The 72,089-nt window shown below is 42.0% G+C and overlaps 1 protein-coding gene across 1 annotated transcript; it reads left to right on the plus strand.

The window, feature by feature from the left end:
* The first annotated feature begins 12,695 nt into the window (after positions 1-12,695).
* LOC103304294 (GTPase IMAP family member 4-like) lies at positions 12,696-36,137 on the plus strand. The gene is made up of 3 exons (XM_054726376.1): positions 12,696-12,747; positions 27,053-27,124; positions 34,514-36,137. The coding sequence occupies exons 2-3, from the start codon at positions 27,067-27,069 to the stop codon at positions 35,443-35,445; spliced, it is 990 nt and encodes a 329-aa protein (XP_054582351.1). The 5' UTR covers positions 12,696-12,747; positions 27,053-27,066; the 3' UTR covers positions 35,446-36,137.
* The last annotated feature ends 35,952 nt before the right edge of the window (positions 36,138-72,089 follow it).

Here is a 72,089-nt window from a genome sequence, read left to right on the forward strand (position 1 = left end):
AACTAAGGAAGTAAAAGACCTATACGGGGAAAACTACATGACACTGAAAAAAAGAGATCGAGGAAGACATAATCAGATGGAAGAACATACCATGTTCATGGATTGGTAGAATCAACATAATCAAAATGTCCATACTACCCAAAGCTATCTATAAATTCAATGCACTTCCCATTAAAATACCAACGGCATATTTCATGAACCTAGAACGAACTCTCCAAAAATTCATCTGGAATAAAAAAAGACCCCGAACAGCTGCAGCAGTCCTGAGAAAGAACAAAGTAGGTGAAATCTCAATACCAGATTTCAAGCTGTATTACAAAGCCACTGTTCTTAAAACAGCCTGGTACTGACACAAGAACAGACACATAGATCAATGAAATAGAATAGAGAACCCAGAAATCGACTCAAACCACGATGCCCAATTAATATTTTACAAAGGAGGCATGAACATACAATGGAGACAAGACAGTCTCTTCAACAAATGGTGTTGGGAAAATTGGACAGATACATGCAAAGAAATGAAACTAGATCACCAACGTTCACCATACACAAAAATAAACTTAAAATGGATAAAGGACTTAAACATAAGACTGGAAACCATAAAAATACTAGAGGAATCCACAGGCAGCAAAATCTCAGATATATGCTGAAAGAACTTCTTCACTGATACGTCTCCTAGGGCAATGGAAGTTAAAGAAAAAATAAACAAATGGGACTACATCAAAATAAAAAGCTTTTGTACAGCAAAGGAAACCATCAATAAAACAACAAGAAAACCCACTGCATGGGAAAACATATTTGCCAATGATATCAATATAAGGGTTTAATCTCCAACATTTACAGAGAACTCTTACAACTTAACAAAAAGAAAATGAAGAACCCAATCAAAACATGGGCAACTGATCTAAATAGACACTTTTTGAAAGAAGACAGAAGGAAGGCCAAGAGACATATTAAAACATGCTCAAAGTCACTAATTATCAGAGAGATGCAAATCAAAACAACAATGCAGTACCATCTCACACCTGTCAGAATGGCTATCATCAACAAATCAACAAACAAGTGTTGTCGCGGATGCGGAGAAAAAGGAACTCTTTTGTGCTGGGGCCTGATGCGGCGGGGATCTCCCTTTCCAGTGGCCAGCATGGAGAGAGATGAAATGGGTTCTTGGTAGAGGCGGCCAGGGATTGAGAAACAATGAAATAAAGAGAGTCAACACAGAAATAGATTCAAGCTGGGTCCCGGGTGGGTCGCTGACCTCTTCTGCTGGAGAGACAGACGACTGCCCTGAGCCACGCAGCACATTTATTTATTTTCCAATATACAAGGGGGTTTCACCGGAAAACTTAGGATCAAAGGAGCTTGGGAGGGCCCAGGTCCTATTCATTCCCTCTTTCCGGGTGCTAGACTGGATTTACATCTCAAAGCCCCTCTCCAGGTACCTGGACAAAGTAAGTTAGGAACTGATAACACCCCCGCATTCTTGGGGGGCGTGTAACCGAGACAAGACTCTGCCAATGCAGAAGAGGGAAGTTTGGGGCGACCAGGCCTGCAGATAAGGGCAGTTTGGGGCGGGTGACCCAGGCCTGCAGGGGAGGGCAGTTAGGGGCAAACAGGCTGGCAGGGGAGAAGTTAGGCATCAATCAGGCTGGCAGCGGAGTGGTTAGAGGATGATCAGGCTGGCAGGCAGAAGCAGTTAGGAGCAATCAGGAAGGCAGGCAGGTGAGCAGTTGGGAGCCAGCAGTCCTGGATTGTGAGAGGGATGTCCGACTGCCCGTTTAGGCCAAATTCTACTGGTATTGGGCCTAAACAGGCAGTCAGACATCCCTTGAGGGGTCCCAGATTGTAGAGGGTGCAAGTTGGGCTGAGGGCACCCCCCCCCCCCATGAACGAATTTCGTGCACCGGGCCTCCAATCCTTATAATAAAATGTTAATGTGCCAATTGATCAAACAGCAGAATGACCAGTCGCTATGACACACAATGACCATCAGGGGACAGGTGCTTAATGCTGGAGCATCCCTCTGGTAGTCATTGTGCTCCCACAGGGAGAGTGCCACACAGCCAGAAGCCCTGAGCTGGGTTCACAGCTGGTGAGCTCAGTGGCGGTGGTGAGAGCCTCTCCTGCCTCTGCGTCAACACTAAGGATGTCCAACTGCTGGACTGCGCGAGGGCACAGGCTGGGCTGAGGGACCACCCCCACCACCACCCGAGTGCACAAATTTCATGAACTGGGACTCTAGTATTGGATAAAAGTGTTAAGAGTATGCATACTTGTATTTTTCCTGACCTTAAAGGAAAAGCTCTCAGCTTTTTACTTTGGTTATGACCTTAGCTGTGAGCTTGTCAAATATGTCCTTTACTGTGTTGAGGTACATTTCTTTTGTACCCAATATATTTTATCATGAAATGGTTTTGGATCTTGTCAAATTCTTTTCCTTTATTTATTGAGATAATCAAATAATTTGTATCTTTTATATTGTTAATATGTTGTATCACTTGGATTGACTTATGGATATTGACCCATTCTTTATTTTAATGATATGGCTTGTTAAACTAATTGATTTCTGAATGTTAAACCAATAATGCATTCCTGGGATGAATTCCACTGAGTCATAGTGTATACTCCTTTGTACATGTTGCTGGATTGTTTTGCCAGTATTTTGTTGAGGATTTTTGCATCCATATTTGTAGGAGATATTGATCTGAGGTTTTCCTTTATTTTGTTATCTTTTTCTATTCTGATATCAGGACAATACTGGCATTATAGAATAAGTTAGAATGGGCTTTTCCTCGTCTATTTTTCGGAAGAGTTTGTGAAGAATTCTTATTAATACTTCTAAAATGTTTGATAGAATCTGGGCTTGAGGTTTTCTTTGTACGTAATGTTTTATATCAGTAATTTAATCCCTTTATATATTACTAGAGGCATGGTGCATGAAATTTGTGCACGGGGGGCAGCCCTCAGCCTGGCCTGCACCCTCTCCAATCCAGGACCCATTGGGGGATGTCCATCTGTCAGTTTAGGCCTGATCCCACAGGCAGTTGGACATATCTCTCTCATCCAGGAGCACTGGCTCTTAAACACTCACCTACCTGCCTGTCAGATTGACCTGAACCACCTCTGCCTGCCTGCCTGCCTGGTTGTCCCTAACTGCTCTCCCCTGCCATCAGATCACTTCTAACTGCTCTCCCCTGCCAGCCAGATCACCCCTAACTGCTCTCCCCTGCCAGCCAGATCGCCCCTAACTGCTCTCCCCTACAGATGTGATCGCGCCTAACCACCTCTGCCTTGGCCCCTGCCACCGTAGCTTTGTTCAGAAGGATGTCTCCCCTGCCAGCCTGATTGATGCCTAACTGATTCCCTGCAAGCCATATTGCCCCTAACTCCCTCTTCTGCTGGCCTGGATACCCCTAACTGCCCTCCCCTTCAGGTCTGGTCCCCCTATCTTCCCTCCCCTGCAGGCCTTGTCTCTCACAATTACCCTCCCCTGTAGGCCCAGGCCCCCACAACTGTCCTCCCATGCAGGCCTTATCACCCACAACTGCCCTCCTCTGCCAGCCCAGTCACTCCTAACTGCCCTCCCCCACAGGCCTGATTGCCCCCAACTGCCCACCTTTGCAGGCCTGGTCCCTCCCAACTGCCCCTCCGCCCGGGTCTGATCGCCCACAACTTTTCTCCCCTGCTGGCCATCTTGTGTCCACATGGGGGCAGCCATCTTTGACCACCTGGTGGTGGCCATCTTATGTGTTGGAGTGATGGTCAATTTGCATATTACTCTTTTATTAGATAGGTAATTTTTTTATTTCCATAAGCTTAGTAATAATGCCCCTTTTTCATTCCTGATTTTACTAATTCTCTATATGCTTTTGGTCAAACTAGCTAAATATTTTCAATTTGTTGATATTTTCAAAGAAACAAGCTTTGGTTTGGTTGGTTTTCTGTATTTCTTTTCTATTTTCTAGCTCATTAATTTCCACTTGTACTCTTTATTGTATTCCTCTTGGAATTGCTTTAAGTTTCCTTTGCTGCCTTAATCATAACTTAATGTGGAATATTAGGATATTGGTTTGAGACCTCTCTTCTTGGTTTAATACTGATAGCTAATTGTATATTTCCAAATATAAAATTTCCTCTAAGTATTGCTTTCGCTACACCCCATGAGTTTTGCTACATTGTTTTTTCATCTCTATTCATCTCAAAGTATTTATAATTTCCCTTTTTATATCATCTTTCATTCATTGGTAATTTAGAATTCTGTTTTCAATATTGATTTTTCCCTGGATGGGGTGTTCAGCGATTAGAGCATAGCCTGAGCACTGGAGGATCATGGGTTTGATTCGCAGTCATTGACATGTCACTGGGTTGCAGGTCCAATCCATGAACCACGGTCAGAAATGCTTGTAGGATGCAACCAATCAATGTGTCTCTTTTACCTCCTCTCTCTCTCTCTCTCTCTCTCTCTCTCTCTCTCTCTCTCTTCTCTCTCTCTCTCCCTCCTTCCTTCCTTCCCCTCCACTCTCTAAAAATCAATGGGAAAAATATCCTCAGCTTAGGATTAAAAAAACACACATAGTTCTTTTCCTCACATTTTTTTCTGTTACTGACTGCTAATTTTCCTTCATTATGGCTGGAAATCATACTCTGTATGGTTTCAATCCTCTTAAATTCATTAAGGCTTATTTTATTGCCTCACACATGGTCTGTTTAGGAGAATGTTCCTTGTGCATTGAGGAGAATTTGTATTCTGGTTTTTTTTGGGTGGAGTGTTCTAGTATTAGACCTATTTGGTCATCACATTTCATCTTTGTTGACCTTCTGATTAGTCCTTCTTTTTAAAGTAGGATGTTGAAATATGCAACTATTATTGAATTGTCTATTTCCCTTGATTTCTGTTATTTTTACACCAATCATTGTTTCTTTCTTTTGCTGGTTCAAATCTACCATTGAGCCTCTCTAGTAAAATTTTCATTTCAGCTATAATTTCAACTCCAAAATTTCTATTTTGTTCTTAAAAAATAATCTCTATCTTTATTGATAGTGTCTATTTGATTATGTATTTTCATCATTGCCTCCTTTCTTTTTTAAGCATATTTCCTTCAGTTCTTTGAACATATTTCGAACTACTAGTTGAAAGCACTGTTTTCAAATCCAATATGTTGGCCTTCTGACAGAGAGTTACTGCTGCCTTAATTTTTTTTTCACTATATAGGTTACAATTTCCTGTTTTTTAGTATGTCTTGCAGTTTTGTTAAAAACTGGGTGTTTTAAATAATTTAGTGCAGTGCTCTGGATAGTGATTTACCTTCTGCATTTCAAGGGCTCAAGTTGCTGGTTTTTGCATGTTTGTTTAGTGACATGCTGAACTCTTCTAGGGAAGTCTTTTTCCCCTGGAGTTGGAAAGCTCTGATGTAGCTCCTCAGAAGGTGCAGCCTTGGGATGTCATCTGGGATGACAATAGTCTTCGCAATGCTCTCCTTGTTTGTCTTTTTCCTGAATCTTTCTGTTAAGCTCTGTGTCTCCATTTGTATTATAATCGCAGCTGTTAGGTCTACCAATTGCCAGCTGATTTCTCTACTGTTATTGACATTGTCTCTGGGCATAAATTGCTCCACAGTCTGAATAAATAAAATTAGTTTCCTTTGCAGGGTGGTTTTTTGAGCCAGTCTTTCAGGTTTTCTCTGATCCTGGAACGACCCTTTGTACAAGTCTCTTTTCCTGGTTCTCTCTAATAAATTGCTGACCTATGGTTCCTCTTGAAACTCTTATGGGATTACCAGACTCCTGTTCACTACTTACAAATAAATGTTCACTGTTTTCAAGAGTCCCTTTGAAGTTCCGACACTCTGCTTCAAATAAAGTAATTTCTTTTGAGGAGAGCTTTGGAGTTCTCTGTAATTATGGACTTCTTTTCCTCCTGCTCAAAAGCACTGAAATGCCACTCTGGGCTCTTAACAGGGGTTGTAGCCTCTGGTTTTCTCAACCTGCCTCTCCCAGCATGGACCCTCCATCATATGAGGGAGCTGGAGTGTGGGCCATTGGGCTCCCAGTATTCTTAGCCTGTCAAGTCTGCCATAGAGCTTCTGTGCTATGTCTAGAGGAGCAGGAGGGTGCTGCTGGCTATGCTCGCCAGTTTAGTCCTGCAACTCAACATTAAAGGGCATCATGAGAAATGTTAGGAGCCTGCCCCTATTGGTAACATAGCATATACTTGACGGTTAACTGAGGGGAACAGGAGCCCCATCTTCTTTACCACACCTGCCCAGAATGGAGTTTTCCTTAAGCTAAGCTGAAGGTGAGTGGGGGAGGGAATAAGGAAGTCATGGATTAAGTAACACCCAAATTCTCACTCTTATTACTAAAATTTGGTATATTGCAAAAAATTTTAACATTTCTTCATTTGCTATGTGACCTCAGGATAGCTTTTAGAGACATTAATTATTAAAAGATTTCACCAGATGTGGTTGTTCTACCAGCAATAGCTCTGCAGGGCCCCCTCACAATGTCTGCAAGTGGAAACCCGGTCAGTAGTTTTAGATTAAATGTTGGCTACCATGCTAGCTCCCCTCATCATCCTTCCCGCTGTGTGCATGGATTTTGCATAGTTTAGTTTTCCCTTTTTGTGTTTGTTCAGTGGAGTTCAATGAACTATTGCTAAATGGGGTCTAGATGACAGTTCCCTAACCTGCCAGGTTGCTATGTTTATCTGGAGTCCTTGGCTTTCCAATCAATGCAGATGTTTTATACTTGCAGAGGATAGGAGAAATGCTGGTGTCTCCTTATATTTCCAGATAGTCATTTATAGTCTTTCAACAGCTCAGAAATGAGTCCCCTAATTCTAATTTTAAGTGATATTTCCAAGTGATATTTCTTCAAGAAATAGTCCAAAACAATGAAACTGTATTAGCTGTTTATTCACAAGTTAAGCTTTGAGAATGTCATTGTTAGAATTTGAAAGATGGAAACATCCATGAGCACTAGTTCAATTCAGAGTAGAATTTATTTTGTTTGGCTCAGGTCAGAGTCAAAGTGCTAAGTGATGCGCCTGCTCTGGAGGAGGAACAGGTGAGGGTTTGGAGACTCACAGGAAAACTCCTCCATTTCATCCTCAGGCCAGCATCAGCCTAGGAGGAGTCTGAATTGATCCTGAACACAGTTCAGGGTGATCTCTATGGTGAGGTTTCTTCTTGGCCCAGCCTTCTCCTCTCACCCCTCTGAACACTTAGCAGGTACAATTCCGGGGACATGGGCCCTGCAACCTAGCCTTTGTAGCTTGTGCTGTGTCCAGAACTTTAAGTGATACTTAAATAGAACAAGGAGGAAGTGAGGCTGGAAAGTACTGTGATTGAGGTAGGATGCATGTTTTCCTGTACACAAATACAGGATGTTATTTTGTCATTTACAATAACATCTTGTAGCTCATTTCTTGGAAATAGAGTGGACTATGAGAAATAATAAAAATTTTGTACTTGGATACACATTAAAATTGCACCATTGTCCCTTGGTAAAGATGTACTTACAGCATTTATCAGTAGTAATAAAGCATCTAAGAACATATGTTTATGGGAGAATTGGAGTGAAGCAAAAAAAAAAAAAAGATGTCAAACTAAATACAAAAGCAAGGAATGTAGATAACAGAAAAAATATGTGCAAATCAAAATGAAAATCTCAGAAAAAAAGGCAAGTGACTGAATGCTCTCAGATGGATCCAGTAGCATCTGAATTCTTTCCTGGTTCCTGTTCTAAGGAGGGTCTTCTTCTGTCCCAAGGTCAAAGGCTAAGAATTCAGGATTGTCCAAGCAAATGAATGGGTTTTGGAGGAAGGGGACTAAAAAGTCCTGGCAGATGAGTAAGAAAGTGAGTGGAGGGTGTGCTGAGAGTGGCAGAAACTGTGGGAGAAGCACACTTGCTTCCATGCTTTCTGCTTTCTTGGCTGTTGGTGCCACATGGTAATGGGGCTGGGATCTGTCACTGTCTGTAACTACACATGACTCTGATGACCCCAGGCACTCAAAGCATGGGAGCTGAGGCCCTCAGTGATATCGCTCCTTCACAGAGACCCCTCAAACCAAGAGGCCCAGGACTGGTCCCTTCAATGGTCTTCTATGAGGAACCCTGCTCATTGCCACAGGTTTATCACTATAATTCATGAACATCTGATAAGAAGTGTGGGTAAGCAGCCAAGGCTCAGGATTCAAACCAGTGGGAGAGTGTGAGGACTTCTTCTCTAAGGACAAGGCCCAGGTATTGGTGTAAAATGTAAATCCTGAGGGTTTGGGGGGCATCAGACTTAGATGATCTGACCCTTCCCTATCTTCTCATCTGTAGAGATACCAGGGCTCAGAGAGGTTATGTTTTGTCCAAAGCCATAGACTCAATAGTGCAGAATCAGAAACACATATCTTTCCTGACTGTAGTTTCATGTGTTAATGGCAGACACCAGTGCTGATGTGCTAATATGACAGTCTCCTCTGAACCTCATGGAACAAAGAAAGTGTCACTGGGATAACAGAAGGGACACATTGTCAGACATGTTAGCCATGCTGCAGCAGAGGCTGCTGGCTTAGATATATTTAAATGCATGAAAACTCATTTTGTCTTATTTTGTAAGGGATAATGCCCTTCTTAAGTTTTTAGGTAAAACTATTTATTCTTTTTTTAATTAAATTTATTGGGATGACAATGGTTAATAACATTATATCGGTTTCAGGTGTACAGTTCCATGATACCTCATCTGTATATTGCATTGTGTGCCCTGCCAAAGTCTAGTCTCCTTCTGTCACCAAATGTTTGACCCCTTTACACTTTCCTGGCCTCTCTCACTCCACCTTTTTGGTAAACACCATAGTATTGTCTGTGTCAGTGAGTTTTTGTAAAACTATCCTTTTGTAGAAATTTGGTGTTCTGTGGGAGTGTGAGGTTGGCTCTTGCAGGTGGGCCTGGAGCATGCTCTCAGGCAGAAGTGGTCTCAGAACCGGTTGTGCTCACACCAGCCAGCAATCTGCCCCTTCCCCTTAAGAATCCAGGAGCCCTTCATTTTCTTTGTCTCTCTCAAAAAGAAAGACATTTTTTGGTTTTGTTTGGGGGTTGTAAAATTTTTGATGGCTGTTAAATTCTTCTGTAAAGGGTCTGACTCCAGAAAGGGTAAAAGTAAAAAGGATGGAGAGGGAGCAGATCTAGAGTCTGGAATCCTGGGCAGGGAGACATCACTGAGAAACAGGGTCATGCAGAGTTTAAAGGTTTCTGAGAAAGCCACCAGTACACTCATCAGCTTTCTCTGTGGTCCTTCTGGGATAGATGAGTGGATGTGGGTGGGAAGGATTACTCTAATAAACACAAGCTCATACAGAAGATGAAATCTCTGGGATGCAGAGAAGATGGAACAAGAGGAGGGCAGGAGAAAAGGTGGAGGAAGAAGCAAGGTGTTGTATGAGATTCCTAGGGCTGATGTAACATAGTACCACAAACAGTGTAACTTAAAGCCACAGAAACTATGGCCCCATAGTTCAGGGGGTCAAGCATCAAAAGGTCAGTGGAGCCATGGTCTCTCTGAAGGAGCTAGGAGGATCCTCCCTTGCTGGTAGCCAGGTCATCTTACTGCTGGCAATCCTTGGATGTCCTTGGCTGGTGGGTTCATCACTCCGATCTCTTGCCTTTTACATTTTACAAGGAATAACCAGACTGCACCCCCCACAATGTGCTTGGAAACCTCCTCAGCTAAAGACTCAAGTTCATCACTTAAAAGCTCTTCTTTCCACCCAGCAGGAGAAAAAAACTCAGAGACCTCCCCCACAAGTATCACCTTTCTTCCAGTGCCCAATGCCAAGGCCCTCACTTTGATCTGAGATCTCACCTTTAATATTCAAATTCCCAGAAATAGTTTCTTCAAGGAAAATCTAAATCTTCTGTATCAGGTCCCTAAGCATGCTCCCAGCTCCTGTGGATTATTCTCAATTCCACAACCACTTCCACCTTTGAAGTATTTTTTAACTGCTGCACCCCATGCTCTTGTATCAACACCAAATCTATGGAGCAAATACTCCATTTTAAAGACTATGAAAGTGAGTTGCAAAGAGGATAACATATCCACATGTGGTATCCTGAAAATTACCCACTTCAAGATAGCCGTCCTAATCCAAAGAACCTGTGAATATTACCTTATTGCAAATGTGATGAAGTTAGTTATTTTGAGATGAGGAGATTGTCTATCTGAGTGGGTTCTACTTGTAATCACAAAAGTCCCTAGAAGATTGAGGCAATAAGATCAAAGGAGGAAGAAGGCAATGTGATGATGGAAGCAGAGATTAGAGTGATGTGAGAACAAGTTATGGATTCTGGAAGCTTCTAAAAGCTGGAAGAGGCAAGAGATGGATTGTCTTCTAGAGCAGTGGTTCTCAAATTCCTAATGCCGCGACCCTTTAATACAGTTCCTCATGTTGTGGTGACCCAAAACCATAAAATTATTATCTTTGCTACTTCATAACTATAATTTTGCTATTATTAATGAATCGTAATGTAAATATCTGTGTTTTCTGATGGTCTTAGGCTCTACCTCAGCGTTTCTCAACCTGTGGGTCGCATAAATGGGAATTGTAACAAAGGAAGCTGTGGCTTTCTCCCCATTCATCTCTTTGCTTCTGACTATGTTGAAGGAGCAGCATTGTGGGAGGGTGGAGGAGAGCAGGTGGGGACCCACAGCAGAGAGACAGGAGGCTCACAGCAGAGCTGGATGTGGGAAGGAGCTCCCAATGTCAAAGAGCATGGCCAAGAGAACAGTGCAGGAGAAATATGAGGCAATGCTTCTATCACAAGTCTTCTAGAGGAAGATCACTCTTAAGTTAGGGTTCAAGGATGGGACTGTTGTGTTTCATATGCTCCTCTGTGGCCAATGACCTCAAGCATGTTACCATTCAAGACTAGTATCCTGCACCCTGTGGATTCTTTTTGTAAAAATTGATTTTAGAGTGGGAATAAGGGAGAAGGGAAAGAGAGAGAGAGAGACATTGATGTGAGAGAGACACATTGATAAGTTGTCTCCCATACACCTTGACCAGGAATTAAAACCAAGACCTTCTTGTTATTGTGACAGTGCTCCAACCAATTGAGCCACAGTGGATTCTATTTCAACCACTTCCCTTTTCCCTTTAAGGAATTTAACAGTGTACCTAAGGAAATACCTGAGAAGCAATTGGTTGACCAGGAAAGCACCCAAAGCAGCTTCTGGCAGGACATGTTTTATTCAAGGAATGTGGAGAGTGAAGTGAAACTGGGCAATGGTGGAGATATTTGGATAGTACCTATCCTCAAGCTCAAACATAGAGTGATCAAATTTCTCAACCTAGTGAACAAAATCTATATATATAAAATGCTAAGCAGTCATGCAGCCATGCAACCATCCAACCAGCTGGTATGTATGACGTGCACTGACCACAAGGGAGCAGACGCTCAACACAGGAGCTGCTGAGTTGCCGTGACTTGGCAGTGGCAGTTCTCGGGTGACACACCACAGAATCAGAGAGGAAGCAGCTCTTACACTCCAGGACCCCTCGAGGGATGTCGGAGAGCTGGTTTCAACCCCATCCCTGCAGGTCAGGCTCAGGAACCTCACTTACAAGATGGATCCCACTCGCTCTGCAGATGCCCTTTGAGCTCTGGTGCAGCCCCAGGTGCAGCCAGCAGGGGAGGGGCCACGGGAGGTTGGCTCCAGGTCATGTCCAGCTCATCTTGCCCAGTCCTGTCCTGCTAGCCACCTTATAAATAATTTCCTTTCAATGTGCACAAATTTGTGCACTGGGTCATAAGAATATAATGAAAACTCAGTATTTTTATGGTGATGTAACCATGAGAGCTTTGGCAACCTGCATCTCACCTAAAATCAATTTTCAGAGCCTAATGGATCTGTCCACCGGTAAATTTCGAGTAATCTGACTGTCTGGACCTGGGGCAGGAGAAAGTAGGAAGATTAGGAGGGAAAGTTGTATCTATTCCTCAGGTGCATGTTTAGTTGTCAGGTCATACAAACTTTCAATCTTTCAAGAACCATATATTAAAAAAAGAGAGAGAGAGAGAGAGAGAGAGAGAGAGAGAGAGAGAGAGAGCCTGCACGTTTACTGAAGACTTTTTTCCAGGCCTCCTCTTTTCTCCTTGGCTCCCAGTAGTTTAGACTGCTTTGGCTTTGTACCTGAGTCCTGTACTTTCTGAATGAGTACCTTCAGACCCTCCTGAAATAATAGACTCAAAACCCATATTGCACCATCGCTAGTGAACACCTGAGGATTCACGAAGTCACATACCCAACTTCCTTCTTCCAGAATGACCCCACAGTCTCCCACTACACCAGGGAAGATGACAGACACTGTGCCTGTATTTCTGGGCAAGATTTAGGTCATTTATAGGGCCTTTTGGATCTACCACTATAACTCAAAACACCCAAAATAGCTTTGGAAACTTGTGTGTGAGATTGGGCACAAGGAGGAAGAGGTTTCAATTTGGGAAATCTGAAGCACCCACCAAATAAGGAGCACTATGACTGTGTCTTTAAAGGCAAACAGTTCCTCCACTGACTCCACCCCATCTGCGCTTCCTGGCTCAGTGGGTTAAGAGGGCTCAAACACTTCATCCTCACAGTCAAAGCAAAAGCCCACACTCAAAGAGATTCTTTGGAGAAAACCTGAGAACTCATCAACTGGTGGTAAAGAAGGTGAACCTGGCTGAGAAGCGGTCCTGAGTGGCAGAGCTGGGAAGGCAGTAGGTCCAGGGAGTGTGAAGAGCATGGGTTCTGGTCTCAGGAGGGATCTGGTTCTGTGCCAGCAGCACACTGTGTGTGTGTTGGGGTGGTGGTGGTGGTGCTTGCAGAGGGTAGAGAGGGGAGTCAGAAGCTTTATTAGCACAAAGTTAAATGTCTCATATTAAACAGAACACATTTGTGCTGACTGGTGCACCTTCATGCATTTGCCGCTGTGATAGACAATGAGGGCTGCCTGACAAGCCCTCCTTTTCCCTGGATAGGAAATGAGTGTTCCCATGGCAGGTCTTTGGAGCTCAAAGGCAATTTAGAGACTGCTCTCTTTTGACTGAAAAATAAGCAGGATCTCAGAGTGGTATGACTCTAGGGTTTGCCCACATCACTAAAGGCAGAGGAAATCTGGACTGCAGTTTGCTGAGTCCTTTCCATCACATAGCAGAGTGAAACTGTGACCCCAATTGTGTGACATGTGAGGTGAGGAGGGGGTGTCATGGAGAGAGGGTTGGCTATTCTGGAGGAATAATGTATGTGACACCCTCCTATTAACTTCCCTAGTTACAGGCTTCCTGCCAGTTCTCCAGTCTGGAAAGAGTGTGGACTCCCTTCTCTGGCCTCTCTTGATCTAATTCTTATTTGATGGGATTTTAGAATCCTGGGTCTGAGAAGAAACTAAGAGGCTGTTGTATGCAGTGGTTAGGAGGGAAGTGGTAGTCAGACAGACTTTGAATTGGATCCCTTCTCTGCCTGATATCTGTTAGCACTGTGATCATGGGAAAATGTCTCAGTATTTTTGAGCCACATTTGTCCTTATTTTAAAAGTTAGAAAAATAAAATTAGAATTTGGGGGCAATAAATGAGATAATGTACAAAACATTTATCATGGTACATAGTGTAGAGCAGGCCATAGTTTGAGGACGCCTGGTGTAGAGTATTCAATAGTGTTTTGTTTTTTAACAAGAAAAGTAGCTTTATTTGCATTACGCTTGTGTTTTGTTTTGTGTGGGGTTTTTTGCATTTTAATTTCTTTATTGATTAAGGTATTACATATTTGTCCTCATTCCCCCCATTACCTTCCCACCCCCCCCACTCATGTCTTCACCCCCCTGTTGTCTGTGTCCATGGGTTATGCTTATACGCATGCATATAGTCCTTTGGTTGATCTCTCCCACTTACCCCCACCCTCCCCTACCTTTCCTGAGGTTTGACAGTCTGATCGGTGCTTCCTTGTCTCTGGATATGTTTTTGTTTAACAGTTTATATTGTTCACTACTTACCATAGATGAGTGAGATCAAGTGATATTTATCTTTCTCTGACTGACTTATTTAACTTAGCATAATGCTCTCCAGTTCCATCCATGTTATTGCAAATGGTAGGAATTCCTTCTTTTTTAGTGCAGCATATTATTCCATTGTGTAGATGTACCACAGTTTTTTAATCCACTCATCTGCTGATGGGCACTTAGGCTGTTTCCAAATCTTAGTTATGGTAAATTGTGCTGCTATGAACATAAGAGTGCATATATCCTTTCTGGTTGATGTTTCTAGCTTCTTGGGATATATTCCTAGAAGTGGGATCACTGGATCAAATGGGAGTTCCATTTAATAGTGGCCTCATTACACAGGTTAAATTTTTTATTGTGGAAAATATTTTTGATTTATTCAATGATAAAGACAATAGTACAAGGAACTTCCATGTACCTACACCAGGCTTCAACAATTACCAATAGACGCCAATTTTGTTTCACCTATATACTCACTACTCCCTACGCACCCCACATTATTTTGAAGCAACCATCAGACACTGTCTCAGTAAATATTTGAAACCATTTAAAAATATTACCAAAATTAGACTTCAAAAAGCAAGTAGAAATTTTGGAAAATTACTAGTTGCATTCAGATTTCCCTGATTGTCTCATAATTTAAAAAATTGTTTGAAGTCAGATCCAAATAAGATCCATAAATCACAATTACTTGAGTTATCTTAAATTTATCTTAATATGTAGGTTTCCAACCTTCCCTGTTACTTTCTGGGAAATTTCTCTGGTGAGAAAGGGGAAGTCTTTTATCCAACAGAACCAGGCAATATACATTTTGTTGACTATATCCTCATGGTGTCATTTCACTTGCTCTTCTAGTTCTGGTGTTTTGTGTGAATTTATTGTAAAGGAGACACTTGATCAGATTTAGGTTTGACTGTTTTTTGGTGGGAATACTTCATAGGTGCAGCTGTCAACTTCCACCAGAAGGCACATAATATTTGATTAATTCTCTTTTTGCGACATTAATGATTGCTTAGTTTCATTAAGGGTCAGAAATGATGATATTCAAATTCTATCATTTTTTCTTCATTAATGAGGTGGGATAATCATATAAAAAGAAAATTTCCCTCAACCATTCTATCATTTCCATGACGTGTAGTTATATAAGAAAGACAAGATAAATGCTTGATTCTTTCCACTTTTTGGTCAATGTTAGAACAATGAAATGTTTTCCTCGAAGACTCCCAATGAGGTTATGGACTACTTTTAAGAAGAAGGCATTGCTATGAATTCATGGATTTCAACATACTTGATACATTTTGATTCATTGTAATTATTATTGATTCTCAAATTGTCCCATCTTTGTCCAGTTTGATTCTCTTGAAGTTGACTCATAAGTCCTTTTGATAAATTCCTAGAGATTTTTTAGAGCATCCTGGCTTTCTAGTTGACAAGAAAGTGTAGACTCAACGCAAATATCTCATGCCTACTCCTAAAACCAGTACTTTCTCCATAAAGCCCTAATTGTTTGGTGGAAAATGAATGGCATTTGAAGACTACACTCTGGGCACAAAGGGTGCTCTGGGCTCATTATTAACTTTATGCCTTTTCAATGGACTTCAAAAGTACACACACACATACACACACACCAAAAAAAATTAAAGTAGTATTTTGGGGGGAAAATTTAATTCAAATTTTGATTTTTTTTTTTTTGGCCTTAGTACAATCCCTCTAGATATGGACAATGAAATGATTGCATTTTCGTTATTTGGACCAATTACTTATGTGATTCATCTGCCACATGAAATATAATTAGATTTGTTTGTTTCACTTGCTTTTGATTTCAATATCTTAAAACATAAAATTTATTGTATAATTATGTAAACTACCTACATGGCTTCAAGATCAAACTATGATATCTTAGTGTTACAAAGACATCCAGTTTCCAGCTTCTTTCCCCTGTTCCCTCCACCCTGCTTCTCCCATTCTCATGTAAATAAATGTTTGTTGGTTTAATTTTCAGAGTATCCTGCTATTACTTTTTCATATACATGAAAAAAATATATATTATGTTTTATATATGTAGTTCTTATTCCTCCTTATTAGAGAAATGGTAGGTAAACTCTACATTATTTTCTTCACTTTGTTTTTTGTTTTGCTTTGGTTCACTTAATGATACATCCTGGGGATCTCTCCATGCTGGTATAGAGAGACACATCTCAGTCCTTTGCACAGTTCAATAGTACTTCACTGTGTGAATATATCTTAGTTTATTCCTAGTAATGACCATTTCATAGGATTTGGGTTTTATGCTTTTGCAAATCATGATGCAATAAATAGCTTTATGCATCAGTTTTTTTTTCCTGTACTTTTGTCAGTGTAGTTTAGGAAGAATCCTAAAATTGAGAATGGACAATCTAAGGGAAAATGTATGTCTACTTTTGCAGCACAGTACTGACTTCTCTTCTGTAGAGTTCAGACTGTGTTTCCATTCTCACCAGTCATGCAGAAGAGGTCCTGCTTTTGCTATACCTTTACCTACAGATTAGGCCAGAAAATGTTTGAATTGTTGCCAAACCTATAGGTGAGAAATAGTATCTGACCTCAGAAATAGAGGTGTAATTTTAATTTATTTTACTTTTTGTGTTTTTATTTATTTTCCCTATTATGAGTATACTAGTAGCCCATTGCAGGAAAATTCCTGCAATAGGGCTTCCTGCTGCGCTCTCCATCGGCCCCGCCTGCTTGCCTCCCTTCTCTGCCCGCCCCGCCTGCTTGTCTCCCTTCTCCCCCAGCCCCGCCTGCTTGCCTCCTTTCTCTGCCCGCCCCGCCTGCTTGCTCCCTTCTCTGCCCACCCCACCTGCTTGCCTCCCTTCTCCCCGCCCAGACTGCTTGCCACCCTGCCTGCTTGCCGTTCTTCTCCCTGCCCCGCGTGCTTGCTTCTCAGCAGCTTCGCTCCTGTTCCCTTCTGCAATGCTTAGCTTCTTTCTATGCTGTCTTGATATGCAAATTAACTGTCATCTTGGGTGGTTAATTTGCATACTATCCCTGATTGGCTGGTGGGTGTGGCTGGGGTGTAGCGAAGCTGCGGTCAATTTGCATATTACTGTTTTTTAGGTAGGAGTTAATGTATTTTGATATATTCAAGACATATTTTAATTTCTATTTCTCTGGGTGTTTATCCCTATCCCTTGGTCCAGTTTCTATTGAGTTGTTGATTTTTCATTTCTATTATTCTAAAATTTCTTTGTATAACAGGAATATTCGCCCCTTTGATGTAAGTTAGAAAATCTTTCTTTCCCTAGTTTGACCTGTGTGCTTTAATTTGTCTATGATGTTTTTTGTCCATTATGTGTGAGATTTTCATGTAATCATACTTATTAATCCTCATGCAGCTTGATGCTCAGTCATTTGGTTGCCTCTCACTAACACCCTTGCCGGCCTAGTCTCCCCACACAGCCTGTTCGGTTGTCTGTTTGCGGGAGGTGGCGAGTATCTGAATTTACCTACACCACCATCTTGGTAGCTTTTTCTATGCTTGTTTGCAATCTATGAAAGCACATCCTTGCCAACATTGATCTTGTCAGTGTTTTTAACTTTAGTTCTTTTAATGGGTGTGTAGTAGTAGCTTGTTATGGATTTCATGTTCATTTCACCAAAGATTAGAAAAGTTGAGCATTTATCAATTCTTAGAATTCATAGATCAATTTGAGGAGAATTGCCAACTTAAATATTGAATCTTTCAATCCACAAACATTACATTTACTTAGGTGTTGGTTTTCTGTCACAATTTTCAGTGAATAGTTATGTGCATCTTTTCTTAAACTTAACTTTTTTATTTTAAATTGTATTATTTTAAAAATGTAATGTTGAATATTGATCTTGTATCCTGCAATTGTGTAAATTCTCTTATCTACTGTTTTTTTCATAGTCCTTAACATTTTCTGTACATATTATCATGTCATCTGAAAATAAAAAGTGTTTTACGTTGTTCTATCCAACCTTTGTGCCTTTATTTAGTTAGTTAGTTAGTTAGTTAGTTAGTTAGTTAGTTAGTTAGTTTTTGTCTTGTCCTATTGCAATGGCTTGAGTCTCTGGGATAATATTGAAGAAAAGTAGTGAGAACTGACATTCTCGCCTGATGCCTAATATTAAATCTAAAACCATTAGCCTGTTACCATTAATTATGATGGTAGAAATCATGTATCCTCCCCCACCCCCCCAGTGCCCTGAATCAGGTGGAGGAAGTTCCTTTCTATTCCTAGTTTACTAAGAGGTTTTAATTATGATTAGTTCTTATATTTTATCAACTGCTTTTTCTGGAATGGTTGAAATAATTATATATTTTCTGCAATCTGTTGATGGTTAGTAATGCTTATTATCAAACTAGAGGCCCAGTGCATGGATTCATGCACTGGTGGGGTCCTTTGGTGTGGCCTGCAGGAATTGGGCCAAAACTGGCAGTCCAACGCTGCCTGCTGCTCCTGCCTGCCACTCCCACTTATCCCAGCCCCTTTGCACCTGCCATGGGCTCACTCACAGTCAGTCCCAATCAGAAGAAGCTCATGCTGCTGTAGCTGCACTCACCATCTATGGGCCCTGCCTCTGGCACCCATGGGTCAGCTGAGCTGCGTTCCCACTGTGGGCAGCTCCTGCATTGAGCATCTGCCCCCTGGTGATCAGTGCACATCATAGCAACTGGTTGCTCAGTTGTTCAGTCATTCATTTGTTTGGTGGTTCGGTCAATTGGTCACTTAGGCTTTTATATGTATAGATGTTAAACTTTGGACAGATAAGATTAACCCAACTCAGTCATAATATAGTATGTTTACATGCAGTGTTGGGTTTCATTTGCTAATATCCTAAAAAATATTTTTGTGTCTATTTTCATTAAAGATGTTGGGCTATAGTTCTCTTTTCTTGTGATGTCTGCATCTGGTTTGATTTTGTGGTATGTTTGACCTTATAAAATAAAATAAGATGTGCTTCCTTCTCTTCTATTTTCTGGGTTTGTGTTAGATTGGTACCATGTATACTTTTTTTTTTTAGTCTGTGAAAGATACCCTTTGTTTTAAAAGTCCAAGTCACTCTTCAACACTGCTCCTTTATTCAGTACTATATAAGTAGATTTTGGGTTAAAAAGAAAGATTTATTTTTCAATTCACTGTTTTGTTTTTTACCAATACTCTTCAGATTGTCTGAGTTCCAAGAATCAATATACATTCTAAATATCTTTAATATTTTTTTCTATTATAGTTGATACTCAATATTATTTTGTATTAGTTTTAGGTATATATTATAGTAGTTAGACAGTGATATAATTTACAAAGTGATACCCCAATAATTCAAGTACCCACTGAGCACCATATTTAGATTTACACTAAGTATGTGAAACAGCCTTTATCCACTCATATATTGGTTATGTTCCCTATGATGTACTATATAAACTTGTGAATGATTCTGTTTTTGTACGTGGTTTAAATTCTTTTTTCACTTTTTCTATTACAAGGTACATCCAATATTATTTTGTATTGGTTTCAGCTGTACAGCATATTGGTTAGGCAATCATATAATTTACAGTGTGTTCTCCCTGATATTTCCCATACCTACCTAGCACCATACATAGTTATTACAATATCATTGACTATATTTCCTATGCTGTATTTTACATTTCATGAATATTTTGTAACTACCAATTTGTACTTCTTAAACCCTTCAGTTTTTTCAGCTAGTCCCCCAACCCCTATCTCCCTCTGGCAATATTCAGTCTGCATTTAGTCCACAAGTCTGTTTCTGTGGGTTTTTTAAAATTTATATTAGTCCTTAGGTTCCATATATAAGTGAAATAATGTGGTATTTGTCTTTCACTGACTAACTTATTTTACTTAGCATAATACCCTCTAGGTACATCCATGATGCTTCAAATGGTAACATTTAGTTCATTATGGATGAGTATTATTCCACTGTATATATGTATCACAGCTTTTATCCACTCATCTATTGATAGGCACTTGGGTTGCTTTCATATCTTGGCTACTATAAATAATGCTGCAATGAACATAGTGGTATATATGTTCTTTTGCATTAGTGTTTTGTGTTTCTTCACATATATACCCAGAAATAGAGTCACTGGGTCATAAGGCAGTTTCATTTGCAATTTTTTTGAGGACCATCCAAACTGTTTTCCACAGAGGCTGGACTAATCTACATTCACAAAGTACATTCACACCAACAGTGGATGAGAGTTCCCTTTTCTCCACATTCTCACCAACACTTGCTTTTTGTTGACTTATTAATGACTAGAGGACCCTTGCACAAAATTCATACATGAGTAAGGTCTCTAGTGGCTACTGGTTGCCGGCCAGGGCCTTCTTCATTCCACACCACCCCCTGTGATCAGCGCATGTCATAGCAAGCAATGGAACTCCCGGTTGGTGAAACACCCAAGGGGACACTTGGCATAGTAGCCTTTTATATAAGACTAGGGGCCCAGTGCATGAAATTTGTGCACTGGGGAGGGGTCCCTCAGCCCAGCTTGCCCCCTCTCACATACTGGGAGCTCTCAGGGGATGTCCTACGGATGGCTTAAACCTGCTCCCCATTGGGAGTGGACCTAAGCCGCAGTCTGGCCTCCCTTTGCTTGAGGCAACAGGGCTGATCAGGGGAAGGTGCCAGCCCCATCACCCCGCTGCTGCAGCCACTGCCAGTCACTGCAGCCACCAAGGTATTTTCATCAACATGGACTCCAATCCCTTCACCATAAAAAAATGACAACTTTCTTTAAGCATTTTTAAGATGTGTCTTTCATAAGATATGACATTTCTTTCTTTATTTTTCTTTTTATCCTCACATGTGGATATGTTTCCATTGATATTTTCCCCTTCCCTCCAATCCCAAGCTCAGCCCCTTCCCAAGCCAAAAGCCTCCACTTCAAGTTTAGGCTTGGAAAGGGGTTCCCCTGCCCACGGCACCTCTGATCGCAGTCTTGGCCCCTTCCCAAGCCTAAAGCCTTCACCCCAGGCTTTAGGCTTGGGAAGGAGTTCCCCTTGGCACCTCCAATAGCAGGCATGGCCACTTCTTAAGACTAAAGCCTCCACCCCAGGCTTTAGGCTTGGGAAGGGGTCCCCGCTCCCAGAACCTCCAATCACAGGCTCGGCCCCTTCCCAAGCCTAAAGCCTCTGGCCCAGGTTTTAGGCTTTGGAAGGGGTCGTATCCCTCTGCCCCATGTCCAGAAGCTCCGATCGCAGGCTAGGCCCCTTCCCAAGCCTAAAGCCTCCATCCCAGGCTTTAGGCTTGGGAAGGGGTTCCCCCAGCACCTCTGTTTATATGTTTGGCCCCTTCCTAAGCCTAAAGCCTCCACCCCAGGCTTTAGGCTTGAGAAGGAGTTACCCATCCACACTTCCAATCACAGGCTTGGCCCCTTCCCAAGCCTAAAGCTGAAGTGGACCCCCACCCCTCCGATTGCAGGCTCAGCCCCTTCCCAAGCCTAAAGCCTCTTCCTGATGGCTGACTGGGAGTGACCTGGGTCCTGAGGAGGTTCCCTGGACCCAGGTATGTATGCAAATTAACCACCATCTTTGTTGTGTTAATTTGCATACTCACTCTGATTGGCTGTGGGTGTAGAGAAGGTATGGTCAATTTACATGTTTCACTATTATTAGGTAAGACTAGAGGCCTGGTGCACAAAACTTGTGCACAAGTGGGGGCCCTCAGCCCAGTCTGTACCTTCTTGCAATCCAGGACACCTCAGGGGATGTCTGACTAGCAGTCAAACATCCCTCTTGCAATCCAGGACCACTGGCTTCTAACCGCTCGCCTGCCTGCCTGCCTGCCTGCCTGCCTGATCACCCCTAACCATTTTGCCTGCCTGCCTCAGGTGCCAACACTGGCTCCACTCACACCCACTGCCAGCACTCTGTGCCAGCCCCGATAGCTTGGAACCATCAGCAGGTGCAAGCGGCAGCTGCCAGCCCTAATCACCCCTCACAGCTTCTCCACCTCCCCCTGCTCCTGAGGGGAGATCAGGGCCGGCAACCACCTCTTACATCCACTGCTGGAAACAGCCCTGCTCACACCCGCTGCTGGCACTGGCCCCAATTGCTCCACACTTTCAGTGGGTGAGAGTGGGGCTGCTGGCAGACAGGGGACCAGGGCCGCAGGAGGAGGGGCTGGGCTGGGACAAGGAGAATAGGCCAACCGCAGACTCGCAGCCCACCATTTCTTTCAAGGTGAGCAAATTTGTGCACTGGGCCCCTAGTAAAAAATAAAAATAGAATGAAGAAAAAATAATTTGAAAAAATTAAATAAAAACAAAAAAATAAATAAATGTTTAATAAAATATTTAAAAAAATAAAATTAAAAAGTGAAGTGTCATTAATTTCAGCCAAGTTTTAATGCCTGTAAGGGCTGTTTTAAGAGTATACTCTTCTTTTGTGTCTGCTACTTCTCAGTTTCCTGTTATGTAGTCAGCACCATGCTCATGTCCCAAGAGATCCACCACTACTCTGTTTGTGTATATCTCCATAGTTTTGAATGCAAGCAGGCAGGACCAATCTACCCCCTTAACCTGTCTTCCTCTTGTCAATCTTAATCTTTCAATCACCTGTTTCTGACAGGGCTACAGGTAGGGAGGTTGCTGCATTGATTTCTGGGACTGAACAGCCTCTCTTCAACCCAGTCCCTGAGGACTCTTCAGGGCTATTCATATTTGTTGTGTCCTTTGTACCACTTAGGAAGTAGTTTTGTAGGCTCTATTAGCTGTCTTGAGACTGCTGAGAGGAGCTGGCTCTTCAGGAGAAAAATAGCTGCTTAGGTCCAGAGGGTCAGGAATGTCCCAGTGCCAGACTCCTGGTCATCTCTCCATGACCCACTCTCCTCCATAGTCTCTCCTCAGACTCCACAATTCCACACCTTCACCTGCACCTCAGCCATGGGTGAGTGTTTGTATTTGAAAGGTCCTATGAACTTGGTTTAGTGAATAAAAGTGAAGACTAAACAGAGGCAAACCCACCACACATCTGCTAGTTTATCTCCCTGCAGCACTACATGGCTTGGGAAGTTCTTCAGGCTGCCCCTCTGGACTCAGCCTCTCATGGCTGTGGACTTAGATCTAGAATGCCCTGCTGCCAGCAGCCCTGTGGACTTCCTTTCCACAGTTGGATGGTATGCTGTCACCAAGGGATGCAGACTTGGTGCCATGCAGCTTCCTTCTGACCCACTCAGCTCCATGGTATCATGACTTTCTCCAGCCCAGATCCCCAATCCTTTTGTTCTCCAGGCATCCTCTGCCCTTCCAGGCTGTGAGTTGTCTCACCAGCTGTGTCAATTCCAAGTGGATGTTATTTGATTTAAATGCTCCTTCTATCTGCTCTGGACTAAAGCTCCGGACACATCTGCCTATTCAGCTTCCTTTTTTTTCCCTCTGGACTATACTTTCTCCACTGCTCTTCTGTAGTGAGTGAAATGGAGGGAGGGAGGTGAATAGATGATAGATAGATATAGGTAGAGGGAGAGGGAGAGAGAGAGAGAGACAGAGAGAGAGAGAGAGAGAGAGAGAGAGAGAGAGAGGGAAGGAAGGAAGGAAGGAAGGAAGGAAGGAAGGAAGGAAGGAAGGAAGAGGGAGGAAGGGAGGGAGGGAGGGAGGGAGGAAGGAAGAAAGAAAATAAGACAAACAATAAACAGGAGAGAAAAAGATGGATTGGTTGCTTCCCTCACATGCCTCCACTGGGGCCAGGGATTAACCTGCAACGCAGGTATGTGCCCTTGCACACCTTTGGTGTGTGGGCCAATGGCAGAGTTCTATGCCATTTTTATATTTGCTATTTCTTTGTTTAAGTCCTCACTAATTACTTGAGCACCTTTATAACCATTGTTTTGAACTCTGTATCTGGTACATGGCTTGCCTCCATTTCATTTCTTTTTTTTCTGGATATTTCTCCTGTTCTTTTGTTTGGGGCATGTTTCTTTGTTTCCTGACTTTGACTTCCCTCTGTATTTGAGTCTGTGTATTAGGTATATCTTTGTCTCCCAGTCTTGGTATGGTGAACTTACATATTAGATGTCTTCTGGGACTTAGTGGCAGAGTCTTCCTGAACACCTGAGGTAGATGTTCCATATGTAGAATATGTGAGCCTGCCTTGTAGTGGAGTCTTGCTTGGGTGTGGTTGACCCTCAGGCTTGTTGAGGATCAACCACAACCACAGTGTATGAGCTATTGTGAGGGGGCTAACTCCAGGAAGCAGAATTTGCTCCAGTAATATCTGCTGTCTCCCAAGTTCTCCTTTTAGGTATGTTACTTGTGGAGCTAATTGGGTCATGCTTTTATGTGGTGAACCCTATCACCAGTTGTGTTACTTCTGGGGTCTATCGGAAGGCACTCTGATGTAGGACCTGCCTGTGACTGACCCTGGGCTACCTGTTTGTAACTGCAAAGGGATTCACAGTCTGTGGCTGCTCTTCTGGGCCTGGGTGTGTGTGGAAGGGGCCAAGCTGTGCACCGAGGCTAGCTTCTACCAACAATAAGCACAGAGGCAGGTCAACAAAAGGCAAAAGGTTGTTTTAGATCCGGGATAGTGAACCTGCCAAGGACCGTTTGGATATTTATAACATCACTTATGGGTCATACAAAATTATAAAATTATAAATTCGTCTGCTATTTTTTTGTCAAATATCTAATTAACTCACCCCTAATGCCATGGCAGGATTAGACCAAATGATTGCATGGGCCTTACATGGCCCATGGGCAGACATTCCTCAGCCATGTTTTAAATGATAAAGTGGGCCTGTCTCTTATCAGAGCAAGTTGGAACAGCTCCTTCCCTCACTTCCTCTTCTCTTCTTCCCCTCAATGTCCTTGCTTAACTTTGCCTTCAAAGTTAGAAGAGGGAGGAAGACCTAAATTTTCCAGGTAAAGGAATTCAGGTGTTTGTGTGTGTATTGTGAGGAAATGGAGGGAAATGTGGGATTTGGGGCAGAAGGAACCTTTCCCCTGGATTTATATCATAAACCTCCCAGCAAACTTGCGCTCAGCACATGCTTCTCATTGCTTTCTGTTTTCTGCCTCTGCTGATTTTAGGCTGTAATTGATTGTAAAGGTTTAGCCCTTCAAATTAGTTCCTCTTTCAGAGACTGCTGCTTGCTGGGGCTGGTCAGTAGACCCTGAGCGATGGAAGAATGATGACTCAGACACATATTTCTGTGAAACAGAGGGCTAAGGACTGCTTGACTATAGGAACCAAACAGCCCCTTTCACCTGCCTCCTTAGGTTTTTATTGTAACAACAGCTTGAGCTAAAATTAACTATTAGATACTATCAGTAGGATAAGCATACTTGAGAAGACACATGCATCTGCAGTGTCTTTTAAGCAAGGACATCTGAAGACTAAGCATAAAGATTCCAGTAAACACCCGGGGCTAAGACTTTTCAACTAAGTCCCATGCTTCCCCATAGCTCCTCAGAGAATATTTGTACAAGTACCAGTAATTCCTTTCACCACTTACAGGATTTCTAAATTAATTTGAAGCTTTCAGGGATAAAGTAGCATGAGCAGACAGAATTAGCTCTGAGGGCACCTGGTGGGTGAAGAGTACTGGGAAGTATAATAAACATAGCTCGGTGTATTCCCCCTTTGAATCCCATCACCAACATCGACTTTGTGACAGAAGCTGATATGTACAATTCTGTGATTTCTCTTCCCAGTTTACAAGAAGCTGTTTTCTATTCCCTATTCTTAAGGGAAAGACATAGCTCTTTTTTTAGAAAGGAGTCTGTCTTTCTCATAGTATTTCAAGAGTTTATTTTATGGCTTGTGATGAGATGATCCTGTCCTTAACAACTAACATTTTCAGCCTGTTGCAGGCATACTCTGCTCCAATGTGAGTTTCTCAAACAGATTTCTCCTTTGCCAAATGTTTTTAGGTAGCAATGATAAAAGGTATTTAAAATGTAATAACATATTTATATGACTCTAAGCATTGATGAATAAGGAGAGGATAATATTTTTCAGAGATGTATGCTGGACATAAAGATATGAAAGGGAGTAAGAATCAGAAATATTTTTGATCAATTTATTTGTTTGACAAATGGTTATTGAGAACCCCTCTATGTCCAGTATTGTGTTTGTCCCAGGTAATAAGGGAAATGCAAGACACAGTTGGTCCTATCATCATCACAAAGCTCAGAATCAAAAGGGGCATTGTAAAAAAAAAAAAAAAAAAAAAAGCAAACAGCTTCTTATTGTAGTATGTGTTCTGTAGGAACCCCTGGGAATGCGATTAGAGCAAATGGCAAGTTGTTTTTGATGATGGTGTTGGGGAAAGAAGCATTGGAGAGAATAAAAAGTAAAATTTAGTTTTAAAAAAGCACTTGATTATAGAGGAGAAAAGGAATTGGAGATGGAATGATTGGTTAGGAGTTTTAAGCATGGAAAACAAATAAAAGTGGCTTGGCTTAGCATGAAGGTGGGGATAATGGATAATTTTGCATGTTTTGGAGGTAGAATCCATAGGAGTTGGTGGTAGACTGATGAGCAAGTAAGGAAAGAGAAGACGCAGCTGACTCCAAGATTCTGTAGCAGCCACTGGCTAAATGGTGATGGCATCTACCAAAATGGGAGTAGAATTATTTATATGGTCTGGAGTTTGGGGTTGGGAGATGGTCAAGGGCTCCATTTTGGCCAAGTTCTGTTTGAGATGCCCATGAACTTGCCAAATGGGGAAGTTGATTGGGGATATAAAAGTTCAAAATTCTGAGGAGGGTCTAGGCTATGAGGACATACAGATGGCATTCAAAGCAATAATTTACTGAATGGATGGGGAAGGGTGCCCAGAACCAGAGCTGAGGAAGCACTTGAAATATGTTCCTGTAGAGAAAAAACAACAAGTGAAAATAAAACTGACAATGGGGAGGTGAGAAGTGTTGGGAAATAGGGAAGGTGAAATCAAGTAGCAAGTTTATGGAAAATAAAAAATAAAAACTGTTGGCTGCATGAGGTTTTGGTTTTCAGTTACTATCCATTTTCTTAAAATGAGTTCTGTTTCTTATCTACAGAAATTTAAACCACGATGGCAGCTCAATTGGACATTACTCCTTTCAACTTCAGTGAACCCAGGACCGGCCATGGTGAGATGGTGCTTTGGTTCCCCAGGCCAGGTGGGATGGAGGGAACCTGGCAGTGGGTTCTCTGGTCCTCTCTGCTTGTCCCCATCTGAGCAAGAACAAACAAAATATTTCCAACCTTATTTTATAATTTCTCTTAATTGACTCAGCTCTTGCTTTCTCACAATCTTCTGCACTGTCTCCTCGTGACACTGCATAACCTCTAGAGCAGTGGTTCTCAACCTTTCTAACGCCGCAATCTTTAATACAGTTCCTCATGTTGTGGTAACCCCCAACCATAAAATTATTTTCATTGCTACTTCATAACTGTAATTTTGCTATTGTTATGAATCGTAATGTAAACATCTGTGTTTTCCAATGGTCTTAGGCAACCCCTGACAGCTGTTCTCAATTTGTGGGTCAAGATTCCTTTCACAGGGGTCACCTAAGACCATCGTAAAACACAGATATTTACATTATGATTCATAACAGTAGCAAAATTACAGTTATGAAGTAGCAACGAAAATAGTTTTATGGCTGGGGGTCACCATAACATGAGGAACTGTATTAAAGGGTCATGGGATTAGGAAGGTTGAGAATCACTGCTCTAAAGGAAGAGAGGTTAAAGTAACCTGATTGATCCCAGGCTGATGAGGTTTCTTATTCCCTACATCCTATGATGTGGACACATCAGAAGGGCCAGTGGTAGCCTCTCTGGCTGTTTTTCTGTCACTCTCTTCAGCCTGAGAAATGATTGGGAAGGAGGAACATGAGAGGAATTTATTTATTCAGGTCTCTAATTCCCAGTGTTGGAGGCCTCGCTTCCAACAAATTCAATAGATTGGCTCACTCAGTCACTCACACACCCTCTTTTTATTCCCTTATCTATAGAAATCAACTATATCAATAGAACTTTTGTTAATTTGGCCCCACACCACAACTTAGTTCCCTAACACCTCAACCATTTCTTTGGCAATCAATTTGGTAGATAGCTGGGCAGTCCTTGGATTTGCAAAACTGGGCTCATCTCAGCCAGACATGCTTATGCACCAGTAGTAAGCTGGTGATTAAGTACACAACTGGATAATCATTCTATCTAATAAAAGAGTAATATGCAAATTGACCGTCACTCCAACCCTCAAGATGTCCGCCCCCATGTGGTCAAAGATGGCTGCCCCCTATGGGCACAAGATGGCTGCAGGGGAGGGCAGTTGGGGGCAATCAGGCCAGCAGGGGAGAGCAGTTAGGGGTGACCAGGCCAGCAGAGGATGGCAGTTGGGGGTGACCAGGCCTGCTGGGGAGGGCAGTTGTGGGAAATCAGACCAGCAGGGGAGGGCAGTTGTTGAATATCAGGCCTTCTGAGGAGGGCAGTTGGGGGAGACGAGGCCTGCAGGGAAGGGCAGTTGGAGGGGACCAGGCCTGCAAGGCAGGGCAGTTGAGGATGATCAGGCCAGCAGAGGAGGGCAGTGGGGTGACCAGGCCGGCAGAGGATGGTAGTTGCAGAGACCAGTCCAGCAGGGAGGACAGTAGGGGGGGACCAGGCCTGTAGGTGAGGACAGTTGGGAGGACCAGGCCTGCAGGGGAGGGCAGTTGTTGAATATCAGGCCTTCTGAGGAGGGCAGTTGGGGGAGACCAGGCCTTCAGGGGAGGGAAGTTGGGGGCAACCAGGCTGGCAAGGAGTCCCAGATTGGAGAGGGTGCAGGCTGGGCTGAGGGACAAACACCCCCATGGATGAATTTTGTGCACCGGGCTTCTAGTTCTTTAGATAAAATTTATTGATGTAACATTGGTTAATAACTTTATATGAGTTTCAGGTGTAAAATTCTATAATATGTCATCTGTGTATTACTTTCTCTACTCACCACCTAAAACCTTGTCTCCTTCCATTACCACATATTTCACTCCCTTTACCTCTTTAACATCTCTCCTCCCATCATTCTGTCTGGTAACCACCATATTGTTGCCTGTAACTATGAGTTTCTTTGTTCCCTGTTGTTTTCTCTTTTATATTCTATAAGTGAGTGAAATCATTTAGTTCTTGTCCTTTGTTCATCTGACTTATTTTGCTTAGCATAATACTTTCAAGATCCAGCAACTGGAAACTTTTGAAATGGATAGCTCCATTGCCATATCTGGTAGTTAGCAGACTCTGGGGCAGGCTAGGGTGATAAGAATAACCAGTCTTTGTATCCTTCATCATCAATCAGTTGCAGGGTTCTGAAGAACAAGAGACAGAGAGCCACAGCGCATCAGCACTTTTGGAGTCTACTAGCATTACGATTTTACTGCCCTATTATCTAGAGCAATTCACAGGGCCCACCCAGATGCAAGGGGTGGAGAAACAGACTCAGAGCCTTGTGGGAGGCCCTGCAGATCCACATGATAAAGAGGCATGTGTACAGAGATGGGATTAATTCATGGCTTTATTTCAGTCTATCATACAAACTGCCAGCATTGGCAAATGGTTGCAGTGTTGGAGCTGGCCTTTGATGACTTTTCATTTCAACTCCCATGATTTTACTACATGTCTCTGAATGACCAACTAATGCCCTCCAGATAGCCTTAAGTTGGAGTCTTCCACTGTGGTGCTAACTAAATAATACTTTGAACTCCCACCTGCATTTTATCTTCATCTTAACCATCATATAGCTGCTGCTCTCAGTTTCTGGAAATTTACTTCTATCACCCCAGAATTCTGGTTATCAAATGCGGGATACTCTGCCTTAGGAATGATTTTTCTAATCTCTCTTCTGTTTGATTGATATTTTTTAAATTTCTTTATTGATTAAGGTATCACATATTTGTCCTCATCCCCCCATTTCCATCCCACACCCCTCCCCACACATGCCCCCACCCCCCTGTTGTCCTTAACTGCTGGTTAGGCTCATATGCTTGCACACAAGTCCTTTGGTTGATCTCTCCCCTTTACCCTCACCCTACCCTACCCTCCCTCTGAGGCCCGACAGTCTGATCCATGCCTCCTTGTTTCTGGGTCTGTTCTTGTTCATCAGTCTATGTTGTTCATTATTTCCCCTAGATGAGTGAGATCATGTGCTATTAGAAATACACTTATAAGAACCGAAAATGAGACAAGCAATAATGGTTATAGTGACAGGCAAATGAATCAGTCTATAGTGAGTTTCTTTCTGGGCCAACAGTTCTTTTGAGACCCAATTTCAATGTCCAATGGTTCCTTATGTGTACATGTCAGCACTGACATTACAGTTCTGGATGGTGGACAAATGGTGGTAATGCAGGTCCGACTCTCTCTGGTTTGGTCCTGGGCAACCTGCAGTGATGTACAGCTGCTAACTGCTAGTATGGGAGGGCCACATTAGTGTCTTCCATCTCTGGACTGCTTCTCTTCTGTCTTCATGGCTGGAGTAGTCCTGTCGATTCCTCTCTGTTGCTGGAGTCCACATGATCTTGGAGTTGTTTTCTGAAAATATACAAACATATTCTCAACCAAAAGTTAATAAAGGAATATTTTCTATAAATTTGACTTGGGATCCTATTTCATTTTTTGCCCAAATGATTTTCCTCTGGCTTGTTTTGACACCTTGTGTGTTTTTCATGGGTGTCTTGCTTTTAGCCTTACAAGGCAAGAAAGTATAAATACACAGGGATCTCCACCCAGCTTCCCTTTTGTCTGACACAAAATCAAAACAATGCCCCTTTGTGTGTACAAATAAAGAGAGGTTTCTGGCTTGTGTGGACACCAAAGAAAGGGTGTCACTACTATCACTACGTGCCCCCAGTAGAGGTGCAGAAAATGTAACTAAGACCTTGTCTATATAAAAAGAAATGGACAGCCAGTTTGAAAGGGAATTGCCATGGACTAGAACAAAGAATATCCTTACATGATATTATTCTACACTATAATTAAAATTTTTCCCAGATTTGGATCACCCCCAGTACTTATAATAGTTCCTCGCACCCTTGGGGATAAAAAAAAATCATTTGTTTGGTGCTTGGAGACAAACCTAACATATCTCTTGATACTTTAGAATTACAACAGCATAATATACAATTATCCTAAGCAAACATACAAACTAATTCTTTGAATGTCTGGCAGCAATTTAAAAAGTACATGTAAGGATTTAATCCTTCTCATTGTGTAGAGGGCCTCCTGGGAAGGCATGTGAGCATTCTATATTGGTCCCTTTTACCCTTTAGGCCAAGAGAGACCCTCTTCTCACAATTCAGTTGCTCACAGCTGTTGCATGAGCTCTCTGTTCATGTTGAGGTTGAAGTCTCATGATGACAGGTGCCATGGATCTGTCTCTCACCCAGTGGGGCGAACTGAGCCCCCCCTGGAGAAGAAACCCGGGTTCCACAAGATATGTGATCAGTGCTGGGGCTCCGCCAGCAGGCGAGGGGATCCCAAGGCAGGTGCTGGGCATGGAGGCCACGAGGGCATAGGCTACCAAGGAGACAAAACTGAGCCTCACATCACCCTGCTTGGCCCCGGAAGATGGGTGGTTAGCCAGAGATGGGTAAGATTCCTCAAGGAGGGAACAACCTAAGACAGGCACAGTCGCAGAGGGGCCATCAGGAGAGAATTTGGGGATCAACAGAGGTGGGGCACAGACCCTCACCCCCCCAACATTGCAGGGGCCTAAACCCTAGCCCCTTCTGAAGGAGGTCTCCTGCCCCCATGGCTGCTTCGTGCTTCCCATGCCCAGCTCAGATCAGGACCCAGGTGACTGACAGAGACTTGGCTGACAGCAGATGCCCTCTCACTCCAACAAGAATTGTTTGAGTTGTCTTATACCCATGGTGTGGGGAAGTGGGCTTATGATATCTAAATCCAGCCTACCACCAGGAATGCTCAGGACCTACTCAAGAAGGCAAATAATCCCTCCCACCAATATTTACAGGGTAAAATAAGATTGTTGTTAGAGTAATAAATTTGACAGTAAAATAGTCAAGTTTTCAGGCAAATTTAAATTGGCTAGTTGAAACAAGCGAATATTCTAGAAAAATTAATTGTACTGGACAAAAAGGTTTTCCTAAAGTGTTAACTAAAATTTTTATTGGTACTTAATCACATGATAAAATTGTGCACCATGTAATGAACCTAAAACAGTAATATTATAGTGCAAAAAAATAAAATTTAAAAGCCATCAAGACTAGATTATGCCAAAACCGGTTTGGCTCAGTGGATAGAGCATCGGCCTGCGGACTGAAAGGTCCCAGGTTCGATTCCGGTCAAGGGCATGTACAATGGTTGCTGGCACATCCCCGGTAGGGGGTGTGCAGGAGGCAGCTAGTCGATGTTTCTCTCTCATCGATGTTTCTAGCTCTCTATCCCTCTCCCTTCCTCTCTGTAAAAAATCAATAAAATGTAAAAAAAAAAAAAAAAAAAAGACTAGATTATAAAATTTTCAAAAGCCTCCTACCATTTAAATCAAAAAAGGAAGGGATAGTAGAGGAATATCATGTAAGGAAAAATATCCTGTAAGTAAATTACATCTAGAAAATTAATACTTTGATTGATATTTTTAAAAAATCACTCCAATGTACAGAATAGAAAAAGAGGGAATAATGGAAATAAAGAGATAGGTTAGGGGATTGCTGACTCATGGAAGGTGATGGTAGCTTGGGCTAGTGTGATGGTCTTCAAAATGGAGAGAAGCAGTCAGATTTGTGGATGAAGCAAGGAAAAATTGCCAATGGGTCAAACCTGGAAAGTAAGGGGAATAGAGGAATCCAGGGAGATTCCTAGTTTAGTTTGAGAAACTGGGTAAATGATAATAACTCTGAAAAATAAAATGGAGTTTACAATCATGTCTGCAATATTGTCATTGTGGTGATGTATGTATACATCAAATCAAAGCAGAGACAGGTACTCATTTTCCTCCTGGATGACCAAGGTTATAATACAGGATTCCTCCTGCATGAATCAGTCTTATTCAAGGGCTGTACTGACAGAGTCTTCCTGCAGGGAGAAACAGGCTCTCAGATGTGCTTGTCACTTGACTTCTATGGTCCCAATCTGTGCTCAACAAATCCTGAAGTCTTCAACTTTATAGACACATGAAAGAGATAAGCAGATAATTACTGACTAGAAAGAGGGAAAGAGATATGAAGATGATTTGACATAGTGATCTCTAAAACATCATTCAGGTGATAGGCTATGCTATTCTGTTATTAACTTCCAGGTGGCCTAAGGAATAGACATGTTTAACCAAGTGAAACTAAAAAAGTGTATACCAATACTACTCTGTATGAGTTGTTATTACTATTATTTATGTATCAATGGATTTTAGAGTAACTCCTGAGAACTGTCGCTACTTTCTGGATAGAAGTCTTTTAAATATTAATTTAAGATAGGAAAACTTCATTAGATTTCCACATTAAGGTCATAATTTAAAAGTAAGGTATTTTTGTTCTTTGGTTCAGAATCCCTGAGGAGATGGCTGCATATGTTAAATATGAAGAAATACTTTGCCTTTCTCCAAATGTGCCATTTTCTCCCCTGCAAGGGTGGGATGGCTTGAATCACCCATCTACCTGGCTTCTTAATAGGAAAAATAAATGTTCCATTTTGGATATAAATTGGGGAAGGAGATCTTCCATTGTGATGTCCCAAAGTCAGATTTTGTGTTACTTCCTACATTAGCTTATGAGGAACAGTTACCACTAGCAGCTCAGAATTTTCCATGGGTACTTAGCTTCCAAAGGTCAGAGAGAGAAGCCCAAGAGACTCCTGAGAAGTTGCTAGCATTCCCCAAATAACGCCGGTGGGCTTGATCCGGCATTTAGAAGTGTTCTGGAAACCTGGAGAAAGGGCTGTGCATAAATTAGTAACAAGTCCAGAGACGAAACATAATTTTGAAAGGCATTTGCGGGGGAAGGAAGGGAAGGCAGAGGAGCTTGGCTGAAGAAACCAAGTTCTCCTTGTCTCAGAAGAACTTGTCCTAAGGCAAGGTGGAGATATATACATCAAAGGTTAGGGTTTCATACAGAAACCATTGTCAGAATGGGGGAGTTACCTCCAGCTGTTCAGGTGTTTGGCCAGGGGTAGGGAATAACATGTAGATTAAGATATCCTTAGATGTCTGGCAGTAAACAATCAATTTAGTGCATCCTTTTCAGGTTTGGGGAAATGCCTTTAGCCATTCCCAAAAGGCTATAACATATGTGACACAGCCCTTGTTGAGTCTCCAAGTTCCATCAACCTTTCGATGAAACTCTTGCAGTTATGACATGCTGGAACTGGCTTCCGGCACCCAAGTTCTGCAGTAGGGAGGTGAGGCCCATGAGTTCCACAGATGTCCTATGAGTGCAGAGGTGGCTCACTGACAAGACACTAGTGGGCTATAGAGAAAAACCAGTGGGCAGGGCACTTGCAGTGGGAAATATTGGAAGTCAATCTTAATGCTGTGGTTTTGTTTCCTGATGTCCCAGGGTTTGGAAACCAAGATCCCAGAGATTCACAACTGCGACTTATCTTAGTGGGTAAGACTGGAGCAGGAAAAAGTGCCACAGGGAACAGCATCCTTGGGAAAAAAGCATTTCATTCCAGCATTGCAGCAAAATCCATCACCAAGTTCTGTCAGAAAGAGAGCAGCACATGGAATGGGAGAGAAATTGTCGTTGTGGACACACCTGGCATTTTCGACACTGAGGTACAGGATGCTGACACACAAAGGGAGATTGCTAATTGCATCCTCCTGACCTCCCCTGGGCCTCACGCTGTGCTCCTGGTGGTCCCACTGGGCCGGTACACAAAGGAAGATCAAGATGCTATCAAGAAGATGCTGTCAATGTTTGGACCCAAAGCTAGGAGATACATGATTCTCTTATTCACCCGGAAAGATGAGTTGAATGGCATGGAGGTCTATAATTACTTAAAGGAAGCTCCACAAGATATTCAAGACTTGATGGAGCAGTTCAAGGATCGTCACTGTGAGTTTAACAATAAGGCAACAGGGGCTGAGCAGGAGGCTCAGAGGGCACAGCTGCTGGGATTGGTCCAGTCCATGGTGATGGGGAATAAGTGGGAATGCTATACTAATGAGGTGTACCAAAAAGCTGAGGTGGAGATTCAGAAACAAATTCAAATGATACAAGAACAACTCAGAGCAGAGCTGGAGAGAGAGAAGAGACAGTTAATAGAGGAGTATGAAGAGAAAATCAGAAAGGTGGAGGATAAACTGGAGCAAGAAAAGAAAAAGGTAGAAATGGAGATGCAATTGGCAGAAAGGAAGAGCCGCTGTGTTTCAAGGCAGCAAAATGCCAGAGGTGAAGTGGAGAGTCAGAAAGAGATGATTGACACACTCTTGAGAATATTTGAGATTGCTTCCCTTTTGTTCTCATTTCTGTTCAAGGAAGATTAAGCTTAATGAAAATCTGTCAATGTTTCCTGCATATTTTCAAGTGTTCCTTCCCATATATCTCATTCCCCAAAATCTGTTTCTATCTCTCACACTCTCAGGACTGGGGTGTGTAGTAACATTTATTGTTGTCAATTAGTATATATTTCATTTATTTTACAGGGAGAGACACATTCTCAATTTGTAAAACTCCAAAGCAGAAAGTGTGGATAACCCCTATCTAGTGAGCTCTTTCTCAGAAACAGAAAAGGTGAATGCATGAGACTAAAAGATGGTGACTCCAAGCTTTCTGTATTTATCCCTATTAACCATTTTTTCCTCTAGATTCTTTCTAGATTGGCACATAATCTCCACCTGTGGCTTCTACTTCATATTTTTACCTTTGGAATGACAAGATCATTTTACCTATGTTGTTAGATAAATCAATTATTTGTATTAGGTAATGGATAGCTAGAGATGCTTATAGAATTCTTTCTAAATGACCATAAATTTATTGAATTACATTCTTATGGGAAGACTGAAATCGTTCCTTATCATCTGCACACTGAATAACAGAGTTTTCTGAAAAACAGATTTCTCAGAACACAACTAAGTGAAATGTCAGAAAGAGTAAAAGACAGATTCAACAGCTAAGAGAACAATGTTCAGTATATGCAGAGTTTCTGTAGATAGTCTTTGAGCAACATATATGTAACCACTTTACTGAATAACTAGTTCTGTCCTTTTCTTGTGACACCCACTGTTGCCACCACACTGCCATCACTCCACACCTTGATTACTTACTGTTAGGTGGGTCATCCCCACACAGTTTCCCCACCCTTTACAATTGTTTGTTCATTGTTACTATAATAAAACTTTTCTATTCTCTCATATTTATGCAAAAGTGGAATTTTTTTTATCTTGAAAATACCCCTAATACTTCTTGTAAAAACACTGGGGTGAATTTCACTTTTTGGTAACGTCAAGATGATTTTAGAGTTCAGCTTGGTCTACTCCTAAGACCTTTCTCATTTCTCCTGAAAGTTTGAACCATATTCTTAACCCCTCTTCCCAGCAAAGACCACATTCTCCTTGGATTCATTCATTATTTCCTGAAAGAACTTATGTGTAACCAAGGTTTCTGAAAACCATGTGGGCTTTCTGGTAAAAAAAATAATAATAATAAAACCCTTTAGGTTCCAAAATGGCAGCAGTAAGTGGAAGATACACTGACACTCTCCCAGGACCAAACTGGAATTACAACTGAAGAGCACAGAAACACCATCCTGAATAAACAACTGTTGACTAGCTGGAGACTATGTTGATAACCAAGGATGGAAAGTGGAGACGCCATCAAGCCTGGTAGAAAGTGTGAAGTCATGAGAAGGCTGGCTTGGCTCCCACAGACTGCAACTGAAGATACCTCAGCTGTGAGGGTTCCTCAGCTGAGAACTCTGGAGTCTAAATCTCAAGCTGGGCCTCTCACCCACAGCACCAGAACTGAGAAAAGTGCCCACATGACAACTGGTTGTGTAAAGCAGTGGGTTTTCTCTCTGTCAGGGAAAGACAGCTGGAAATTCAGATATCCTATTAAAGGACCAACACACAAAATTTTGTGTGAATCCACTCACCTTGGGCTCTGGCAAAGGGAGGGCTGAGTCGACTAGAGCCTTGTGAACAGAATCCAGGTTTGGGATAAGAGCTCACAAGACAGCTGCCCTGGTTTCCTGAGCTGAGTCATTCCCTCATACTGCAGAGGACATCTTTCTCAGTTAGACATTTACCATCCAGGCAGCTTTTTCCTGAGGGGAGGGGGGGCAAGCAATTGCCCCACACTGTTGGAAAACCTCTCCCCCAACCCTGGAGTCAATAGCCTGAGACTAATCAAGACTGAATAATGATCAAGAGAACAAAAATGGAGGCAGAGTGCCTGGATGCTGCATGGACATACTCCCAGGAACAAACTGGAATTACAACTAAAATATAGGAAAACTTCCTGAATTATCAATGGAAGACTCACAGAAGAGAACCCTGACACCTGAGGACTGAAAGTGGAGACCACATAGAGACTGGTAAGAATGGAGTAGGCTTGAAAGGGCTGGCCAAGAACCCACATACAGCAACTGAAGTCCCAGAAAGATATGTCAACTATGGCGGGTTGTCAATGAGAACTTGGGGATCTAAACCCCAAGCTGGCCTTCCCAGAAGAGAGCACTACAACTGAGAAGGTACCCACATAACATCTGGCTGTGAAAAGCAGCAGGGTTGCTGTCTGCCAGGGAGTGATGACTGAAAACTCAGGCACCCTCTTAAATGGCCAATGCACAGAATTCCCTGTGGAGCCACTCACCTTGTGCTCTGGCGGAGGGAGGGCAGAGAGGGCTGAAACTGTTTGATCAGAAGCCAGGGTTGGTGGTTTGGGGGTTATAGCTCAGATGTAAGACATCCCCATTTTTCTGTGTTGAGTCATTCCCTCACACAGCAGAGGACATCTTTCTGACACATACATTTGCCTTGCCTGGGGGGGAGACAGTTGACCCACTCTATTGGAAAACACCTTGCCCTGAGGCCACTTAACAGATTAAAAATAGCCTCCAGGCAAAAGCTTCTGCCCCACCCTGTTGCAAAACATTCTCACCACACCTTAGTACAATTTCCTGGGGCCATTCAAGTTGGAATCCTATCATCTGTAGGCAGAGGTGGTCCCTGGAGGCTTTGAGACTTTGCCTGATCTAATTATTCAGAAACAGTGTTTGACAATGTCTTGCACTAGAGATTGAGGGGCATAGAGGATCTACCTAATTCATAGTCACAAATGCAGACAGCCAAATGAGGAGACAAAGAAACAACCCGCAAACGAAAGAACAAGATAATTTTCTAGAAGAGGAGATAAATGAAGAAGAGATAAGAAATTTATCTGAAGTAGTGGCTCCTTGTGCCACTTGTAGTCCAGGAGGTTGAGCATGGTGAGCACAAGCAGCAGCACAAAGCTCACGCACAAGACTAATGCCTTCCTATGGAACACCTTCATTCTGAGCAGTGATGAGGGCCAGCAACAGCCTGGGCACTGGGACCTCAGCAGAAACAAGGTGTGTGCTGCATGGCCAGGAGCAACTGGGGAGACATGCCTGGGGACAGGGCTCCCAGCTGGCTGAGGCTCATCATAGGCACACTTGGGTTCCATGACATGGTGGAGGCAGTCCTGCAGCCCTGGAGTGGGATGCAGTGGGCCGCCTTTGGGCACGAGGACTGGGGCCGTGGCTCCTAGGTGGACATGGAGGCAGCAGAAGCAGTGGTTCCTCAGCATCCAGGACTGGCTCTCCCATGGCAGCAGCTCCCAGAAAGGCCTGTGAGGCCTTTTCGGAGTGCTGCATAGTTTATGAGGTTTTGGCAAGCAAGGATTCCTACAGATCAGGAGATCCTGGCCACTTCTTTGGTCTGAGGCTGCCAGCAGACTCAAAATTTTTTTAAAAGAAAACAACTACAATAAATAAATAAATAAATAAATAAATAAATAAATAAATAAATAAGAGACAAAATAGTGACAGAATAGACCGATGTGTCCTGAGCCTTGTCCTGGAGCATATAGAACAAGCAACTAAATCAAATAACATCCACCCTGAACTGGTGAAGTAGACACAGCTGATGAGACAATCCACAGCAGGGAAGGGCAGAGGACACCTGGAGAACAGTACAATCAGGGATCTGGGCTAGAAAGAACTGTGAGACCTTCAAGCCCAGAGGTTCAGAGGGAAACCACATGGCACCGAGGCCATGTCCTTTGGGACAGACATAGCATAGCATCTGACTGTGGAAAGGAGGTCCACAGGAATGGTGGCAGGGGATTCTAGATCTGCAACCACAGCCACAAAAGGCTGTCCAGGCCACACCATGCTATGAGGAGAGGGGCTCGCAATGGTGCAGCTCTTTCCCCTCTTTTTTGGTCTTTGCTTTTGTTCACTGAGCCTTTTGTTCATAAGACCTTTCAAATACAGACACTCACCCATGGCTGAGGTGCAGGTGGAAGTGTGGACTTGTGGAGTCTAGAGAGAGAGAGCGTCGGGGAGAGATGGCTGTGAGTCAGGCACTGAGTCATACCTTACTTGTGGGACTTAGACAGCCATTTGTTCCTGAAGAGAAAGTCCCTCCCTGCAGTCTCCAGGCAACCAATACAGCCACACCCAGACTACACCCTGAGGAGTGGCACAAAAGATAAAAAAAAAAAAATCTGAAAGGTCCCTGAGAGTCCACAGGGTCTGGCCTAAAAAGAGGCTTTCAGTACCAGCAACAGAAACTGAGAAGCTGCAGACAGTACAGAAGAGTGGAATATTAATTGGCAGAAAGAATGACACTTCACTTTTTTATTTTTTTTTATTTTATTACTAGAGGCCTGGTGCACGAAATTCATGCATGTGGGTCCCTCAGTGCAACCTGCACCCTCTACAATCCAGGAGCTCTCAGGGGATGTCCTACTGATGGCATAGGCCCACTCCCCACTCCCCATGGTTCTCTGCTCTCTTCAGGGCCTGGAGGTTTCCCTGCAGCCATGGAGATGAAGCCCCCATGCCATGCTGTCTGCTCTCTGCCTGCTGCTGCCATGCACCATGCAAAGGAAGCCAGGCCTAGGGGCTTCTCCGACAGGGACACACTAAGGAAGCCCCTATGCCCTGATGTCCGGGCTCTGTCTGCAGGGTCTGGGGGTGTTCCCACCGCCACCTTGCTAAGCCCCCAAGCCCTGCTGTCTGAGCTCTGTCTGCGGGGCCTGGTGGCTTCCCCGCTGCCGCGCTGAGGAAGCCGCCAGGTCCTACTCTCTGGCGTCTGTCTGCAGGGCCTGGTGGCTTCCCTGCTTCCATGCCCTGCTCTCTGGCCTCTGTTTGTTGGTCAGACAGGCCAGACACTCCAGCAGCGGGGCTGAAGTGACTGGGCGCCGCCATCTGGTGCCTATGGGGGCTGCCATTTGTAATGGAGGTACGGTTAATTTGCATATTACTTTGTTATTAGATAGGATTATTTTGTTATCTCTTTTTTCTTTACTTTCCTTTTTTCATTTGTTTCTTTATTTTCCATTTCTTTTCACATTATTGTTTCATCATTCTAATTTTTTATTTTTTATTCTATTTTATAATTAATTTTATTAATTTATTATATTTTTCTTCTCTTTCTCTTTCTTCTTATCCACTCATTCTTTTTCTACTTCCTCTATATTGAACTGAGGTTCTCCCCATATTCATCCAATTCTTAACCTTACTTTCTGTATATAAGATTCTTGCACCAAATTCCTCATTACTGGACATTTGGTGTTTGTGTGTTTTGGTTTATCTTTTTGTTCTCTGGTGTTTTCTCCCCATATATATATTATTTTTTATTTTTTCTTCATTTTTCTTATTTTTCTTTTCTCTCATACCATTTTTTTCACTTTTTGATACCATGTGTGCTCTCTTTTCTCTCCCCTAATGCTCTTTTCTCTGGTGGTCACTTATATTGGGGTTATTGGTGTTGTGAGTACATTTGTGTTTTGTTACTTTTGTGTCATGTCTTCATGAGTTGCATTTTGTCCTCTTTGGTCAATGTGGTGGACACTGAGCCACATAACCAGACACCCGGAGAGGAGACACCAACCATGAATGGGTCAATAACACTCCAGACCCAACTACAGAGGCAGGAAGAAGGCGGCAGTGAGGGAGAGAGCATGAGTGAGTGAGGGAGCAAGAGAGGAGTGTGTGGACATTGTGGGTTGTGTGAGTGTGTGTGTGAGTGAGGCACAGTTAGATCCCACAGGACCTTCAGTGGCAGGCTACCAGGATCACCTAACCAGGAAGCCTCTGCTATCATTGCAAACAGTCCTGGAGTGGTCAGCTCTTCAGTAGAGGCCTTGCCTTTTTGAAGGGGAGAGCTGCTGTGGCTGGGAGCCCAGCCTCACCTGTACCCAGGGTGCCCTCAGATAACACCCAGGACTCGACAGCTACCCCCCACCAGGGACCTATTGCCTCAGCTGCCTTCCCATGGTCACTGAGACTCCAGCGACCCTGGCACGGACTCCTATGAGTTCTGAAGCATGCTCCCTTCTGACCAGCCCAACACTTTAGCCAAAGGCACTATGACCATGCTGGCAGCTGCCATGTGAGCAGCCCACTCCCATCCAAGGAGCAGTAGCCCCACAAGCAGACCATCCCAGGCCAAGGAGCAACAGCCTCACATGGCTTGCCCCCATCCAAGGAACAACATCTGTGTGAGCATTCCACCCCCCATCTGAGGAACAGCAGTCTTGCATGCAGCCCACCCCTGAATGAGGAGCATCAGCCTTTGGAGTAGACTGCACCCATCAAAAGAGCAGCAGCTGAGCAAGCACCCCACCCCTGTCTGAGGAGGAGCAGCCCCATGCAACCGACCTCCATCTGAGGAGCAGCATGTGCATGCAGCCTGCACTGGTCTGAGGAACAGTGGCCATACAAGCAGCCAACCCCTGCCCAAGGAGTAGCAGCCACACAAGCAGCCTGCCCATGTCTAAGAAGTGGCAGCTCCACACAACCTGCCCCCACTTGAGCATCAGCAGTGGCACACAGCCTGTACACATCTGAGGAGCAACAGCCATGTTAGCAGCCAACCTACTTCTGAGGATCAGCAGCCCCAGGAGGAGCCCAACCCTGTCCAAGGAGCAGCAGCCATCCCCATCTGAGGAGCATCACCTGCGTGAGCAGCCTGCCCCCCTCCTTCAGAGGATCAGCCAGCCAGAGGAGCCACCATTGCTGTGAACAGCACCCACCAGAGGAGCTGCCGCCAGCTGAGAAGCAGCTGCTGCCATGACTGCCTGAGGAGCAGCCACGGCCCAAGGAGCGACTGCTGCCAAAGGAGCAGACCCTGCACAACTTGACACCTAGATCCTTCAGTGAGAGGAAAAAATGGAGAGACAAAGAAATCCCCATAGGAAAGAAAAGGAAGAATCCCCAAAAAAGCATCTACATGAATCAGAGGCATGCAATATGTTAGAAAAAGAATTCAGAACAAGGGTCATACTGTTCATAAACTGGATGGGTGAAAAATCAAGAACTTAATGTAAGAATGAAGAAGAAATAAATAGTGATATAGCTGCAATAAAAAACACCATGGAAATTTTCAACAGTAGACTAGGAGAAACAGAGGACCAAATTAGTGAATTAAAAGACAGGGAAGCAAAACACACCCAAACTAAACTGCAATTGGAGAAAAACAATAAAAGACAGGAGGGTAATTTAAGGGAGCTTTGGAACAAGAAATGAAGCAACATATGAATAATAGGGGTGCCAGAATGACAGGAAGGGGAACAAGGATTAGAAAACCTATTTGAAGAAATAATGTCAAAAAACTTCCTTGACGGGTGAGGCTGGGTCCCGGGTCCTGGTGAGGCCACGCGCCCCTGGGTCTGGGAGAGGCCACGCGCCCCTGGGTCCGGGTGAGGCCACGCGCCCCTGGACCCGAGTTTGGCTGGGTCCCTGGGCCCGGGTGAGGCCACGCGCCCCTGGGTCTGGGTGAGACCATGCGCCACTGGACCCAGATGAGGCTGGGTCCCTGGGCCCGGGTGAGGCCATGTGCCCCTGGGTCCGGGTGAGGCCGTGTGCCCCTGGATCCATCCGGGTGAGGCTGGGTCCCGGGCTCGGGTGAGGCCACGCGCCCCTTGGGTCTGGGTGAGGCCACGTGCCCCTTAGTCCGGGTGAAGCCGTGCCCCTGGGTCCGGCCGAGACCAAACCAGAGGGAGTCGGACCTCCGTTACCACCATTTGTCCACCATCCAGAGCTGAGGGGTCAGTGCTGACATGTACACATAAGGAACTGGTGGACATTGAAATTGGGTCTCAAAAGAACTGTTGGTCCAGAAAGAAACTCACTACAGACTGATTCATTTGCCTGTCACCATAACTATTATTGCTCGTCTCACATTCAGTTCTTATAAGTATATATCTAGTGACATATGATCTCACTCATCTAGGGGAAATGATGAACAACATAGACTGAGGAACAAGAACAGAACCAGAAACAAGGAGGCATCGATCGGACTATCGGGCCTCAGAGGGAGGATAGGGGAGGTTGGGAGGAGGGGGGAGAGATCAACCAAAGGACTTGTGTGCATGCATATGAGCCTATTCAACGGTTAAGTTCAACAGGGGGGTTGGGCATCCATGGGGAGGGGTGTGCGATGGGAATGGGGGGATGAGGACAAATATGTGACACCTTAATCAATAAAGAAATTAAAAAAAACAATAGACTAACAAAAAAAAAAAAACTTCCTTGATGTGGGGAAGAAATAAAGTCACATAAGCACAGAGAGTCCCAAACAAGATGAATTCAAAAAGACCCACACCAAGACACATAGTAATAACAATGGAAAATGTTCAGGACAAAGAGAGAATCTTAAAGACTGCAAAGGAGAGAAAAAAATGTATGTACAAAGGATCTCCCATTAGATTATCAACTGATTTCTCAACACATCAGGCTAGAAAGGAATAGAAGGAAATTTACAAAGTGATGCAAACCAAGGGACTGAATCCAGAAATACTCTATGTATCAAGGCTATCATTCAAAATTGAAGGGGAAACAAGGAGCTACACAGACAAAAAAAAACAAACAAAAAAAAAAACTGAGGGAGTTTATCACTACCAAGCCAGCAATGAAAGAAATGCTAATGGGAATGCTGTAAAAAGAAGAAATAGAAAGGAAATAAGGAATACAGGCTCAAAAAATAAAAATAGCTACAAACAAGTACCTATTAATAATAACTTTAAATGTAAAGGAACTAATTACTCCAATCAAAAGACAATGAGTGGCTGAATGGATAAAAAAAACATGACCCATATATATGATGTCTACAAGAGACCCACCTCAGAACAAGGGACTCACACAGACTGAAAGTGAAGGGATGGAAAAATATCATTCAGGCAAATGAAAATGAAAAAAATGCTGTGGTAGCAATACTCATATTTGACAAAATAGACCTCAAAGTGAAGGCCATAAGAAGGGATAAGGAAGGCCACTTCATAATACTAAAGGGATCAATACAATAAGAGGATATAACCCTGATAAACATATATGCTCCCAATGCAGGAGCACCCAAATACATTTTAAAACTTCCTGGAAGATATCAAGGGAGAGATCAACAACAATACAGTCATAGTAGGGGACTTTAATATATCATTCATATCATTGGATAAATCCTCTAGACAAAAAATCAGCAAAGAAACAGCAATCCTAAATGACTCACTAGATCAGATGGACTTAATTGACATCTTCAAAACATTTCACCCAAAAATCACCGAATACATGTTCTCCTCAAGTGCACATGGGACATTTTGAAAAATAGACCACATATTGGGTCACAAGCAAAGTCTCCCAAAATTTAAGAAAATTGAAATCATATCAAGCATCTTCTCAGACCACAATGGCATAATATTAAAAATAAACTACAATAAAAACAATCAAAAAAATCACACACTTGGAAGCTGAATAGCATGCTATTAAACAATGATTGGGTTACCAATGAGATCAAAGAATAAATTAAAAACATGCTAGAAATGAATGACAATAAAAACACAACAATCCAAAATCTATGGGACACAATGAAACCAGTCCTGAGAGGGAAGTTTATAGCTCTACATGTCTCCCTAAAAAAAAGAAAGAAGGAAGGAAGGAAGAAAAGAAGAAAGGAAGGAAGGAAGGAAGGAAGGAAGGAAGGAAGGAAGGAAGGAAGGAAGGAAGGAAACAGAAAAGAACTATAATAAATCATCTAACACTACAACTCAAAGAATTAGAAATAGAGCAATAAGAAAATCCCAGAGTGAGCAGAAGGAAATAATAAAAATCAGAACAGAAATAAATGACATAAAGACAAAAAAAAAAAAACAATACAAAAGATCTGTGAAACCAAGAGCTAGTTCTTGGAAAGGATAAACAAGAGTGATGAACTTCTAGCCAGGCTCACCAAGAATCAAAGAGAGAAGACCCAAATAAACAACATCAGAAATGAAAGTGGGCTGAAACCGGTTTGGCTCAGTGGATAGTGTTGGCCTATGGACTGAGAGGTCCCAGGTTTGATTCTGGTCAAGGGCATGTACCTTGGTTGCGGGCACATACCCAGTAGGGGGTGTGCAGGAGGCGACTGATCAATGTTTCTCTCTCATCAATGTTTCTAACTCTCTGTCCCTTTCCCTTCTTTTCTGTAAGGAATCAATAAAATATATTAAAAAAATAAAAGAAATGAAAGTGGTGAAATCACAACAGACCCCACAGAAATACAAAGGATTGTTTAAAAATATACCATGAACAACTCTATTCCATCAAAATAGAAAATCTAGAGTAAATGGACATATTCCTAGAAAAATAAAATCTTCCAAAACTCAATCAGGAAGAATCTAAAAATCTAAATAAGCTGATAAATATGAAGGAAATTGAAGCAGTCCTCAAAAAGATTCCAGAAAACAAAAGCCCGGAGCCAGACTGCATCAGAGAGGAGTTTTACAAACATTCAAGGAAGAACCAAAACCTATCCTCCTCAGACTATCCCAAAAAATTCAAGAGGACAAAACACTTCTAAGCTCATTCTATGAAGGCAGCATTACCCTAAGACCAAACCAGATAAAGACAACACAATGAAAGAGAATTACAGGCCAATATCCCTCATGAACATAGATGCCAAAATCCTCAACAAAATTCTAGCAAATCAGATCCAGCATTAACTCAGAAAGATCATACACCATGACCAAGAAGGATTTATCCTGGGGATGCAAGGATGGTATAATATCCGCAAATCAATAAACATGATATATCACATAAACAAATTGAGAGATAAAAATCACATAGTCATATCAATTGATACAGAAAAGCATTTGACAAAATCCAACACCTTTTCTTGGTAAAATCCCTCAGCAAAATGGAAATAGAGGGATAATGCCTCAATATAATAAAAGCATTATATGACAAGCCTACAGCCAACATCATACCCTATGGGCAAAAACTAAAACCATTTCCCCTAAGAACAAGAACAAGACAGGGATGCCTACTTTCTCCACTTCTGTTTGACATATTTCTGGAAGTTCTAGCCATATCAATTATACAAGAAGATGAAATAAAAGGTATCCAAATTGGCAAAGAAGACATAAAACTGTCAATATTCACAGGTGACATATGTTCATAGAAAACCCCAAAGACTCCATAAAAAAACTATTAATAAATGAACTTGGAAAAATTACAGGATACAAAATTAACATCCACAAATCTATTGCCTTTCTATACACCAATAATGAACTCACAGAAAGAGAAATGAAAAAACAAACAAACAATTCCATTTACCATTGCACCAAAAAATAAAGATACCTAGGAATAAACTTAACCAAGGAGGCAAAAGACCTGTACTAAGAAAACTATAGCATGTTGAAAAAAGAGATAGAGGTACATATATATAAGTGGAAGAATATACTGTGTTCATGGATTGGTAAATTCAACATCATTCAGTGCAATCCCTATTAAAATACTAACGCATATTTCACAGATCTAGAATAAACTCTCCAAAAATTCACTTGGAATCAAAAAAAGACCCTGAATAGCTGCAGCAATTTTGAGAAAGAAAAACAAAGTTGGAGGAATCACAATACCAGATTTCAAGTTATACTATAAAGCCATTGTAATCAAAACAGCCTTGTACTGGCATAAGGACAGGCATATAGACCAATGGAAAGAAGAGAGAACCCAGAAATCAACCCAAGCCGTTACACTCAATTAATATTTGACAAAGGAGGCAAGAGCATACAATGGAGTTAGGACAGTCTCTTCAATTAGTGGCATTGAGAAAATGGGACAGATTCATGTGAAAATAGACCACCAACTTATTCTATACACAAGAAAATACTCAAAATAGATAAGATACAAATATGTCATGAAACCATAAAAATCCTAGAAAAAAGCACACCTAGGCAGCAAAATATCAGACAACTCTCATTGCAATATGTTTACAGATGCATCTCCTAAGGCAAAGGAAACTAAGGAGAAAGTAAACAAATGGGTCTACATCAAAATAAAAAGCTTTTGCACAGCCAAAGAAACCATCAACAAAACAAAAAGAGAGCCCACTGTATAGGAGGACATATTTAGCAATGATACATCTGATAAAGGGTTAATATCCAAAATACATAAGGAACTGATATAACTTAACAGAAGGGAGACAAACAACCCAAATAAAAAATGGGCAAATGACATAAAGAAAGATTTATCCAAAGAGGACTTACATATGGCCAAGAGCCATATGATAACATGCTCAAAGTCACTAATCATCCGAGAGATATAAATCAAAATGACAATGAGGTACCATTTCACACCTGTCAGAATGGCTAACAACAACAAATCAACAAATGACAAGTGCCAGTGAAGATGTGCATAAAAGGGAATCCAATAAACTACTGGTGGGAATACAGATTGGTGCAACCATTATGGAAAACAGTATGGAGTTTCCTCAAAAATTATATACAGAACTGCCATTTGACACAGTGATCCCACTTCTAGGAATATAGCCTAAGGAATGCAAAGCACCAATCTGAAAGAATGTATGGCTAAGATCTGGAAACAGCCCAAGTGCCCATCAGTAGATGAGTGGATAAAACGTTTGTGGTATATAAATACCAGGGAATGCTATGCAGCAATAAAAAAGAAGAATATCTTACCCTTGGAGACATCATGGAGGGACCTGAAGAGTATCATGCTAAGTGAAATAATCAGTCAGAGAAAGACAAGTGTCACATGATTTCACTCATCTGTGGAATCTAAGTAACCAAATAAACTGATGAATGAAGTGGATCCAGAGACATGGAAGCATGGAACAGAGTACAAATATTAGAGCAACAATGGGGTAGTATGTGGGGATTATTGACCCATGGACACACAGTATTATGCTGAAGGCCTGCAGTGGGGGAAGAGGAGAGAGGTCTGGAAGGGGTCAATGGGGAAAAAAAGGAGACATATGTAATACTTTCAATAATAAATATTTTTTAAAAATAAAAGACTGAATGACAATCAGACTGCAGGCAAAGGTGTGTCGCTGGAGGCTTTGAGTCTTTGTATGATCTACTTCTGGGCTCAGGGCTAGGAAAAGCAGACCTTTGTGTACATCTTGGTCCATTTCAAAGGTATGCAGCCCCAACAGAGTGAGCCACATGCTGTGGATTGCTGATAGCTCCTAATAGGGTACTCAGAACCAGTCACAAACAGTGTCTAACATAGTCCTGCACTAAAGATTGAAAATTATAGATCTACCTAATACATAAACACAAACACAAACACAAACAGGCAGCCAAAATGGGGAGTCAAAAAATCCAGGCCCAAAGGAAAGAACAAGAGAATTCTCCAGAAGAAGACCTAAATGAAACGGAGATGAGAAATTTATCAGATGTAGAATTCAGAAACATGATTACAAAGATGCTTAACAGCATGAGAAAAGATATAGAAACTATGAAAAAAGCCCAATCAGAAATGAAGAATAACATAGCACTAATAAAGACCACATAAGAAGGAATACACAGCAGATTAGGGGAATCCAAGGATCAGGTCAGTGAGTTAGAAGACAGGATAGAAAATATCACTCAATCAGAGAACCAGAAAGAAAAAAAACAATTGAAAAACAGGAGGACAGCTCAAGGGAGCTTTTGGGCAACATGAATTGTAACAATATTCATAGCATAGGACTGCCAGAAGGTGAAGTAACTAAGCAAGGGATAGAGAACCTGTTCAAAGAAATAATTACAGAAAACTTCCCTAACCTGGGAAATGAAAAAGTCACACAAGTTGGATGCAAAGGAGTCCCAAGCAAGAAGAACCCAAAGAGGCCCTTGCCTAGACACTTCATAATTAAAATACCAACAGTTAAAGACAAAGAGAAATCTTAAAGGCAGAAATAGAATAGCAATTTGTTACCTACAAAGGAGCTACCATAGGCTGTCAGCTGATTTTTTCATCAGAAACACTATAAGCCAGAAGGGAATGGCATGAAGAATTCAAGATAATGAAAAGCAATGATCTGAAACCAAGATTAGTATATCTAGCATGGCTTTCATTCACAATAGATGGTAAAACAAAGAGCTTCCCAGATATTAAAAAGAAATACTAAAGGAGTTTATCACCACCAAACCAGAACTGCAAAAAATGCTAAAGGGACTGTTGTACTGAGAAGAAGAACAAGAAAGTGAGAGCAGGAGAGAGAGAGTGGGGGGAGAGATAGAGGGAGAAAGAGAAAAAGAAAGACAGAGAGAGAGAGAGAGAGAGAGAGAGAGAGAGAGAGAGAGAGAGAAACAGAAACATAGGCATAAAGAATTTAAATGGTATTAAATAAGTACCTATCAATAATAACCTTAAATGTAAATAGGTTACATGCTCCAATCAAAAGACATAGAGTAGCTGAATGTATACAAAAACATGACCCAAATACATGCTGTTTAAAAGAGACCCACCTCAGAACAAAAGATTTATACAAGATGAGAATGAAGGTATGGGAAAAAAATTTCCATGCAAATGGAAACAAACAAAATCTGGGGTAGCAATACTCATATCTGACAAAACAGACTTCAAAATGAAGGCCATCAAAAGAGATAATAAAGGCAACTACATCCTAAGAAAAGAGCAATATGCAAATTAACCATCACTCCACTACACGCACAAGCCACGCCCACCAACCACATCCACCAGCCAATCATATCGAGTATGTAAATTAACCCCAAACAAGATGGCTACAGCCACAGAAAGCAGGAGGGAGGCTTGGGTTTCCCTGGCAATGGAGGAAGCCAAGCTTTCCTCACACCCTGGCGGGCCCAGACCTCCACTCAAGGGTACAAAGTTTCAATTATATAAGGTAAATAAATTCCAACAGAAATGGCTGCTGCCACGGAGCGAGCAGGAGGCTTGGCTCCACTCCAGGCTACAAAGTTTCAATTGTAGAAGGTAAATAAATTCCAAATAACAGGGCCTCTGCTTGGGTTGCCAGGGGGCGTGGACGGCCTGCAAACCACCACAGGCCCTTCACCCAGGCTGCCCCATGCCCCAAGGGAACCCCCACCCTGATCTGAGACACCCTTCAGAGCAAACCAGCTGGCCCCCACCCATGCACCAGGCCTCTATCCTATCTAATAAAAGAGTAATATGCAGATTGACCATCACTCCAACAAACAAGATGGCTGTCCCCATGTGGTCAAAGATGGCTGCCCCCATGTGGACACGAGATGGCCACCGGAAGATGGCCAGCAGGGGAGGGCAGTTGGGAGGCACCAGGCCTGCAAGGGAGGGCAGTTGAGAAGGACCAGGCCTGCAAGGGAGGGCAGTTGGAGGCAATCAACCCTGCAGGGGAGGGCAGTTAGGGGTGACCAGGCCAGCAGAGTAGGGAAGTTGTGGGCAAACAGGCTGGCAGGGGAGCAATTAGACATCAGGCTGGCATGGGAGTGGTTAGGGGGTGATCAGGCTGGCAGGAAGAAGCGGTTAAGGGCAATCAGGAAGGCAGGCAGGAGAGCAGTTTGGAGTCAGAAGTCCTGGATTGTGAGAGGGATCCCAGATTGGAGATGGTGCAGGCTGGGCTGAGGGACACCCCCCACCATGCACAAATTTCATGCATTGGGCCTCTAGTAATAAAATAAAAGGATATAATCCTGATAAAAATATATGAACCCAAATATACATTTTTTTAAAATTTTCTGGAGAACTTTAAGGGAGGGATAAACAGCAGTACAATCATAGGGGACTTTAACACCCCACTGACTACACTGGATACATCTTCCAGAAAAAAGAAATTAAGAAGAAAACTATGACTCACAAGGACACACTGGAATGATATGGGGAAGCATGGGACTTGGTTGGAAAATCTGTAAGGAGGAAACTCCGAAAGGTAGGAACCTCCTGAGGAGTTGGCTGAAGGCAATTGACCATGATTATTTTTTGACCTTTCTAAACATGTCTGTGTATGTGCAAGCCCCCGGGTGTTTAATGGAATCTTTATGTTTAATCTTTAGACATCCTTGCTTAAAGGACACTGCACATGCTTGTGTCTTCTCAAGAATGCTTACACTGCTGATAGTATTTAAAAGTTTACTTTGGTTCAAGCTGCTGTTACAAAAAAGGCTGAGGTGACAGGCAAATGGAGCTGTTTGTTTTTTCTAATCAGGCAGTTCCTTAGCTCTCTTTCACAGAAATGTGCATTGGAGTAATCACTCATCTGTCACTAAGGGTCTGCTGGTCAGCCCTATCAGATCAGATGGATTGAATTGGCATTTATAGAACATTTCAGCCCAAAGCTTCAAAACATACATTCTTCTCACCTGCACATGTTGAGATAGACCACAAAGATAGACCACATGTTAGGACACAGAACAAGTCTATACAAGTTCAAAAAGATTGAAATTGTATCAACCATCGTCTCAGATCACAATGCATGAAATTAGAAATCAACTATAGTAAAAACACTCAAAAACATTCAAATATATGGAGGCTAAATAGCATGTTATGAAATAATGAATGGGCTACTAATGAGGTTAAGAGAGAAATTAAAAAAAGAAAAACTTCCTGGAAACAAATGAAAATGAACACACACTAACCCAAAACTTCTGGGACACAGCAAAAGCAGTCCTGAGAGAGAAGTTCATAGCATTGCAGGCTTAACTAAAAAAAAAGAGAGAAAAAAAAAAAGAAAAGAAAAATTAATAATAAACTATTTAACCTTACAACTTTAAATTAGAAAGAGAACAACAAGAAAAATCCTGAGTAAGTAGAAGGAAGGAAATAATAAAGATTAGAGCAGAAATAAATCACACAAAGACAAAAAAAAAAAAAGGTACAAAAGAGCAATGACACCAAGAGCTTGTTCTTTAAAATGATAAATAAGATTGGTGAACCTTTAACCAGACTCATCAAAAACAAAGCGAGAGGACCCAAATAAATAAAATTAGAAATGAATGCAATGAAGTAACAACTGACACCACAGACTTACAAGGGATTGTAAGCAAATACTATGGACAACTATATGCCAACAAGCTAGACAATGTGGATGAAGTTGACAAATTCCTAGAAAAATACCCTCTTCCAAAACTAAATCAGGATGAATCAGAAAACCTGAATAAGCCAATAACAACTGATGAAACTGAAGAAGTATTTTAAAAATTCCCAGAAAACAAAGGCCTTGGTCTGGACCAAGCTTCACAGAGAAGTTTTACCAAACATTCAAAGAAGAACTAAACCTATCTTCTTCAAACTATTCCAAGAAATCCAAGAGGAACACTTCTAACCCCTTTTATGAGGTCAGCATTATCCTAATTCTAAAATCAGATAAAAATACTACAAAGAAAGAAAATTGCAAGACAATATTCCTGATAAACATAGATGCTGAAATACTCTACAAAATATTACCAAATTGGATCCAGCAATACATTTTAAAAAATCATACACCATGACCAAGTTGGATTAATTCCAGGGATGTAAGGGTGGTACAATATTTGCAAATCAATTCACACAATCCATCACATAAACAAATTAAAAGACAAAATCACATGATTGTATCACATTTCAAAAGCAGAAAAAGCTTTTTGACAAAGTCCAATACCCCTTTTTGATAAAAACTCTCAGAAAAGTGGAATACAGAGTTCATACCTCAACATAATAAAGGCCATATATGACAACCCTATAGCCAACATCATACTTAATGGGCAAAACTAAAAGCATTTCCCCTGAGAAGAGGAACACTATGGGGATGTCCACTTTCACCTGCTAGCCACAGTGACCAGAGAAAAAGAAAATATAAAAGTCATCCAAATTGGCAAGGAGGTACTAAAATACTCCTTATTTGAAGATAACATAATATTGTATATAAAAACCCTAAAGACTCCACCAAAGAATTATTAGATTTAATAAAGGAATTTGGCAATGTAGCAGGATACAAAATTATCACCAAGAAATCAATGGCATTTTTATACACCAATAATAAATTCTCATTTAAAAAAAAACTAAACAAATAATCTCTACAATTGCAACAAAAAATTAAAATATTTAGGAAAAAACTTAACCAGGGAGATAAAAGACTTGTACCTGGAAAACTACAGGACATTGAAAAAAGAGATAGAGGAACATATAAACAAGTGGAAGAATATACCATGTTCATGGATTGGTAGAATTAACATCATTTAAATGTTCATACTACCCAAAGAAATCTGTAGATTCTATGCAATCTCTACTAAAATACCAATTGCATATTTCACAGATATAGAACAAATACTCCAAAAATTCATATGGAAACAAAACAGGTTGTGAATAACTGAAGCAATCTTGAGAAAGAAGATGTCGGTGGGATCACAATACTGAAATTCAAACAGCCTGGTTCTGGCACAAGAACAGACATATAGAACAATAGAAAGGAAAGAGAACACAGAAACCGACCCAAGCCATTATACTCAATTAATATTTGACAAAGGAGTCAAGAAAGTACAATGGAGCCAAGACAGTCTCTTCAATAAATAGTATTGAGAAAATTGGACAGATACAAGCAAAAAAAATGAAACTAAACCACCAACTTATACCATAAACAAGAATAAACTGAAAATGGACAAAAACTTAAATATAAGTCTTAAAACCATAAAAATTCTAGATGAAACCATAGGCAGCAAAATCTCAGACATCTCTCTTAGCAATACATTTACCAATACGTCTCCTAGGGCAAAGAAACTAAGGAGAAAACAAATAAATGGCACTACATCAAAATGAAAAGCTTCTGCACAGCAAAAGAAATCATCAACAAAATGACAAGACAGTCCACTGCATGGGAGAACATATTTGACAATGACACATCTGATAAGGGGTTAATTTCCAAAATATAAGTATCACATGACCTCATTCATATGTGGAATCTAATGAAAGAAATAAACTGATGAACAAAATAGATCCAGACATATAGAACCATGGAATAGAATGTTGATTCTCAGAAGGAAGGAAGGGGGTGGGGGAAAGGCAAGATTAACCAAAAACTTCTATGCATATATGCATGACCTCTTGACACAGACAATAGTGTGGTGAAGGCTTGGGACAGCAGACTGTAAGGTGTCAGTAGGGGGGTAAAATGGTACACATGTAAATACTTTCAATAGTAAAGATTATTTTAAAATCCCTTTAATATGTGGATAACAGTAGGAGAAGTCTATATCTTTTCTACTGCATACTCCTAACCCTAATAATTTATAATATTTCCCAAAGCACATTTCCATGTTCTACCAGCATGTCTTGGTGGTCACACTGTCCTTGCTCTGCCCACTTGAAATCAACTTCTTCATGCATCACCTAATTTTGCCACCAATAGGAATTAAACCTCTCCCTTACTTCCCTCAGAGACAAATCAGCTTCGTCTGTACATTTTAAAAAGTTAGCAAAGGCTCAAGGATATGAAAGAAGCTCATGATTTTATCAGAAATAGTCACAGTGAGACAGGTTTGGCTTCACTCTGCAGAATAGGGAGTCCACTCTATTGTTTTCATCATTCAGACAATATTCTAAAACTCCAGTGATGAAACATCCTATTTTATCATAAATTTCTAGAAGCACATACTTAACCAAAGAGCCACACATACCTTGAAAGAAAAATGTAAATACAGGATTTTTATTAAAAAAAAGTCTTTAACTTCTGTGTAGTTACTTTCTTGTAAATGCACTCACTTATTCTTACCCTTGCATTCAGGTAAATGCTGTAGATGAGGCAAAGTAACAGGTTCTGCTCTTGAGAAACTGTGAGGAGATGAGAAGCCCATGTACAAAACCCTGAGAGCAGTGTTGCCCATTTGTCTCCCAGGGCAGAAGGCAGATAGGAGTCTTAATAAATACCACGCATTGTGATTAATAGGATGGAAGAATGAGGCATGTTCCCTTTTCTGTTGGGTGATTACACCTATTCATCCCTTCATTAACAGTCAGTGATTATTTGAACTTGAAGGAAGATTTTATAGCAGACACTGAGAATCTAGAGAAAGTAAAATAAAGTCCCTTTTGAGACTGGCTTTCTTCACTGAACATAAAGATTTTGAGAATCATTCATGCTGTTTATATCAATAGCTGTTCTCCTTTACTGATGGGTAGCATTCCACCTTATCGATATATCACAGTTTCTTTATCACTTCTACTTTATTTACTCTTATGCCCCTAATTGATTGTTCTTGTCTAATTGCATTGGCTAAAATCTCTATTATAATATTGAATTGTAGTAAATGAGCATACTTGCTGTGTTGCTGGATATGCCCTCAGTGTTTCTCAGTTAAGTAACTGAGATACTAGAAAACAAGGGTATATGGCATGTGTGTGTGTGTGTGTGTGTGTGTGTGTGTGTGTGTGTGTAATTATATTAAGCAAGTATCCCCCAATCACTATTTTCTTGAGAGTTTTTATCATTCACAGCAATTAATTTTGTCAAAGGCTTTTAAAATTTATCTATGTGAATAATCTTATGATTCTTTCTCTTTAAACCTATTCATAAGTGAATAATATTAGTAGATTTCTTAATATTGACAGGTTTTCATTTTTGTTTTGCGTTTCACTTGATCATGATGTATCACATTCTTCATGTGGTTTTGGAGTCTACTTGCTAACATTTTACTTAGTGCTTTTGCATTAATATTCATGAAAGATACTGGTGTATAGATTAATTCTTTACACTGTCACTGTTGGGCTTGTTATTAATGTTACATTTGCTTTGAAAAGGCAATGAAGAAATTTCTCTTCATTTTCTATGCTCTGGAACAATTTGAAGAGTATTGGAACTATCTGGACCTTGAAGGTTTGGAAAAATTCCCATGCAAAATAGTCTGGTCCTTGTACTTACTTGGTAGTGTGGCTCCTTAAGAGCTCTCTCTATTTCTTCCACGTTAATTGTTTTATTTACACTTTTTCTACTGGAGACAATTTTGGTAATCTGTGTTGCCCTAAGAAATTATCCATTTTGTCCAGGTTTTCAAGTTTATTTGCAAAGAGGTTTTAAAATTTTTTTGTTTGGATAATCTAATTATTTTTTTTCAATAAACCAGGATTATGATTTATTAACTAGGTCTAAAGAGTTTTTTATTCTTTACTGTGTTATGTTTTGATTTCCATACTTGTACTTTCTTTTGGTTTACTTTATTGTACTTTTTCTAGTTTTTTTTGTATGAACTGAGGATTTAATTTATTTGTATTCATTTATTTTTATTGTAAAAGTCTTTGATGCAAAGTATTTTCTTCTGATCACTCCGTTAAATTAATCCTATATTCTTTCACCTGATACTCATTATTTTTATTATTGTGATCTTTAAAAAAAGTCTAAAGTCTGTTTGTATTTTTCTTTTCAGCAAGAGTTGTTTTCAAACAGGCCATCCAACCACACAGGGAAGGCAGGGGAGCAGCGGGGTAAGAAATCAACCGAAAGACTTGTATATGAGCATAACCAATGAACACAGACAGTAAGGCAGTGAGGGCATGAGCTGCGGGAGGAGGGAGCAGCCAGGGAGAGGTCTTTGGGGCAGAAAGGATACATGTAATACTTTAAACAAAAAAGAATTTAAAATTTTTGAAGAGTTGTTTAAGTTATTATAATTTTCAGATGGAAGAACCTTTTTTTTTCCTAGAGAAATTCCTGTTTTTATTGCATTGTTATCAGAAAGTGTTGTTTGTAGTATTTCTACTTTATGGAACACACTGATGTTTATTATTATTATGATGATCAGTTTTTGTGACTGATCCATGTGTATCTGAAAAACAAGGGTGTATTCTTTATTATTACAAAGGGATTATTTTTTCTATACCCATGAGATATACTTTCTTTATTATGTTGTTAATTCTTCTATATTCTTACTTATGTCTTCTCTACTCAATTTATCTTGTACAGAAAATGGTGTATTAAGGTTTCCTAATATTAGGGCATTTTCATTCGTATGTCCTTGCATTTCCTACATTTTATGTTTTATGAGTATGCTTGCTGTGATATTTAGTGCATATACTGGCATATTCTTTTTTAAAGTTATTTTTCAATTATTTTTTTTAATTTAGTGAGAGAGGAAGGGAGAAGGAGAAAGAGATAAAAACATTGATCTACTGTCTCTTTTTTTAAATATTTTTTATTGATTTTTTACAGAGAAGAAGGGAGAGGGATAGAGAGTTAGAAACATTGATGGGAGAGAAACATCGATCAGCTGCCTCCTGCACACTCCCTACTAGGTATGTGCCCGCAACCAAGGTACATGCCTGCAGGCCAATTCTCTATCCACTGAGCCAAACTGGTTAGGATGATCTACTGCCTCTTGAACACTCCCTACTAGGGATTGAGCCTGAAACTCAGGCATGTGCCCTGAGAAGGAATTGAAAAGGTGACCTCTTGGTGCATAAGATGATACTCAACCCACTGAGCCACACCAACTGGGCTGGTGTATATATATATATATATATTCTTTTAAAAAATATATATTTTATTGATTTATTACAGAGAGGAAGGGAGAGGGAGAGAGTTAGAAACATCGATGAGAGAGAAACATCCTGGGGGTGTGCCGCAACCAAGGTACATGCCCTTGACCGGAATCGAACTTGGGACCCTTGAGTCCGAAGGCCGATGCTCTATCCACTGAGCCAAACCAGTCAGGGCATACATTCTAAATAGTTATATCTATGATATAGAATTTGTGAGAGAGGATAATGAGATGGGGGAATATTAATTCTATTTTTAATTCTTCTGGAGGCAATAGTTGCTTTTATAGGAAAGATAATTCAAACAGCCTTGTGGGAATGAATCGCCTAAAACTTTAAGTAAATTACTTTTTGTGGAACAATTTGAAATTCACTGGAAACAGCCTCTTTTGCAAAATCAAACATGGCCTCTATTTATACTATAAAGAGTAAACATAAATGTTTAATTTTTAAAATCTTTCCTAGCTCCCATCCATTATTTGTAGAGAAAAATATAACTAAATGTTTAATCATGTTTAAACTTGTCCAATGTGATCTGTTAAGGAGTTCCTTTACATAGTGTGCAGTCTCCCTATTCAGGTGACCTAGAGCCATCCCCCCAACCATTGTATTTATCCCCCCTCAGTCAGGATGAATGCCTTGTGACATTGTAGTTTGTGGAGAAAGATGGGGTTCTCAGACCTCAACCTCTGAGTTGCTGCTTGTTGGGTAATGTTCCTTACCTGTGAGGTCTCTGAAGTCCTCCTGACCCCCAACAAGGAAGGCCTTAAGTGGGTGTGACCTAGGTTGGATTTCTCATCAGGCAGTGCCCTCTGGGATGCTCATTGGCTGACTTCACCACAACTCAGCTCCTGCTGGTCTGAAATGCTCTGTGTCTGGTCTGATGGTCATTCTCCTTCAGTCCCAGAGTGTCACCTTGAGAGTCAGGATGCAGGTAAGAGAGCCTTTGCTGAAGTGGCTTAACACACAAAGTGTTCGAATTCTATGCAACAAGGAGTTTACAGTGGTAAGTCCAGGACGGATGTAACTATCTAAAGAACTTCATTTTCTCTCCTATCTGTTCTTTGTAAGTGACAAGATGGCTGCTTCACCTTCAGCCTCATATCAGAATTACAGATAGGAAGAAGGTAGAAACAATAATGGAGACGGAATGGCACTTAGTATTACAAAAGCAAAGCCAACCCAGAAATCTCCGGGGGACTTGTGCTTATGTCTCGTGATCCTATGGTTACTCAGCTGCATGGAGCACTGTATTTCACTTGGGCACTTCATCTTTATAACCAAGCTTGTAGTTTTGTTAGGAAGGAAGAAGGGAGAAATGGCTAGTAAGCAGATGACTGGCAGCATGTGCTATATGCAACCTGGAGAATTTGGTCCATTTCTTGATTAAAGAGAGCTACCTCACTCTTACCCTGTGGTCAATTCCCTTGACAATCTCCAGACCGAACTTTCATAATTCCCAACTCCTGTTCATTCTACACACAAGCCATGGAAAGGACAAGAGAATAAAACCTTAGAACTTGTTTCAAAAATAACAGATTAAATGGCCCACAGATAAACTTTGGGAGAACTATCAAGCATCAAATACAGGAAAGTAATGGAGAGAACCCAAAACCAGACAGACACTCAAGGTGCACCCATCCTTCAAAAAAGAACCATATAAGGTGACATCCATGTTGAAAAAAAACATTTCCCTTGAGGGCACTCCCCAGACCACAGCTCAGGAAGTGACCAGAAGTTCATTATCCAAAATAGTTCTTGTTTCCTGAACCTGGAGAGACAATATTTTGGACACACACCTTATTGCTCTATCCTCTGCTTCCTTTCCACTCTAAGAGGAGGGGTATTCCCCACTCTTAGGATCTAGACTGCCACTGTATAAAATGTTAGTTCCTAGCAAATAAAACGGGGGCCTTGTCCTGCAAACTAGAGGAGTGATAGAATATAGACAATCTATTCTAAAAAAACATACCCAAGTCGATAAGGTTGTCATATGTGGATGAACCCTAGGTATAGTTATATTAGAAGCTGATTCTTCAGGATGGGGTTTTTTCCCTCCTGTATTTTATGAAGCATGAGGATACATCAGAGTTCCCTGGAAGGCTTGTTAAAATCAGTTTCTCATTCAGGAGGTGTGGGGTGAGACCAAGCCTCTGCGTTTCTAACTAGTTCCCGGGCATTGATGCTGTTCCGGGACCACACTTGGAGAGTAGCTGCACTGGAGCCAATATCCCGTGTGTGAAAAGGAAAAAGGGAAAATCACTTCATAATGTTCCAGACATTTCCCAGTGTTACCAGCTGCTCCCAGGACTCCAAAGACCCTTCTCTCCTCCAGGAATCTGGAGGGAAAGCTGACACACTAAAGTCTAGGATGGCCTAGTAAAGGGGAGTGGAAACCACAGCAGGGACCAGTGGCCAAAGTTAGGGGTCTGTATCCTTCTGTCTGGATGGAAGGGAGCCATATGGGGCCACCAGACAACCAAAGATAAGAGGCCAAAAGAGTCAGGCAGCAGATTCCCTCCTGTGCAGCCTCCTACATTCCACCCCCCTCCCCCCCTCCCCCCGCCACACACACACACCCTAAAGAGAACTTCCTGGTCTGCCTAGAGAATGAAACAGAAAACAAAATGCAGGTCAGGTCTGATCTCCACTGGCTAAAAGGGAGGGAAGACAGTCTGTTTCCTCTGCTTCAGAAAGAAGAAATAATATTAGGAAGTGGTCACAACTGGCCCAAGGGAGAGAGGACAGTCTGTTTCCTGTGTTTCCAAAGAAAATCATATTAGTATGAAGTGCGCACGATAGGCCAAAATTGAGAGAGGGCAGTTTGTTTCCTTTTTTTGAAAAATAACTATAGTAGGGAATGGTCTCCCATCCTGAAAGAGACCAGCCCCTTTCCTTTTGGAGAAGGAGTTAATTGATGAAGTGTCACCCAGGGTTTCTCCCTCCTGGGTGTGGGGGGATATGCTCTTCCTCTCCCAAGGACAATAGTCAGCTTGGTGCAGTACTGCTCAGGGCTGCCTGTGGGACCCTCCCTGTGACTTCCAAAATGGCCAGTAAAGAAGCTAAAGGCCACAGAATGCTTCATACAGATTGTCATAGTGGAAACCAGCTACAGAAGTGAAGTTCAAGTTTACATGAAATGGGGTGAAACAGAGAGAGGGCAGTGACAAATGATTGAGAACATAAAGCAAGAGGAAGTGAGCTCAGGAAGTTCCCCAAAAGAAGAGAGGTATTTGGGACTCTCTATGCTGTTGAACTGTACCTTGAACCAAGTGCCCAAAATCTCCAAAGGGTAGTGTGACATATATTTAGTGAGTGCCTCCTGTACACCAGGAATGTAGTCCAAAATGCTGAGCAAGGAGGAGTCCCCTGGCACCCACTATGGTAGCAACATAATATATGTTAGTCCGCTAAGACAACAAGTGATCAAAGTACAAAATAATAACACGCTGTCCCAGGCATACCCAGCATCAAATAGGTGTAAGTCCTATTGAAACTTTTCTATAAGATCAGATACAAGGTGAATTCTCACGTGGATTATTCAGCTGCTCTGAATCCTCTGTTGTAAACAATTGTCCCACTGTATTCTCTGCATCACAGGGAAGGGCCTGGAGACATTCCTATTGTCCCTTCTGGGACTGGTCCAGGTTAGGATCTGCCACTGCTCTTCAGCAGATGCTCCATCATAAGGGGTTTGGGCCAATTATGGATTAAAATTCTTTTCTGACATGTTCACAGATTTAAAATATCTTTACCACCAATTTGAAATCCACCCCCACCCTCCCACCCCCAGTTAAGAACATATCTTCATAGATTTGGGAATTCTATAAAACATACAATATTCTCTGGGCAGTGTCTATGTCTCACTTCTCTTACAGTGAGGAGGAAACTGGTCTTGCAGAACTTGTTATCTAAATGCAGAGGCCATGGAACTGTGAACAATGCACTTCCCTGGGGGGGAGGGAGGAGGGTTGTTATGCTGGTGCCAGGATGGACCATCAGATGTGGCCTGACACCTGTGGGACTTCCTGTATGCTCACAAAAGGGGGTGGAACCATATCTGCAAGACAAAGACCCCAGAAGGTTATAAAAAGTGAAGCCCTCTGTGTGTTTCTTCACTCTGATTTGGAAATTATTCCCTGAGTCCACTAGTGTTAGTAAATGGGGTCCCTCCCTTTCTCTAGGAAGCGTGCTTGGTATTTCTTTGGTATTCTGTAACAATAGCTCTAAAGAAAGTACTTGGAAAGGGTTGACAGATGGGGAAGTAGGAGAGGGATGCCCTGAGAAAAGAGTAGAGAGAGGAGGAATGATGATATAATCTTCCAGGAGCAGGGCTGGAACCCCAGATTCATCCCAAATGCTCGCTGTGAGATGCCACACTTCCTGTGGGAGTCCCAAGTGGAAAACATCAGGTGGAGGAACTGAAGAAAAGCAAAAAATGGAGAAGAGGAATCTGTAATAAAACCAATTCCTAGAGTAATCAGTTTGGGAGAGAAAGAGAGGAATTTCAACTAGGGTGCTACCCTCATATGGTCACCTGAACACACACAATGCCCAGATGCATTCCTGGGCACTTGGAACAATTGGACTGAAAGTATTTTTAAAGTCTAATTTAATTGGTCTTTTTGTTTGCTTTGTATGAGTTCATCATTTCAGACAATGAAAGGACATTCTTTATGTCCTCTTCCTGTTTGTTTTTTAGCGCTGACTCTGTTACCGAATTCTGGGGCTGGAACCCGGGATTCTTTGTCCACCAAAATCAAAGAATGAATCCATGGACAGAAAGTGGTATAACAAAGGTGGATTTATTGAAGAACAAGTACAGACTTCCATTTAGGGAGGGGGAAGAGTCCCTGAACTGACTCCCACGTGGGGAGGGGGAAGAGTCCCACAGAATGGACTCCCAAGTAGGGAGGGGGAAAAGGTTCCCACTGGGTTCCCTATCCCTATGGCTTTTATAGGATGCAGATCCTGGTGCCTTAATATCCCCTCTGATTGGCCACTATCCCCCTTCAAGTTGGTTACTATAGTAACTCCTGGGCTCAAAGGTTGAACCTGACATGGGACATGTGAGGTTCTCCCCCCACCCCACCCCCACCCCCGCTCCTTCCTTACTGTTTTTTTATACCCTTTGGACTTTCTTTTTCTCCTACTGAATGAAGGGCTTCCTTCTCCTTATTTTGTAAATATAGACCTTTCCCGCCTACTTCCAGTTCCCTTGTCTTATGTAAATGCAGGCAAAGTCATTCTGCCTATAATTTCAGTATTACACCATACTCTAGTATTATTTAATATAAACTTGGTGATAATACAGTAAAAATCACTTAGTATTACAGAAGTTTTTTACTTCCCAGCAAAAATTCCCCTTTCCCATATACCATGTATTGTTATTTGTTGGGGTGGATATCATAGGCCAGGGCTGGGTGAATTCAGTATTCCATATGGATTGGGGGCATAATTATTCAACTTTTTTTAAAAATATATTTTATTGATTTTTTACAGAGAGGAAGAGAGAGGGATAGAGAGTTAGTAACATTGATGAGAGAGAAAGATCGATCAGCTGCCTCTTGTACACCCCGCACTGGGGATGCGCCCGCAACCAAGGTACATGCCCTTGACCGGAATCAAACCCGGGACCCTTGAGTCCGCAGGCCGACGCTCTATCCACTGAGCCAAACCGGCTTCGGCTCATTCAACTTTTTGACTTTCACAATCAGACAGTGGGATGGGTTCCCATTGTTTATTATCCTATATAATAAATGCCTAATATGCAAATTGACCAAATGACAGAACAGACCGTCGCTATGACAGGCACTGAACACCAGAGTGCAAACACTCAACTCAGGAGCTGCCCCCAGACCGCAGGACCCAGGCCAGTCAAGACAGGTACCATGGGCCCCCCTCTCCCCTAATCGCCCTGCTGAGGGAGGCCACCAGCAGCAACAGCAGTGGGTGGTGGGGCTGGAAAGCAGGGGGCACCAGGCCAGCCAAAACAGGTGCCAGAGGGGGGTCCCCCTCCAATTCCACCCTGGTTGCCCCACTGATCATCCCTGATCTCTGGCTAGGCCTGGGGACGCCACCCATGCACGAATTTCGTGCATCGGGCCTCTAGTTTTTAAATATGGCCCATCTATTTCCCATTGTAAGTACTCTAGTATTATTGAGGATGGTCCCTATGCATGCCACTTGAACTACTGGGAATTTAAGCTTAGTATTTAACCCAGGTACCTGGGCTTTTAAAACACAATGTCGTAGATCGCATTTCCCATCCAAAATTTTCCAAATTCCTGGGGAATCACATGAGTCTCATAAGTGTCTGGCCTGGGCTTCTGCAGCCATTATAGTTGGCCATTGTTTCACAGCCACTTCAGATTCTATTTGCATTAGCATAGACAACAGGCCCTGTTGAGTTAGGGCACAGGCACATTCCCATTGTTGGGTTTGTGCATGCATTTTTATAGTCTGTTGAGTCTGTTCTACCCATTAAACTAAGGCTTTATTGTCTTTCCATGCTACTTCCCACCCTTTTCCTTCTTCCTGAAACAATATTCCCTCTATATGGCCTATTTGAGATAAAAATTTTTTCGTGATCCAAATAATTTCTGAAATGGAGATCCATCCATTTCTTTCTTGTTTCACAGACATCCAGCCATAAGAACATGGCTGGTGATTCTGAGAACAAGATATACTTTCTTAGATAGGACAGGCTGCTGCAAGCCTGTAGCCATCATAAGATGTTTTTCTTAGCTATTCATCATCCATCTCTATAGCTATACAATATTCATCCAGATTAGATCCATATACAATCCTACCAGTGGAATTATCAGGGAGGTATTCTTAGAGGTATTTGCCTAAGGTGGGTCCTTTATAGTAGATATAGCCAGAAAAAAAATGTACCAAAGCTTATATTGATAGTAGAAGACCAATGTGTGGCCAACAAAGCATTAATTTCACTATCACACCTGATAATCAGAACATCATTGTGTAGTAGGTGGGAAAGATTAGTGGGTATCCAAGTTAAATTTTTCATATCTAGTAAGGGAGGAGGTCTGGGGAGGCAGATATTGTTTCCACTAGGAAACCATAAGGAGGATAATAATAATATGAAAATCATTTTATGTACATTCAATCAATCACAATCAAATGATATAAAAACAAGGTTTAAGCAATATCAGTTTGTGAGCATACAGGCCTTGTTGACATCATCTTGGGATAGCTGTCTCCCTCTGTGGTCAGCAACTTCTTATCCTTGAAATGTCTCAACTGTTTCTTATCCTTGAAAAGACTTTGATCTCTGCTGCAGATGGAGATGGGTGTCAGGCATGGGTGTAGACGTCCATTCACAGTCAAGTGCCTTTTTTAAATGAGAAATGTGAATCCATGAGCTAACTCCTTTAAGTTTAATTGCACATGGGTTAGTTAGTAATACCTGGTAAGGTCCCCTCCAATAAGGTTGGAGAGAGTCTTTTATTTGGTGTCTTTTCCAATATATAAAATCTCCAGGGTGTAAGCCATGATCTTTGAAATATTCGTTTCCCGGGAGTGCACTGTGAAATGAATCTGTTACCAATTTGTTAGTTCCTACAATGCAGAATGTCTGCTCTTTACTTTTCCTTATATTTGGGAAACAAAAGATTTAAAAGTCAACAATATTTTAAATAGTCATAAGAATAATTATCCTCAATTCATTTAGTCCCATAGTTATTTTTGTTTATCCTGATTATTTTCCAGTAGTTTTTGAATTCAGTTATTCCTTGAAGTTCTATAAATCTTCACCCAGTTTAAAAATATGACCTGCTTAGAAGCCTGCAATTTATACTAAGTCAGAGTCCTTTTCATGGATTTTTCTAAACACACAATATACCTACAAATGCATCAGAATAAAGCTGTGCAAGAATGACAAAATTTAAAAGTGGCATAGATATAGATTTAATAAAAAACAACAACACTTTGCTTTTCTATAAAATATAACATTCCAAGAGAATAATATCTTGGTAAGTAGTAATTCCTGTAAAATGACATAGAGAATGATATAAAAATTGTATACCTTTAGATTCAATTATAATTTCAGCATTTAAAGAATAAATAATATGTAAAATTTTAAAATGAGGCACATGGCTTATTGCAAGCAGTGTATTGAATATTGAAAATAATTCATAAACTCCCAATATGTGAGATGCAAATACCCTGAGTATCACTGGCAGACACCCCTACAGGGAATTAGGACTCTTGGCTTGCCTGGTGTCCCTGACATGTTACCCCCTGAAAGTTTCCTGTTTAAACTTGGCTCTGATTCTTTTCAAGTTCCTTTCTGAAGCAGAGTGCCTTAACAATGCACGTGACCTGTCCCTTGCTCTTGATTGGAGCACAGGTGCATGGTCTTTCCTGATTAGCTAATTCAAAGGGAGGGGTTGGCCTTTGCTATTTCAAGATGGTGGCCTCCAGGGGAGCAGTAGATCCATGAGGCCAACATGACAGCTGCCAAGTTACGCAGCCCAAAATGGCTGCTGTCTAAACTGTCCTTTGTCAGAAAAGATGATTTGTTTATTCTCACAAGGGAAGAGCAAACCAAAATCCCTAAAAGATAGATAGCCAAAATTATATTGCAGACAAACAGAAATCTCACTAGTTGTTTCTGGTGCTGAACCCTGAGAAGGAGAGCAAGAAGAGGCGCCAAGATTAAGAATTCTTGGCAACTACTGGGAGATTCCTGCAATCTCTCTCATATTTTCAACTGCACCACACATAACTAGGCTTCCCCAAAGTGGGACTTGCCTCTTCTTAAAATAAATTAAACAACAATATAGAGACACAAAAACATCAACACTCTTATACAGGCAAGCAGAACACACTAAAGGTTTACACCAGAGAATGTCCAGCATTCAAAATTACCAAAGCCGTGTCCTTTGTCCCTGGTTCAGGAATTGCCCTATCTAGAATTTCAGTATATTCCCAATGGACTATTCAAAAAATGGGCTGGGGTGTTGTAATGTACCCTGCGAGTAATACACAGGACACAAAACCAAATCAATGAGTCATTTAATCAATAAAGCAGTCCCAAATCTCGAAGTCCCCAATGCCCATAGCCAAAAATCACAAAGGTAGCGATTACATCTTTAACATTGGTATGTGGAATTGTTATGCAAAAGCAGTGTGTACAGAAGCAGAATTGAGCAAGGTTAGTAATCTTTAACAATTATCTATAGTCTTGGTTCCTGTAACTGGAACTGGAGCTACTGAGTCACGGGGAAATAATTATGTTGTCAGGCACAGGAGAATAGTGTTTTCTGAGACTCAGCAGCACCTGGGCTGATGACCAGTCCAGGGTGGCCCCTCAGGAATCGGGAGTATTCTTATTGTTCAAGCAATCAATTACAGAAACCAGAATAGCAAGATTAAAGTTAAACAGTAATTTTAACCCAGGTTGGATGGGGGCTATCATTCATCAGGGTCTTTTCTAGTTGCCTCTATCTCCCTTTGTCTGGGGAAATCTTCTATGAAGATAAATCAGAGGCATGTTTCCTATGGGAAAAATGGGGTATAGACATTTATTAATTTCAGAATAGTCTCTAAAATTTTTATTAATTTCCATCTTATTGGAAGAATTTTTTTTTCTATGCTTTTCCTTAGAAGCTTCTAAATTCCAAATGAAGATATGCTTCCCATACACACATTCAGTTTAATTTCAGAGCCAGCATATTCTAATTTCTGCATGCAAAATATTAACATAGGTACCCCAAACAAACTGCATTTTTGGCCATTTCTCAGTTAATATTTTCTAGTTAAATATTCCTATTTCTGTAAAGTACTTGCAAGTAAGGGCTTCCTATCACGAGTATTAAATGAGGGCTGGGGTTTTGAGAGCTTCTGGCCGTGGAGGCACAATTTCCCATGTTAATTTTTTTTTTTATCTGTAGTCTGAGGAAACTTTTTAGACATGTTATGTCAGGGGTCCTCAAACTTTTTAAACATGGGGCCAGTTCACTGTCCCTCAGACCATTGGAGGGCCAGACTATAGTTTAAAAAAAAAAAAAAAAAAAAACTATGAACAAATTCCTATGCACACTGCACATATCTTATTTTGAATTAAAAAAAAACCAAAACGGCAAAAACAACAGCATGTGGCACACGGGCCATAGTTTATGGATGCCTGTATTATGTAGTGGGTCAAATGTGGCCGCAGTTTCTCTCCCAGCTGTCTAAAACCACAGGAAAGGTTCAGGGCCCGGGCAGACCAAGCCTGATGGTGGCCCCCTAGATGAGCCATTTAGTTAATTACAGTTGCATTGGGATTTCCCAATGGGGCTCCTGCATTTCTGACACCTACACAAAGATTCTTAGTCACCTAAGAATCCCCCAGAATTGGACTATTCTAAAAAAAAAATGTTGCCCCTTTATCTTCGGAGCTGAATGAGTTCAGCTCATTTATATGACAAAGGTTATTTTCGCTCAAACTCTCATCAATTCCAATTGAAAAGCCAAAATCAAAACCAGCCACCCATTTTATATTTTAGCCTGGGTTCTGCAACCCTGGTTCCACCTCGAAGATTTTAAAACACAGCTCAAATAAATCAGATCCTCTACCAAAGCAAAGGGAAGGTCCTGGATCCAAGAGGTAACTCACCCATGTTCACCCAATGGGCAGAGAACTGGTGGGCTCAATAGGCCCTTTACTGGATCCTAGCACTGAGTCCAAGTTCAAGGGATGGTCCTAGGTAAGTTTCTTTGGAATCCTGCCATGACTACACCAAGTAATGTTAACGTAAACAACAATAACAACAAAAAAATAACATTAAAACCTGTAAAGAATTTTTGTGAGTTTATTTTAGCCAAACTGTCGACATATGCTGGGAAGCAAAACCTTAATGAATTGAGATAATGCTCCCCTGAAGGCCTCTCTTTAGTCCAGACACTTGGACTCTCTGAGAATATTCAGATTTTTTTAACCCATTATACCATTCAGGGTAGGATCTGGGTGTGGCTGTATTGGTTGCCTGGAGACTGGAGGGAGGGGCTATCTCTTCAGGACAAAATGGCTGCCCAGATCCTGGGCTCAGTTATGACTCAGCACCAGACTCTCTGCCACTTCACCTGGATCCCCACCTCTCCCTAGCCTCTCCCCAGATTCCACAAGTCCGCACCTTCTCCCTCACCTCAGCCACGGGTAAGTGTCTGTATCTAAAGATCCTATGAACTAGGTTCAGTGAAGAAAGGTACAGGCCACAGACAGGGGAAAGACTGCACCTCTGCAAGCTTCTCTCCTGCCAACACTGCGCGGTCTGGTCAGCCCTTCAGGCTGCCCCCTTGTGGGCTGAACTTTTTGTGACTGTGGACCCAGATCTACAATGTCCTGCCTCCAGCAGTCCTGTAGACCTTCCTTCCACAGTCAATACTGTGCCTGCCCCCACAGACACGGCTCAGTGCTGTGCTGTTTCCTCCTGACCCTGTGGGCTCAAAGGTCCAGCAGACTCTCCTGCACAGATCCTTGATTTTAACTTTCTCTAGGGGTCCTCTGCCCTTTCTGGCTGCAATTGTTTCACTAGTTGAGTCTCCTTTGCCAATTCGAGTCGAATGTTATTCGTTTCAGCTGCTCATTCTGTTTGTTCCAGGACAAGGCTCAGGCAACCTCCGTCTATTCACCCGCAATTTGGTCTCCTCCTAATATTCTGTTTGCAATGGTGAAGGAGTGAGTGAGCTTGTTGTTTTCATTTTCCCAAACAGAAGGAGTTCCAGCTAAGGTTGTCCCCATAAGGGGCTGAAAAGGGCCTTTGGGGTTGACCTGTGTAGCCCCAGTGGTGATGTTCTAAAAATATATATATTTCCTCTCAGTCTCTATCCAAAATATAGAATGTGTGAGGTCGTGGGAGGGGAGTTGGTGGCAGTTCAAGTATAATTGAAAGTTGCAACTTTGCCATGGGAAATAGCTAGTGCAGGAAAGGGGTTGCTTTAAACAGAACTGGGAGATATTGGTCATTGGGAAGGTCTCTGAGGTGGTGGGCCAGGCTGAGAATCTAACAGGTTTTACAAAAGGGGCTGTTTGGGTGACAAAATAGCTAGGCCAGCTGGAGGAAGGCTGAAGGTTGAGAGCGAAGTTGCATAGGTATTGATCAAGATGCCCTAAACCTTTCCTGCAGGGAGTGTTCTGTTGATGCAAAGAGGTGCCTGATACACTAGGACAGTGTTGGTTGTTACTGGTCCTAATGAGGAGGAAACTGGTCTTACAAGCCATGTCAGGCCATAAAAACTGTGAACTATGCACTGCCCTGCGGGGAGGGGGAGTGTCATTATCGCTGGCCCCAGGACAGATCATTGGATATGGCCTGGGGACCCCCAACATCTGGGGGCCTTCCTGAAAGCCCACTAAAGGGGGTGGAACCATATCTGCAAGATAAAGACCTTAGAAGGTTATAAAAAGTGAACCCTTCTGTGTGTTTCTTCACTCTGATTTGGGAAATTATTCCCGGAGTCCACTAACGTTAATAAATGGGGTCCCTCCCTTTCTCTAGGAAGTGTGCTTGGTATTTCTTTGGTCTTCTGCAACATTTGGTTCCCTGACTGGGAAACTAATCATGTTTGGCTCTTGCCTCTGGTGAGTGGACACGGTTTGGGGCCCCGGAGGTGCAGGACAGGCCTGTAGAAGGTGCGTGCTGCTGATCTCAGCAGAATTGAAGTGGGGCGGGGAGACTCCAGGTGCTCCTGAACCTCAGCCCAGGACCCAGCCAGCATCTGGAGAAAGTGGACGGACACCTCTGGACCTGTTGACAGAATCGATAAGGTAGGGGCCCCAGTCAGTCAGGCCCACTCGTAGTGATTGGAAGGGGGAGCTTGATCACCTCCTCGAAGTCATAGGACTTCATCAGGTAAATCAGGAATCAGGACTCCAGAGATGAGTGAATTCATATTTTATTAAGGAATTATGCATTCACTCTTCTGTTTGTTTGTGTGTGGGACTAGCACACAAGAAGGGGGCTGGATGCAGTCTTAACTCCTCCGGTAGGTTCTCACTAGCTACCGAGAAGGGGGCTGGATGCAGTCTTAACTCCTCCGGTAGGTTCTCACTAAGACATCAGTTAAGAATTCTGTTCTGGGTGTGGGTGCCGGGAGTGCCCCCATGCCCATCTGGGGAGTTGGGCATTATCTGCTCAGCTCCCATCTGGGCTAGTCTACTGAGAGAGTTTGAGTATGATGTTTGTTTGTCTTGACATAATTATCTGCTGATTAACTGGTCTGTGTGAAAGCGAAAGCTACTTTGATTTTCTGTTTGTTCATCTCATTAAAACATTTGATTTCCTGAAGGCTGAACCTGTGATGGTCTGCAAAAGTCTCAAGCAGCACTGTTGAGTTAGTTTTCTCAAAGACGTTTGCTCTCTATCACAGAGGGATAGTTGATAAAAATGTCTGTCTATGTTTGTGTACTAGGGGCTTTGGTTTGCTCCGTGATTTTTCTGTGTTAGGTTGACATTTTGGAATTCTGGGGTACATTTAAAGGCATTTTCGGCTTTTCTTATCTCTTGGCTGGCTGGGACTTTCAGGGGTGGGGCTCACAGCTCCATAGGGCAGAGAGATTTTACCCACCCTCCCCCTGCCTGTGCTGATTAAGGATCTTTAAAGAGACCCTCCAGGCTTTTAGTAAATCTCCCTGCACCCTTGTCTGTCTCTCCCCACCAATCATCATGGGGTTGGGACAAAGTAAACCCACTGTTCTCAATTGCATGTTGGAAATTTTTGAAAGGGTTTTATTGAGGACTATTGTATTAAAATGAACCCCAAAACACTAAGGGAATTCTGTGAATTAGAATAGCCAGCCTTTGGGGTCAGCTGGCCCCCAGAAGGCTCTTTAGATGTAGGACTGGTGAGGGCGGTCTGGAATGTAGTCACAACAGACCCTGGACATCCAGATCAGTTCACTTACATAGAAAGCTGGTTAGGAATTGCTCATACCTTGCCGCCTTGGGACCGGTTCTGCAAGGTTTTAGTAGTAGGAGAAAAGAAACAGGTCTCTCAGAAGGGATCCCAACCCCTTGTTCTGACAGGATCCCCTGAGGAAGTCCCACTAGTTTTACCATCTCCATATGTGCCACAGGCAGCACCAAGTGCTTCCCCAGCTGGTCTGAAAGGTCCAGAAACACCTACCCCTTCCGTTTCTCCTCAACCAGGCTCTCCAGAGCCAGTTGGGCACCGTTTGCAGTTGCCCGATCCCAGGCCACAACCAGCACGTCA

This window comes from Eptesicus fuscus, chromosome 14 (assembly GCF_027574615.1).
Source record: "Eptesicus fuscus isolate TK198812 chromosome 14, DD_ASM_mEF_20220401, whole genome shotgun sequence".
NCBI lineage: Eukaryota > Metazoa > Chordata > Mammalia > Chiroptera > Vespertilionidae > Eptesicus > Eptesicus fuscus.

What these genes read in the sequence shown, in the direction of transcription:
- LOC103304294 (XM_054726376.1), top strand. Translation starts at nt 27,067, where the DNA reads ATGGCAGCTCAATTGGACATTACTCCTTTCAACTTCAGTGAACCCAGG. An exon ending in TGAACCCAGGACCGGCCATG is followed by an intron (nt 27,125 to 34,513) that starts GTGAGATGGTGC and finishes CTGATGTCCCAG; the next exon opens with GGTTTGGAAACCAAGATCCC.